The following is a 72,089-nucleotide window of genomic DNA, read 5'->3' as shown; positions in this document are numbered from 1 at the left end:
CCATTGTATTACTGCTTTCTCCCAACTCCCTGTGTACCTGAGGGAGGTGGGAGGTAATGAGGTAAGGAAAGAAACTTTGGGGACATTCAGCCCCCTCAGCCCCACCCCCTGGACCCGCCACTGTGTGTGTGTGTGTGTGTGTGTTTTGTCGGTGAATATTGACGACGTGAGGGGCATTTAATCGCGTGGATCGCCTCGAAATTGAATCAGATGGTATCATGGTAGTAGACAGGGATCCATAAATCATAACTATTTAGCGTGTAGAGGATAATTTAGATGAAGATAAATTGTATGATTATAGGAACATCTTGCCCGGCGCTCAAGCACCATGTGTGTGCGTGTGTATGTGTGTGTGTGTGTGTGTATGTGACGAGTGGCGGGGTTGGTTTCAGTCGTGGTTCCCGCTTAGTCCCCCAGCTTCCAGCGATTTCCACCCTCGAAGTCCGAATCCATAGAGGGTGCCGGTTTGGGTAGTTGCTATTTCCACCGGAATATTTTATTCGGTCGAAGGGGCCCTGGGACCCCAGGCGACCAGGACCCTGCTCATGTCCGAGCCCCTCCACCCCCTTCGAATGAATAAAATCGCCTGACGGCACCATCTTGAAGAGGATTAATCTGTCGATCGCGATGATGCACGTTATACACTTTATTCTGGCTGAGACCAGGCGATATTATTCGGTTGAACGAAAGATCCAGGACCAAAGTGGAAGGAGTGAGTCACCGCAGCCAAGGGATCGTAGGATGACACCGTAGCCTTGGACAGAAGCCCCACTCGTGATTTATAACCCTCGGGAACCACTGGATATTTATGGAGGAGAATTTTTTTTTTTTTTTTTTTTTTTTTTTTTTTTTTTTGGGGGGGAGGGTGATTCATCATGGATCATGTGCTGGGTTCGTGATTGATAGCTGTTAGCATGTCAAATGAGACCTCATGACGCTTGGTCCGATTTTTTTTTTTTTTTTTTATGTTCTTAGTCGAGGTGACGCGCCTCCCGGTCGCAAGATGGGTGTCACGGAAGTGAATAAAATCGCCTGGCGGCAGGGAGAGTGAAAGGGAAAGGGCCACTTGGCACGGAAGGGGTAGGTCAAGATAGGCTCCCCCCCCCCTCCCTCTGCTATCACGGGGGGGGGACTGTGTTCCGGTGATAAGTCATCATAACACTGACTTTGGATGGAGAGTGGTAAGCCAGAGGATGACTATTATGGCCTGTAGTAGTTTACCAGCGCTTCTATTCCAGTGGCTAGAAGGAAGAGAAACGAGGGGGCAGGGGGGGGGAGAAGGGGTCACATCTTGCGTTAGCTAGAATAAGATATTTCTTCTTGGTACGGACAGGATGAACTCTTTGGAAAATACTGTTTTATTATCATTATATATGTGTGAGTAAATATATATATATATATATATATATATATATATATATATATATATATATAGGGACGAGTGATTATATTCAGACTAGAAGGCGCCATGCCACGGAGCTGAAAGGGTTGAGGGGTGGTCACTTTGGTCAAGGAATACGAAAAATGATGTGCTTAGCATGGATGAGGTGTAGACTTTTTTCTTTCTTTTTTATCTCTCCGTCGAGTACATGACTACGATTTCGAGCTAATAGCCACCTGTCGCTTCCTCAAAGGGTTTCTGGTGATTTATGTTGCATGAAAACAAATGGCTATGCGCGGGGGGCTCCAAAACACGAACTCGCGCACGCACACGCACGGTGTACACATGCATAGATATATGCACACTCGCGCGCACACATATGCGCGCGCAGCTCTATAAAGTGTGTCTATAAAGGATGTCGTAATAGACGAAAACGTTTAGTATTCCGACTTTATTTTCCCTTTGGTTTCTGCAATATTATTTAGTCACGCGTTATCGTGATTATTTTTGCATAAAGTGTGTGTGTGTGTGTGTGTGTGTCTGTGTATATATATATATATATTATATATATATATATATATATACGTATTTACATATTTGTGTGAGATATGGCTAAAAGGACGAAGTAGGATAAAAGTTGTTGAATATACTGTAAATAAGATTTTCATTTTGATTTAGTTGTTCAATCGTTCATGGTTAACTGGGAAATAAAGTTTGAGTAATGAGGTATGCAGCAAGTGACAAGGTGTTAAGAGGCCCAGGCATCCGTAGGAAGGAAAAATAAATATATGAGATATTAACAGGAATAAGGGAGGATCAGTCATTTCTAGAGAAAAAGTAGACAAACAGGAAGAAGGAAAGCCCTGACATTCCTGGGAATATATACATATATATATGTATATGTATATATATATATATATATATATATATATTATATAATATATATATATATATATATATGTTATATTTTTATTTTATATATATATAATATATTTATATATATATATATATATATATATATATATTGTATATATATGTTTATATATATTATATATATATATTTATTATATATATAATATATATTGTATATATATATATATATATATATACACACACACACATATAGACCTGCGCGCGCAAACACGATCAAGACTAACAAGAGTATGTAGCTCGATGGAAGCATATTTGGAAACTGAAATTCTGTCAAGCTGAGAACTCGAACCTACCCAATACGAAACAAATGGACAGTGACTTAGCCAACTCGGCCATCAAGATGGATATAAGATATCCACGATTTCTTATGTATGCTCGAGTTACATACTTATACACGAACTTTATATTCAATTCTTCCCAACCATGATCAGCCATTGGTATGTACACAAGTAGGATTTTGTTAATAGATACTGAATGGTCCCAGGTATAAAGTTCGTGTATACGTATGTAACCCTAGCATACTTATATCTCGATCATGTTTGTAAGGAAATGAATTGGAATTAAGTTAATATGGTTAACAATATGAATAGGTGTTCGGGGGGGGGGCATTCAGTATCTGTTAGTTTATATATATATTATCGGAAAATTTCAAACACTGGACTCAGAGTAACAGATTTACTACAGACGTTTCGAACCCTGTGCAGGGTTCGTCTTCAGAGTTACACAATTTCAGCAAAAGGAATCAATTAGTATACCAGTGTTAAGGGAGACAGGTCCCACCAGATTAAACGGAGTTGTAGGTCTACAGAATTTCACCATAGTAAAAACCCCTCGCCCTTATCCAAGAATATGAAGAGCCCCCCATACGTAAATATGCAACTAAGCATGTCTGGAATGACATGGAAAAAGAATTACAAAATTAAACAAAAGAGGCACGAACATGCTACTACCAACATCGAAAAAGCTAATAATGGTTCATAAGGGGTTCCTTTAAGACCGATTATTGCCTTCAGAGGTTCCCCCACTTACAACTTGGCTAAGGCCCCAGCCAAACGACGAAGGCCCTTGGTGGAGAAGTCAGAAAGAAGGATGCAGAGACGAGGACTCCGGGACGCTCCAGATGTCCAGTCCGAAGAGTCGGCTATCGTGTTCACGTTGGGTTTGTGACGATTCCTGGTCGCGACCTCAGTTTGGAGATGAATTTCGCCCCCCCTCCCCCTCCCCCTCCCCCTCCCTTTCCATCAATGGCCGTGGGGTTACGCAACGCTCAAGTTACGCAAGCTGTAGCCTCAAACATAGAAGCGTAGGTGAACTTCAGTCCATAGCAACAATGGTCAGTGTCCAGGCCGATTTTTTTTTTAAATTATTGTTGTTATTATTGTTATTGGTATTATTTTTGTTATTAATGTTATTTTAATCATTGTTGTTACTATTGTTGCTATCATAATTATTATTGTTTTATTATTATTATTATTATTATTATTGTTATTGTTGTTACTATCATAATTATTGCAATAATTTTTATTTTTATTATTGTTATTACTATTATTATACTCTTTTCTAGGAGTAGCTTTCTCTCGCTAGGATTTTTTTTTATTCGCCAGAATGCATTCTCTAAAGGTGGCCACTCTTCTTGCTAAGTGACTCTAAATAGTCTCTAGCTCGTTGAGAAGTGGATTTTCTTCCAACTAAATATGAATTAGTCTAAAAATGCGAAAGTCGGGTACCTGCTTTTCGGGATAACTTTTTTCTCACAAGATCTTCAGGTTCAGTATTTTCGACCAGGATTTATTTATTTACTTATTTATTCATTTCTTTTTTATTAATTCGCCTTTTATGTTGTGGTTATCGCCAGGCGATTTTTTTTTCCGTTCTGTGGCACCCCCTCCCCCTTCCCATGATAACAGAGAAGAGTGGGCAATCGTAAATGTACGTTGTCATTTTGTAATGTGGTTATTATATGTTACTTTAAACGTGTAGTTGTTCATTGTGAGCACATGTTTCCATGGCTAGAATGTACTCGTGACTGATTTACAAGCCGGTCAGGTCGTTACCACGTGAGTACAGTGACGTTCCCCGGGCCGAATAGAATCGTCTGGTCGTTGTAGCCAGAATAAGATATGTAAACGTCGCTGTGGCATACACATTACTCGACTTCCATTTTTCTCAGGTGAGACTGAGAACTCTCAATTTTTATTATTATTTTTTTTATTGTAGTTTTAAATTGTGCCAACGTAGAAGTAGTGTCATCATCATCATCATCATCATCATCATCATCATCATCATTCCTAAAGTTCTGAGATGGGATGGAGGAGGGAGTTAACTCTTTATGGGATGTGGTGTTTATGGTGTGGGTGACCGCTTTGACTCCTCATCCATCCCCTTATCATAATGGAGAGGGGCTTATGTATATTCATTTCCCCCATTAAAAAAAATCCAATTCATCTAAATCTAAATGTCACGCATGAGAGAAAAATAGTTGGAAACGAAGAAAATCTCAAGAATCGTGTACCGAGTCTCCATCTGGTGGATGAAGTAGTTCATCAACGGCCAGAACAAAGACTGCCAAGTTCTTCGTCATGACGAAGAGCCCTGTGCCTTCGTGCTTTCCAACGGTCTTGCATACCACAACCCCTCGCTCCTTCTCCTCCTCCTCCCCTCCTCTTCCTCTCCTCTTCCTCTTCCCTGGGGTCAGTGCCCGACTGCCAGTTTCTGTCGAGGGTCTTTGGGTGAAGCGAGGCATAGTTCCTGGATCGAAACCTGTTGGGTTTTTATTTTTATTTTCGTTATAATAAAATCACTTTGTGGCGAGTGCGACAAACGGGAATCCAACACCGACGTCAGGTGGTGACCTTGGAAGGGGTACATCTTCGGCCGAAAAAAAGAAGAAGAAAAAATTGCCTGGCGACAAGTGTAATATGCGTGAATAGAACACTGACGTTGAAAGGTTGGTTTCACGTATCATAGGTAGTTTCGCCAATGGAGCGACCTCGCGTATACATGTGCATGTGTGTGTGCGTGTGTGTTTATGTGTACAACGCGGCGTGCGAGAACAAGGAAGTGGAACTTGACTGGTTACATAAGGATTGGCGAATGTAGTACGCCCCTGCTGGGTTTGAACACACGCACGGACACACACACACACACACACACACACACACACACACACACACACACACACACACGAATTTGAAACTAGGTATGAAAATTGGAGAGTAAAAGACCTCGAACGTTTATTCCTGTATACTACAAATAGGTAAATACACTCATGCACTCGCGTGCACACACGCATGCACATGCACAATCATACGAACATGCACCGACCCTACCGCCCGCCGATGGTTCACGGTCATGCAGAGGGGAGTGAGTGGGAGGTGGGAGGGTGTAGAAAGGGTGGAGGGGAAGAGGGAATGAGTAGGGGGAGGAAGGAGGAGGAGGAGGAGGAGGGTGGCCGTGAAGAAGACCGTTGGCGGGCGATGGAGGTAGAAGGCGAAAGGTGAGATTTTCTATTCGAAAGATAAAATTCGTTCAAAGAATAGCCGGAGGCATCCTTTCTGTTGAGTAAGGTCATCCGTGGTCAGATTTTATTAATGTTTAGTAGCACGCCATCGTAGCAAAGGGGCTGATGGAAAAGAAGAATGAAATGGTTTGGCGTCAGGTGGGGGTGGTAGGGCAGACTGAATTCCGTAGGATCACGTCATCACGAACAAGAGGTTGAGGCCTTGTGAGAAGTCCCCCCACCCCCCGCTTGCTCCCCACAATACTTTATTTTTCTCGTAAGTGGTCAGGGCTGGAGAGAGGTTAAGGAAAGAGAATCCTGAAAGTGACGACAGGAGGAGGAAAGAACAGGCGGGAACGACACCTATTCTTAATAAGAAGTAATCCTGTGACTCCCACCTTGTCCTTATATACCCTGCGATGGTGGGGGAGGAGGAGGAGGAGGAAGGGGCGGGGGAAGGAGGCGTGGAAGGGGTGGTTTGGTTGGTGTCTCAGCCGTCCACCTCCACCCCTTCCGACGCGACGCGTCACGCCCCAGCAAAACCCAACAGTTTCTCGACACCCCGACTCCACCCTCCCTACTTCATCCCCACCCCCACCTCACCCTCCCTCCCTCCCTCCCTCCCTCCCTCCCTCCCTCTCTCCAAGCCTTCACCTCCCTTTCAATCCCTGGACATTTAGAATTCTCCATGGGCGTGGCAGATCTTCACCCTCTCATGGTCTACCATGAAGTAGCAAGATTCTGTGGGGGTTTTGATCATCTTTTATTTCGGGCTGTTAAGGTTGTTGTTCAACTCTCTCTCTCTCTCTCTCTCTCTCTATATATATATATATATATATATATATATATATATATATATATGTATATACATACACATACATATACTAAAGGCTTTTTTCCCCTTACATGGGAGGTAGCCAAAAAGAAAAAGGCATAGAAACCACTCCCACCCATTCCATCCCCTACATACTCCACTCCCCTCCACCCTTTTCCCTCCCTCACATCTTGGCACCTCCTGGATGACGGGTCATCCCTGCATCCTGTCCACTGCCCTGGGTCAGAAGCAGTGTCGTAAGACACAGCACATCCACAGCAAGGCCGCTTCATTAATTCTCCGTCCCCTCATGCAGAAAAGGAGAAGACGGGGAGAAATCCCTTCGGGCTGCGTCAATTTATTTCTCATACATACTCCCTCATCCCCATCCCCCCACCCCCTCATGCATCGCAGCATCATCCATATACAACCCTTCTCCATTCACCTGTATCTTCTGTCCTCTCCCGTCCTTCCTCAACAAACATTCCTCTCTTTCGTAATGCCCCTTTTACCCCATCCATCCATCTCATCCTAGGACGCCCCCTCGTATTCACTCCTTCCACCTCTGCCTTCCACACCTCTTTTACTAATCTTTCTTCACTCAATCTTTCCATGTGTCCAAACCATCCCAATGCTCTTTCATCAACCCTATCTCCCAACTCCCTTTCCACCCCTGTTCTCCTCCTCACCTCCTCATTTCTCACTCTATCCAGCCTAGTAACCCCTATCATACTTCTCAGGCATTTCATCTCAAACACATTTAAACTCCTTCTCTCTTCCTCTCATATGTTCTATGTTTCTGCCCCGTACAGTGCTGTCGGCACAATCACTCCTTCGTATAAACTCCTCTTAGCATCCATTCCGAAATGTCTATTTCTCATTACACTTTTTAATCCACCAAGACATTTACTCGCTTCTCTCAATCTACATTCTACCTCCACCCCCACTCCTCCCTTTCCTGCCACATTCGCACCCAAGTATCTAAAACTATCCACTTCCTCCAGTCTCTCTCCCTTAATACTCACTTCCAGCCTGCTGCCACTCTCTCCCCTTGTACATCTCATCACCTTACTTTTTCCCACATTTATCTTCAGCTTCCTTCTTTCACACACCTTCTCAAACTCTGTCACTAACTTCCTCAATCCCTCCTCTGATCCCGCTACAAGCGCAGTGTCGTCAGCAAACAACAACTGGCTTATTTCCCACTTTTCTCCATTTTCTTTAATCATCTCCAACCCCTGACCCACCACCCTCGCATTCACCTCTCGCACCACCTCATCTATGTATTTCTAAAAGAGTAGGTACACGTTATAAGGAAACAAAGAGAATGGTGAAGACTAAGGAAAAAGTAAGCGGTCAACAACTTGGAAGCCTTTCAAAAGTCATAAAAAATAATAGGATTTCCGGTATGAGATATGCAACAAAGAAACAAAATTATACAAGGAAAAGAAAAATGGGGTTGAAAAAAAGGAAAGTGAAGGAAAATGGAAAGGGAAGATCTCGGAAGAACATAAGGAGAATAGAAGTTTTATTCGAGGGCGGAGACGGAGTTGGAATATGGAGGGAATCCTGTCAAAGAGGAGAGAGTCAAGAGAATATGAAGCGTTCTTTGACGAACCAAAAACACGAGATTGACAGCAGTGGCGTCAGAGGAAAATGCAGATAGGAGAAATTATGGGGAGAAGAAAAAGATGGGATGGGAAGAACAAACAGAAAAGGCATGTGGAAGTCGCCTGGTGTAGATGCTGAAGAGTGTGGGAAGAACCAGGTGAAGATTATTTCTTGTGAGGGAAATGAGAGGAAGTTGTTGTTGGTGGGTAAAAATTGGGATAAATCATTCCGTTGCCCCAAGTCTCTCTTGCAGAAGACCCACGGCTCGCAAAAAGCCGGCAACGGTCTCTGGCGTGGAGACAAGAAAGGAATTAAAAACCACAGAGGAATAAGTTTGCTCGGTTCCGCCAGGAACAAAGTATGGAAGAATAAAGGTAGCAGACTAGCTAAGAGATGTCACGAAGAGAGGAGGAGATTTAGGACTATGTAGGTGATTTGTGGACCAGGTAATCACTCCTCACGGTTCGTTATAACGAACTCGTCCGTAAAACAGAGGAGGAGGTTCATCTGGCAAGTAATTGGAACCGAAAGTAATTTTGTTTGTGTGACTGTTGCTATGATTTACTGAAAACGATCTCACGAAAGGAAAGAGTCCAGCACTTTAAAGGTGTGATTTTTGGCCAGGGGCGCGCGCGCACACACACACACACACACACACACACACACACACACACACACACACACACACACACACACACACACACACACACACACACAAACCATATTCCCTCATTTCCCCTGCATGCACTCTCCCCTGCATACGTGTTCTCCCCCTCCCATACACTCTTCTCCTCCCACGTACTCTCCCCCTCCCACGTAGTCTCCTCCTTCCATGCACTCTCCCCCTCCCATGCACTCTCCCCCTCCCACGTATTGCCCCTCCCATCCTGCCTCTATCCTTCATGTCGTGAACAACCTCTCTCTCTAACCTCTTCCGCCCCTCGCCCCGCATCACGCATGTGTGCCCCCTCCTCCCACGCACCCCTCGTCCTTCCCTCCCATTCACGCCTCGGTGCCACTCCTTAACCCTTCCTCGTTGCTCCTCCTGCCCTCCATTTTTCCGTTTCCTTGCTCCCACTTCCCCCACTTCTTTCCCATTACTCCTCTCACCCCACCTCCCATTGCCTTCATCCCTTCACCCGTGACTGTTCGCCCCCATGCCTCCAACCCCTCTTTGCTAACTTCACGGGCGACCCCGACGTGACCCCTCGAGGTCGGGTGCCCGCCAGGACATGGGAGCGGCGGCGGCGGCGCACGAAGAGAGACTTCGAAGACTTGTCCGGCTTTGCGGGATGGGAATGGCGGTACAGTCGCCATGAAACGTCCGTGATCTCTCCGCCAAGTGCGGGTGGAGAGGGGGTGGGTAGCAAGAGGATGGATGAAAAGTGAATAGGATATCGTTTCATAACCTAACCTAACCAACCTAACAAAACCGTACTGAATCTAAGCTAATATCAGTTAAGTTAAGATAAACTAATGTAGCTTAACTTAACCTAACCTTATCAAACCTACCCTATCAATAACCACGCTGGTGCAAATGATAATTTTTTATGAATTTTGTTCCTGTTAAAGCTAGATGATTTACTGGGCTGAGGGGGCCATCCCCCATATTATGAATCAAGTCGCGTGAAAATAAAGAACGTCACCGTGTTTGGACGAGTGCCAAGTGTGGCACTCGGTGGCACTCTCCTCGTCGTCCACGCCCTAGAAAGAGGACTGAGGGAAAAACAAATAGTTTACGTCTCGCACATGTATATACGCATGTCACCCCCATGCGAACATTATATGAATGTGCGCACACGCACACACGCACACAAAATGCAACATGAGGTATTCGTAAACTGACATGATGCAATTGGAGATCCTAAGTATTACAGAGATGGTAGTCTCGTGTCATTTTGAACTAGTAAACAGCAGAAGGATGCTGTCTACTCTCTCACACACACACACACACACACACACACACACACACACACACACACACACACACACACACATATATATATATATATATATATATATATATATATATGTATATATATGTGTATATATATATATATAATATATATATATATATATGTATATATATGTGTATATATATATATATGTATGTATATATATATATGTATATATGTGTATATATATATATATGTATATATATATATGTATAATATATATATATATGTATATACATATATATATATATAATATATATATATACTGTATATCAGACAAAATGTAGCCCATTTGTAAATAATAATCACGAATAACACACAGTCGGAATAAAAAGAAACTTAGAAGAATGTATAACTTCTATATTTTGGCTGATAGCAATAGCTCTCTTCAGAAAAGTACTTTCCGGAAGAGGGCTACAGCTATTAGCTGAAATATGTTATTTTCTTCTAAGTTTCCTTTTATTCTGACTGTGGGTTCTTCATGAAGAATTTATATATATATATATATATATATATATGTATGTATATATATATATATTATATATATATATATATATATATATATATATATATATATATATATTATATATATATATATATATATATATATATAATATATATATACATATATAAATTCACACTTAACAGAGCGAGATGTCTCACATCGGTTAACCTTTCCTGTAAATGAAATTGTTTGGGGGCAGCCCGAATAAAGACACGAGGAAACAAGCTTCCCTTTCAAGAAAGATTGAAAGGAAAGGCATCACTCATTATGGAAGGAGCTGATCAAGGTATAACCTCTTCCCTATCTAGGGGCGTGTCTGTGCGCCACGGAAATGAATGAATGGAATAGCCAATAGATAGAGGGAAAGTATCGTCGGATAGGGAAGGGGTTAAAAGTATTTCTGTCGTGTAAGTCAAGTCGATAGGGCCAAAAACGTGTGCGGGCAAAGAGTCGCCTCTCCGCCTTGAAGGACGCGGAAGGGAGACACGAGTGGTGCCTCCTCCTCCTCCTCCTCCTCCTCATAGGGGTCGCGGGAAGCAGACGCTAACCGCAGGTCAAGGTCCTGGTTGGGCCTTGCTCAATAAGAACTTTGTGTGTGTGTGTGTGTGTGTTATTTTGTTATTGTCATAGTTTTCGACAGTTGCTTTCCAACACCGTTTTGTGTGTGCGCGTACGTAATTGTAGCATAGGGATAGAAGTTATGTTCATAGGATCTCGCCTTTAAATCTCCACTTGATAAAATTTACTTTTGATTTGGTACATGGATTGACGCGTTTATGTGGAAAACTATACTTCCTAACACCATTGAAGCAATCTTCATTGATTTTTTGCTATGATCTCTTGTTCTTTTATCCCGTATTAGCAGATCCTCTTTGTTCCGTTTTCCATTCCTTTCTCTGTTCTAAATGTCACTAGTTTGTCACTTCTTTGCTTCTCCAATGTGTGTGTGTGTGTGTGTGTGTGTGTGTGTGTGTGCGTGCGCGTGCACACCAGGAAAGACAAATGCGGACCTTGGGCCAGGGTTACTCATTAGTTACTCAAAGTTTTGAAACCTGAGTTTCCGTAGTACAGGAGTTACATAAACGACGGAGTCAGGAGATGGAAGAATGACTGCAGCGTGTCGCCTTTCACTTTTTTTTCTCTTTTTTTTTTGTGGAAGTGGGGGGGGGGGATGGGCGTATTTAGGGGGAAAAAAAAACGTGGTCTGGCCCGCCGTGTGTGATGGCAGACTGGTTGTCGTGATATTTCTAGTTTTATCATCGCCACCAGTACCACTATCATTGTTGTTATTATAATTGTTAATATTATTATTATTATGATTATTATTGTTGTTGTTATCATTGTTATTATTATCATTATAAGCTGGAAAAAGCTTTTTGGTATATGCAGTAGTAATAGTATTAATGTTATTTTTGTTGTTGTTGTTGTTATTGATACTTAATTTTATCAAGCACCACCATTTTGTACATAGATGCCGTGGGCCTTGTTTACCTTGCTCTACAGAAATATACTTGCATATGTATCCTAGCATTACAGTAACGAATTATTTTTTGAGGGGATGGGCAATTCACCCCCGCAAGGAACCTCGACGTTACACTTCAACCTCTTCTTGGTCTCCTTGAAGAACGAATTGAAATATGACAGTCTAGTGCCAGGTATCAAGAGACCTTATGGCACTCTGTCAGAGTGCAGAGCTTAGGAAGAGGATTGGTGGCTCACCATTCCTTTGTGAGTGGAGGCCAGATTGCTGTGGGGGGTGACATGAGAGTTCTTGTGGTATTGCGTACACAAAAGTTCATATCGTCATTAAACGTGTACGAGACTCGAAGAAAGAAAATAGCGACAGTAAATCGTAATAGAAAATGTTTGAGTCGTACTTCTAAACCCGGTAAATGTCCACAAGTATATTCAATTAAATTAATCAAATTATCTAATGGTGGAAGGCGTTCACCATGGCAGGCTGGCGAAAGTATTTTGAAAGTACGCCGCCCCCCCTATCTCGTCTTGGCGTTCGTATGTGACGCGCGTCTACGCGACTTGACGTCATCAGCGCCCAAGAGCGGGTGGGAAGAGAGGATCCGTACCACTCCCCCATTCTTCTTCTCCTCCTCCTCATTTTCCTCTTCTTCGTCTTTATCGTTCTCTTCCTCCTCCTCTTCGTCTTCTCCCTCCTCTTTCATCTTACTCCTCCTCTTCCTCTTCCTTCTCTCCTTCCTCTTCCCTCCTCCCTCTTTCTCTTCCTAAGGTCTCCCAGCGCATGACGCATCAGGGGTGTCCACTGCGCACTTGTTCTTAACCTTCGCAGGCGGGAAGGAACGTGACTTAAAGCTGTGCTCCTAACGGAAATTCACTCCCCCCCTCTCTCTCACTCTTCTCTCCGTCTCCTCTCTCTCCCCTCTCCCACCTCTCTTTCTCTCTCTCTCCCCTCTCCCACCTCTCTTTCTCTCTCTCTCTCTCTCTCTCTCTCTCTCTTTCTCTCTCTCTCTCTCTCTCCGTTTTAGAAAGCGAGCGCTGTCGATTGTTAAGAGGGGATTACGTACAGGCGATGATGGAATAGTGCGGGAGGGACCACAGGGCCGTGATAATCGCGCCATTGAAAGAGTTTCAAGATTCTTCGCGCCGCGTTGGGGGAGGGGGAAGGCAACTGCCTAGGACGGAGCTTCAGGCCGTTGAGGCCACAGCCTCTAAGATTTGGAGTGGTTCCTTCGTATTAAACTCACATTCTAGGAGAAGGTATGAAGGAGAGGGTAGGGCCCATTGGCATTTACCTAGTTTCTAGGAAGATTAGGTCGCGCGATGGCACTAGGTACTAGCTAGCTAGCTCCAACCACAGTGACGTTTCCCAGAAGTCTTTCGTGGTGTTATCAGGATGTGGTGCAAATGCGCGACACAAGTGTGTTTAGTGAGGATTAGGCTTCACTTGTGGGCCCGGGATTAAGTGGCGCAGTTTTAGCGCGTATGTGGTGCGTCATGCGATATGGAAGTGCGTGCTACGGGGTGGGGTGAGTGGGTTGGTTGGGGGAACAGGCTCTATATAGGCAACAAAGAGGGGTCACAGGGGGCAGGCGTAGCGTATGTGTGTGTGTGTAGGTCTTATTCATCCGGTTGAGTTGTACAGGATCAAGACCGATTGAATTTCTACTTTTGTTTTCCGTCGTTCAACCCGTACGTTGTTTTGAACTCTTGAACATCATCGACTGCCATTGGGTACCTAGCCATCCACTCATACACCGTAATTATCAATTGAATGATAATATCCGCCTGGACTGTTTGTTTTGATTAATTCTATATGGCATTGACGTCCTTACAACATTCGGTCGTAATTGTCTTGGGATGTGTTCTTGGTAAACGTTTCATCCCACATCAATACAGGTCTGACTTGTGTGCGGCGTGAACAGACAGGGCGCGTGCATGTACGCGTCTACTGCATCGATGTTTGAAATCGTGGTAGAGGACGTGGGTAGGAATGTAGGTCAGCGTCGCTCTATGGACGCCACGCGTTGGCGTACCCTACCAGGCAGAGAACAGCGGTGTGTTTGGAGTGACGCTGCTGTTACGTCACTCAATAAACAGTGCGACGGTCGAAGGGGAGGAGGGGAGGGTGGGGAAACTTTGGTCAGAGTGCATTTACGTAACGTGCAGGCGTGCCTTGTCCTCTCGGCGAGCAGCAGGTGTTTTTTTTTTTTTTTTGGGGGGGGAGGGGGGGCGTTTGTAGAGGAAGAGAGTCGTCGTTGCAGACGTCATGTCGGTGCTGTAAAGTTTGGCGGTTTTTTTCAGGGCGGAGGAAATCGGCCTCGCGATTTGGAAATTCAAAATTTTGTTTAAAATGCTGAAGTTGTAATGGCTCTCCTAGTCTTATTTTCGTCGAGATTCTTTATTTGCGACGACAGGGTCGAAGTCGTTCATGTGAAGGGTGTTCTGCTCATGCAGCAGCGGTTAAAATAAAATGTCCTCCATTGGGGATGCGCGCGATTTTCAACAGCTCACGGTCTATTTACGTGTTATTGCAAAGTTTCCATTGATAATTTACGTCTGCTATTCTCGTTAAGAAATATGTTTCATATGTTTTAGTGTATTAAACATGTCTGATTTATGTCTTATGTATTATAAAGATCCGTCATTCGTGAAAAATGTATCATGGAGTGTTTAAAGATTTTGTCATGATCAAGGCGCACAATAAAAGAATATAATAATAATAATGATAATAATAATAATAATAATATATTGAGAACTGCCGACTTCCATTAAACTGCCATTTAGTTTGTCTCTCCAGTCCGTTTCCCGCTCAGCGCTCCCTCTACGCGCGACAACGGTTTCCTGCAGCTGTCAATGACGTTCCCAAATAAAATAAACACATTGAAATTCTTTCCCAACGGGACCCATCCTTGAATTTGGATGCCTACCGAACTCCGTAACCTAACCTACCTTAATCTAATCTAATCATTATGACACGTGGAATGCTTGGCCAAACACAACGTCAAAAGATCGCGGGAAAACATGGCGTCACCCAAAGTGTAGTGGGTAGGGATTCCAATTATCATAAATCGGTGAAGGGATCCGCTTGGTAAGTACCCTTAATTAAATGATGTCCTAAGTATATAGTGTCCATTAAGCAAAGAGAGTTGAGGGGAACAAAAGTATAAATATTGACTTTGATCAGACGATGTCCAAGGGAAACAAGATGTCGCGCATCAACATCAGTTTCTCGCCAAAATCAGATAACTGTTGTAAAGAACGACAGGTCTTCCAGTTTGTTTAATGATTAACTTCAAACCTTAAGTGTGTTGATGTCTCTAGTGGCACACTGATGAAAATCACTTTATGCTTTAACCATCAATACTGACATACATTTCATATTTGTGACCGCCAGTACTATATAAAATTAATCAGTACAGCTGCAGGAAGAAAAGTTTGCTTCAATAATAATCATAATGACAATGGTAGTAATAATGATATAATAATAATATGTAATAAATTTAAAATAGTAATGGTGTTTATTTTTATGATAATAATTATCGTGAAATGACAAAAGACGATTGTCACGAATCATTCGAACGCGTGAGGCGTCCCAAGGTGGGAGAGCAGTCGCTCGCCGTAGAAGCGTCAAACGGGATTTTTACGACTCTTTCAGAAACAACCTTCTTCTTACCCTTCTTTTTTATGAATTTGGTTTATGAGCAGTGGTTTTCCGAAGGGACGGGCAGCAAAGGTGATCAGCTCTGACTACATTTAGGTTGTAACCCATAGGATCTTTACGGGATGTGAAAAGTTAAGTTCTTCCTCAGGCAGTCAGTGGATATAGAAAACGGTACTCGCGGGTGAGTTTTTTCAAATCCGGATCGAACTCTGACAGGAGCAAAGTTTTATCACTACGAAGTCGCTTAACAGAAGCCATATATTTATCTGATATATACAGGATGAGAGCCATACTTGTGGCATCCCGCCTGTGTCTCCACTTACCAAATACTGTGGGCCTCCGGTATTGTCAGCCGACCCCCTAACGACCTATAAACGCTCGTTGGTGGTGCAGCCTCCCCTAGCTGAATAAAATCGCTTGGCGGCATCCAGAAAAGGTTTTAACCCTGAACAGGGAACGTCCAAATTTATGAGTTTGCTTGGAAGTTGTACCACTTCTGGCACGCCCACTTTACTTTATAACTTGGAGCACTTCTTCCCATAAACCTTTGGTTTTTATTGTTTCTAAAAGTGGGCGTGCCAGAAGTGGTACAACTTCCATGCAAAACCATAAATTTGGACGTTCCCTGTTCAGGGTTAAGGACAGTCCTGTTTAGGTGACGGCCTGCAGGGGAACGGTACCATGCTTTGCTTCGGACCAAGACCGATAGATCCCGAAAGAGCAACTGTGAAGAGTTTCTCAACTTCTTCTGTGTCACCAGCTCCAAAAGACTCCATCTCTCTCTCCCCCTCTCTCGCTTCCATATTATTTTCCGTTGTCCAAAAAAATAAGGAGTGGTCAAAGGGATTTCTCAACACTTTTAATGCATTGAAATTGGCAATATAAAGTCGAGATGTGCAGCAGCATTGATTTGGTCGATTGCTTTGCTATCTCGGCGAGTTAAGGGCCAAGAGTTGAGGACAAGAAGGACCCATGGCTCTTACCACGAACCAGCAGGACCGCGGGCACATGTGGTCCGTAAAAACATCAGATGGGGCCCGCGACAGCTGACTAGAAGAATACCAATCTTGTATACGTTTTTATTGATATAATTACCTATTTGTTTATTCGTTCTACTTGTTTATTCATTTGTTTGATCGGTTCATTATTTGCTTATTCATTTTGGCCCGTGGACTCCCGAGATTGGTTTGGTTTTCAACAAGTTCTCGATCGACCGAAACCCCGTATCGCCAGCTGGTTAAAACCGTCTGGCATTAGTCAGGGCGAGAATCTGTGAAGAACGTCAACGCGTTGAAGAGGTTTGTGCGACGCTGGAGTAAGTTCGAGTGTGGACGTGCTAATGGGGGAGAGCGTCGAGTTCGATCATGGAAATTTCCTCGATCAATCGTGGGAGGTCTCTCTCTCTCTCTCTCTCTCTCTCTCTCTCTCTCTCTCTCTCTCGCACACACACACACACACACGTCGGTCGAAGTGACAGCGAAGTTTGGAACTCCAGGAAAACTTCAAGTTACGTCGATCTCAACAACTAGGGAGCACCTTTGTTGTATTAGTAGGGAAGTGGAAAGCTCGTGGTGTAGTGGGAAAGTGACGAAAAAGGAGAAAAGGATTACTGAGGAAAATGGAAGGAAATGAGGAAGGGGACGAACGGGCCCCGAACGTTAGAAGGGGTGTCAACAAAAGGTGTGCAGAACACACAGGCGAGGTAGAACAGGGGAGCAGGGGTGTCAGAAGCAGAAATATAGATAATAGCAGCTCAATGGATTTAATGAGGGAAGAGATGACAACCTCCCCGGACTAGTAAATCTAGAGGAGAAACTTAAAAAAAAAAAAAAAAAAAATGAACGAAGCATGGGAGGTTAGGTTTAACAAATAAACACTAGTTACACAAAGAGTTGATAAACTGGAAGAACTAAAGAAGGATAATCAAAACCTAACTAAAGAAATAGAAGAATTAAAAAGACAGTTAAGAGAAGTAAAGGAAGAGAATGAGGAATTAAAGAGGAATGATAAAGAGAATAAAGAGTCCATAGCAAAAGAGGTAAGTGGTTGGAAAAAAGTACAAGAGAACAATAAAATTGAATTTAGAGATATAGTGAAACAACAGATGAAAGAAACTAAGGACACCGCAGTTAATGTGATGAGGGAGGAGAATATAGTAAGAGACTTAGCGAATAAAAAGAAATGTATAATTATATTAGGAATGGAAGAGAAGCATAATCCAAATAGGACTACAAGAATAAAGGAGGAGAAGGAAAAAGTAAATAAGATATTAAAGTTCAAGAAGATGAACCAGAAACAGGGAAATAGATAAAAAATTATATAGACTAGGGGAATACAATACAGATAAGACTAGACCAATTAAGGTTAAATTCAGGTCACAAACGACAGCAGAGAATATCTTAACAAAAATAGGGAAATTAGCAAACAGTGATCAATATAAACAGATATGGATAAAAAGAGAAATGAATAAAGAGGATGAGAAAGCAAAAATACACAAAAATACACAAAGAGAAATTCTATTGGAGAGCAGTGGATATGAAAGTGAGGAAATGGTTCATAGCAGAGAAAAATGGAAAGGGAAACAGAAAACAGGATGGAAGTAGCAGAAAATTAAAAGTGTCTTACACAAATATAGATGGCCTAATAGCAGGCTTGAATGAACTGAATGATTACCTGAAGGGAAAAGAACCGGACATAATGGGAATTGTAGAGACAAAATTGAAAGGTCCACTACCACCCAACAGTGTAGGACATGGTGCATATAATTATTGGATTAGAAACAGAGAGGTAAAACAGAGGGGGTGGAGTTATATTCGTGACTAAGAAGGATTTAAATGTGAGGAATGTCACATATGGAAAAAAACAGAGATGATTATGATGGAAGTGGAGGACAGGGATGGGAAGAGCAGGAAGTTTGTGGTAAATTATGTGCCTCCTAAAATGGCTTCATGGGAAGAGAGAGAACAAAAAAATATGTTAGAAGACACAAGGATAGCACTAAACAAGATAATGGAAGATGGAGGAAGAATAGTTATGATGGGTGACTTTAATTGTAAAGAAATCTGCTGGGAAGAGATGACTTAGTTCAGTTCGAAGCTTTAAGAATCATTTAGATAAATACCTAAGTAAGATGCTGTAATGATTATAATTTATGTTATATTATTTTTTTTGTTTTGTTATAATTTGTCTGTTTGATTTTCATTTATTATTAGTTATATGTCAATTTATTATCATTTACTATTTACCTGTTTGTTTGTTATTCAACTATACCTATGCATTTATTTATGTATTTTATTTGTTATTTACATTATTATATTTTTTATTTATTATTAATATGAAATATATATATATATTTTTTTTTGCATCTGATCTAGATATGGATCAAAAGGTCTCCTGTCGGCATGCTCCGCCTTTGTAATCCTTTGTAAATTGTGAAGGGTGGAGACGACCTATGGGGAAATGTACTACTTGATATGATTATAGAACATACAATGACGCAATGGATACAAGAGAATACTAGGTATAGAAATGAGGAAGAACCATAGACTGGACCTAATAATCACATCAGAACCTGAAATAGTGGACAAGATTGAATATAAGACACCACTTAGTAAAAGTGACTACATATTGGTTGAACTGGAACTAAATGAGGAAAAATACATGGAAAAAACAAACAATATAGAAAGGGAAGATTGATGTATGGAAAAACAAATTTTTATAAGATAATTCTTTCAAAAAGCAGACTGGGAAAGGATACACAAGGAGGAAACAACAGAAGAGAAATGGAATATTTTGACAAAAATTTATAAAGGAGTGGAAAAGTATGTTCCAAAACAAAAACAAGAAAAAGGATATGTAAAGTGTTGGTACAACAAAAGATGTAGGAAGTTAAAAGACAAAAGGGATAAAGCTTGGATAAAATGGAAGACAAAAGACCTGAAATATGGAAAATATATACTAGTTATAGAAATGAATATGTACAAGTGTGCAGAGAAGAAAAGAGAAAATACCAAAAAGATCAACCAAAACTTTTTTATAGATTTGTAAACAACAAACTGAAAAACAAACAAGAATTAGAGAAAGGACAAGGAGTTGAATACACAGAGGAAATAGAAATGGCAGAAATTATGAACAAGCATTTTAAATCAGTGTTTACAAGGGAGAACATACAACTTAGAGATGTCGAGTTGGAGGAGGAAGTTCCCCCTATGAAAGAGATAGAAGTAACAAGGAGAGAAATAATGAATCACTTGAGTAATCTCGATGTCAGAAAATCGCATGGACCAGATGAAATGGCAAACTGGATTTTGAGAGAATGCAGGAATGAACTAACAAACAAAATACATAGTCTAATAAGCAGTTCATTGAAAGAAGGAAAAGTTCCAGAAGATTGGAAAAGAGCAAATATAGTACCAATATATAAAGGGGGAAACAAGGAAGACCCTACTAACTATAGACCAGTCTCTCTTACAAGTACGATAGCTAAAATTTGTGAAAGAATTATCAAAATTAGATGGGTAAGGCATTTAGAAAAAAACAACGTACTAAATCCCAAGCAATTTGAATTTAGACAAGGACGATCATGTATTTACCTAGTTGTAATATACGGGAGGGGAGCTATGCTCGTAGTGACCTGTCTTTGTATCTCTCCGCATCAAGTTTTATCTTAAAATCTTGTATAGTGTTAGCACATACTGTTTTGTTGTCTAATTTGTTCCATGTATTTATCGCTCTGTGTGGGAAACTGTTCATTTTCAAGTTTTTTCTATAACTATCCCTTTTCAATTTTTTTCCGTGTCCTCTTGTTTTACCGTTTTCCCACACTAATAGGTCGTTCCTGTCTAAAACTTCCATTCCTTTCATTATTCTGTAGATAGCAAATCTCCTCTTTCTCTTCTTTGTTCCAGAGTTGGTAGGTTCAATTTGGATAGTCTTTGCTCATATGTTAGTTCGGCAAGTGTCAGTGCTAGTTTTGTTGTCGCTCTTTGTAATCTTTCTAGTTTCTTAATATTCTTTTTGGTACTGGGTATCCAAACTTAATGTGTTTCTATGCAAGGCTAATAGATGTAATACAGGAAAGAGATGGATGGGCTGATTGCGCAGTTCTAGGCCTGAAAAAAGCTTTTGATAAGGTATCACACAAGAAATTCCTAAAGAAATTAGAAACTGCAGGAGGAATACAGGGCAAACTGCTGAAGTGGATGGAAGACTTCTTGCATGAAAGAAAAATGAGAGTGGTGATAAGAGACAAATATTCTATTTGTGATGAAGTGATTAGTGGAGTTCCACAAAGAAAAGTTCTGGCCCCAATAATGTTTGCTATATATATTAATATACATACATACATATACCAAGGCTTTTTCCCCCTTCCAAGGGAGGTAGCCAAAAAGGGAAAGGCATAAAAACACTCCCACCCATTTCATCCCTAAATACACTCCACACCCCTCCCACCCTCCCTCTCATCTGAGCACCTCCTGGATGACGGGTCATCCCTGCACCCTGCCCTGGGTCAGAAGCAGTGTCGCAAGACACAGTACATCCACAGCAAGGCCGCTTCATTTAATCGGCGACCCCCCCCTCTCCGTCTCCCTTTGCATATAAGGCGAGGACGGGGAGAAATCCCTTCGGGCTGCGTCAAAATTTACTCACACATACTACCCCACCCCCCTGCCCATTCCTCCTCATGCAGTCACAACATCATCCATATACAACCATTCTCCACTCACCTCTGTCTTCCGTCCTCTCCCTTCCTTCCTCAACAGACATTCCCCTCTTCCCCAAAGCCCCCTTCACCCCATCCATCCACCTCATCCTAGGACGTCCCCTCATGTTCACTCCCTCCACATCTGCCTTCTATACCTCTTTTACTAGTCTTTCTTCACTCATTCTTTCCATGTGTCCAAACCATCCTAATATTCTTTCATCAACCCTATCTCCCAAATCCTTTTTCACCCCTGTTCTCCTCCTCACCTCCTCATTTCCCACCCTATCCAGCCTAGTAACCCCCACCATACTTCTCAGACACCTCATCTCAAACACATTCAAACTCCTTCTCTCTTCTTCTCTTATGTTCCACGTTTCTGCCCCATACAGTGCTGTTGGCACAATCACTCCTTCATACAGTCTCCTCTTCGCATCCATTCCCAAATGTCTATTCCTCATTACACTCTTTAAACCACCAAGGCATTTACTCGCTTCTCTCAATCTACATTCTACCTCCACCTTCACTCCACCTTTTCCTGCTACACTTGCACCCAAGTATCTAAAACTATCCACTTCCTCCAGTCGCTCTCCCTTAATGTTCACTTCCAGTCTACTGCCACTTTCACCCCTTGTACATCTCATCACCTTACTTTTACCCACATATTAATATGGATAAAGGAATTGGAAGTTATATGAGCTTCTTTGTGGACGATGCAAAATTGTTTAAAAAAGTGAACACTGTAGAAGATTGTGAGTCGCTGCAGAGTGATCTCAACAAAGTATGGGAGTGGAGTTGGAAGTGGGAGATGGAATTCAATATTAAGAAGTGTAGTGTAATGGAATTTGGAAGAAGCAAAAAAAGAATAGTTGGATCATATAAATTGGGAAAGGAAATAAAAAAAAAGTAGAAAATGAGAAGGACCTGGGAGTCATTATTATGAATAATATGTCCCCTGAGAAACATATAAACAAAATTTTTGGAGAAACTTATAATTTAATAAGAACAATCAAAGTGGCATTTACATAGCTGGACGAAGAAATGGTGAAGAAAATACTAGTCACTTTGATAAGACCAAAATTGGAGTATGCAGTGACAACGTGGTCACCAAGTACAAAAACATGTAAAACAAAACTTGAAAGAATACAAAGAGCAATTACAAAATTGGCATGAACACTCTCAGAACTATCATATGAGGAGAGACTAGCAAAACTTGAGCTACAGACATTAGAGCAAAGAAGAGAGAGAGAAGACTTGATAACTATTTATAGAATCATGAAAGGCATAGAAACTATTGATAGAGAGGATCTAATAAAATGGGATAGTAGAGATACAAGAGGACACGGAAAGAAAATCAAGAAAGACAGTTATAGAAGAGACCTGAAAAAGAACAGCTTTCCCCAAAGGGTTATAGACGTTTGGTACAAGTTAGATGAGAATGTGGTGTGTGCAAAAATGATACACGAATTTAAAAACAGTCTAGGTAAAACGAGATATGAAGACGGGACACCACGAGCATAGCTCCCCTTCCCGTAAAATACAACTAGGTAAATACACACACACACACAGAAATATACAGGTCAGTAGTAGGTCCCCGCACAGACCGAGAGAATGCAAAGGGCAGCAACCAAACTGGTCCCCAGCCTGGCAGATAAACCTTACAAGAAAAGACTAAAAGTACTGGGTCTGTCAACTTTGAAAGATCGAAAAAAAAGAGGTTATATGATTACAGTATTCAGGTCACCAAAGGGGATAGATTGCATTGACAGAAGAGATCTGATTAAATGTGGGAGGACTTTAAGAGGTAATGGGAGCAAATTAAGAGTCTACATATCTAAAAATTGTGAAAAATACATTTTTCCATATTGATGCATAAGTATATGGAATAGCTTAGAATGTGATATAACCCACGCTGAAACAATACACGAGTTGAAATCTAAATATGATTATTGGAAATTAAGGATATACCTGTATATTAAGTTGGAACTGTACATGAATTTGAGTCAAGGTATGTTAGAAAATTAGATAGGTGACGGGACCCAAATAACATTGCTCCTTTCCTGTATACTACAGTTAGATAAATAAAAACACACACACACACACACAATAACTGTTCTCATGTAACACATATTGTGTCCTCATCTTCGCCTAACGAACTACAATATCGAACTCCCGCTCAATCCTCCAGGATGAATCGATTTTACCTGAAGGGGGGTGGGAGGGGAGGTGAGTGATGTGCAACCTTTCGAAAGCCTCTAGAGTTGGGGCACTCCTGTCCAGGTGCTCTTCAGCAATGCATGGATTGACTTGTAGAATCAGCCCATCGCCAGACTGTTGCATTCAGCAAAGGAAACTCCCATCACTCACTTGGTGAAGCAGATCCCCTATAAAACCTTTCGTCCAATCCACTGAGTTTGTATTTTTGTATACATGATAATAGCTTTCATGTCGTGAGCATGGCGCGAACTCAGTACCACAGTGTGGGAGCCCAAGACACTATAATCATTACACCACAAGTGGTGCATGTGTGCTTGGATGCATGTGGGTGTTGTTGTTGTTGTTGTTGTCATTCCCTAGACTGTCTGTCCGAGCAGTCCCGTCTCCCCAAGGAATGCCACAGCCGAAACTGAGTTTTCCCACAAATCCTTTATAGTGTGTATGTTGTGTTGTTTGCGTGCATGATTGTGTATAATGCAGTCTTCCATTATGTGTTGTATGGTATGGGGTGAAGTGTTACATCCTGGGCAGCTGTTCACAATGTGGTCATCCAGCCTCTTCTGGTAGCTTAGAAGTGCTGGGTGGTGGCCGCACTGCAGTCTGGCCAGGTGGACTCTGTCCTTTTGTGGGAGAGAGGATTCAGAAGGGTGGATATCAGGGGGTCTGGCATGCAGCAGTGTATTGTCTTTCAGTGTGTTAATGGAGCAGTGAGTGATATGATTATGAATATGTTTCCGGAGGCTGGTATTTGGTGGTTGTGGAGGAAGAGAAGAGAGTATCTGTGTATGATACAGGTCTTTGGGTGTTGTTTTAATGTTTCTTGGTGTGTGTGGGTGTTCTGCTATGTAGTGTAGCGGGTGTGATGTGTTTGTGGTGGCTGCAGCAAGTGTTTGTGTGCCTCTCATGTCGAGGTGGTCCTTGACTTTGAGGACTTTTGTTTCATGGTGTAAATGGTCTGTAGGTGTTGTATTTGTGCTGCCTGTAATTGTTTTTAGGGCTTTGTTTTGTATGATTTGAAGGGTGTTGTGGTATGTCTCACTGAGATTAGGAGCCCATGCAGGACTCACATAATTCATCACTGAGCGTATGCATTGTTTGTGTATTGTTGTATTAGTTTCTTTGTTTTGTCCAAATGTTGTTCCAGTGATTGACTTAAGTGCGTTAAGTCTAGGTGTGCATTTGTTATTTTATGGTTGTGATGTGTTGTTTGAAAGACATGGATGTATCGTATGTTACACCAAATATTTTCGGTGTGTTTGTGTGTGGTATTAGAGTGTTGTTGATGTAGAGATGAGGTATGTATTTGTGTTCTTTTGTCCAGTTGGTGAGCAGTGTTGCTGTAGATTTAGTTGGAGCTATTTTGAGTCTGTTTGTGATGAACCATGTGTTGAGTGTATCAAGGTATGGCTGGATTATTTCTGCAGCTTTGTCTGTGTTATGATGTGTGCATGTGATATGTTGTCTGCGTAGGAAGAGATTTGTATTTCTGAGGTGTCTGGTGTGGGTAAGTCATGCATGTATAGATTAAAGAGCGTGGGGGATAGAACAGAGCCCTGTGGTACTCCATTCTTAATGTTTCTGATGTGCGATGATTGGCCGTTATATGACACATAAGCATTCCTACCTGCCAGATAATTGGCCAGACATTTTTTGGTGTTATTGTGCATGTTTGTGTTATATATTTTATTTGTTAGGTTGTGGCGGGGGATAGCATCAAAAGCTTTACTAATGTCTAATGTTATAAGAAGTGTTCTGTGGTGGGGCCTATCTGAATTGATGCCATCTAAAATTCTTTGTGTGAGGTTTATCAGAAGAGTGTTTGTGGAGTGTAGTGGCCTAAAACCATGTTGTGAGTCAGCAAGGGGAATATGTGGTGTGACAAGTTGAAGTATCAGGCGTTCAATGACTTTAGAGGGGGTGCAGAAAAGTGTGATTGGGCGGTGCGATGTTGGGATTGTTGGGTCTTTGTTCAGTTTTGGAATGGTGATTATTTTACCATGCTTCCAGATGTCGGGTATAGTGTTGTGTGAATAGCTGTAGTTTGCAATGTTTGTGAGTGCGTGTATACCTTGTGGTCCAATGTGTTTTAGGTGGATGTTACTTATGTTATCAGGGCCACAGGCGGATGAGTGCTTGAGATTATGTATTATGTGTTTTGTCTGACTGTCTATGAAGGGTGTATAGTCTGAGTCTGTAGGAAAGTCTTTCTTACGTCGAATAGTGCGTCGGTCGTCAGGGTGAGAAGTGAGATGGCTTGTCTGTGCAAAATGATTTATGAGTGTGTTTGCTTGTTGTCTGTTTGAGGGTAGATTGCCTGTTGTTGTGATTATTGCTGCGTGAGAGTGTGTTGTGTTACTGTTGGATAGTGTAATGCTGTTGAGTGTTTTGTACAATTTGCTGGTGTTTGTTTTGTGATCAAGTGTATTGATAAAGTTTGCCAATTTTGTGTTTTTTGTTCGTGTATTTTATTGGCAATCATAGTGTTTAGTGTTTGTATTTGGTCTGCTATGTTTTGAGGGATAGGTGTGGGGGTATTGTGTTTAAGTGTGTCTCGTTGTCTGATGAGGCCTTGGATTTCTGGTGTGAAGTTGGGGTTGTGTGATTTTCTGTTGCCTCTAGGGATGTATCTCTTGTCTGCGTTTTGTATGATTGTATTAAAAGCGTGCACAGCATTGTTTATGTTTGTGATTGGTGTACTGTTAAGTGTTTCAAAATGTTGTTCTGTCTCTTCAGTAAAGGCTTCCCAGTTAGCTCTCTTGTAATTGGTGTAAGTGTGTCTGTGGCCAGCTGGGGTGCATCTTGTTTTGGTGGTGATGATGATTGGAAGGTGGTCAGAGCCAAGGGCTCCGACCACTCTCCATGATGTTGTTGGGGTTAGGCAGGGGGAGCAAAAGGTGATATCAGGAGAGGAGGGAGTGTAGAGGGCTTGGTATGGGATATGTGTATGATTATGCGTGTTGTTCATGATAGTCAATGAGTCGAATTGAGTCTGTATATCAAGCCCTCTGTCTGTGTCAGGGTTGTCGACAAACCAGGCAGACGACTTGGCGTTGAAGTCACCACCCATGATCAGGTTGGGGATTGAGGTTAGTTGGCTGAGTTGAGGTCTGAAGGTGTTTGGAACTGTGGGGGATGATTGGGGGGGAATGTACATGTTAACTATTGTTAGTGTTGAATTGTTGCCTGTGCGGATACGAATGGATTGGGTTTCTGTTGTGTTATCTGTGGTAGGGAGGAGAATTTTGGTTGTGGCACTTGTGTCCACAAAACAGATGGAATGGTGGATCAGGGTGATGAGTCCACCGCCATTGCCGTCAGTCCGGTCTTGTCTGATGGTGGTGTAATTATGAAATGATGGTGTTTTGTGTGAGTGTCTTAATTTTGTTTCTTGTAAAATTGCAATGTGTATGTTGTGTTGTTTAAGAAAGTGTTCAAGTTCATGTTTTTTAGTGTTAATACCGTCAATGTTGTGTTGTAATATGTTGATGTTGTGTGTTTTGTATGTGTTGTATGTTGCCGTTTGGGGTTGAGGTTGGGGTGGTAGTGGGGAAGGTGTAGGATCTGGGTCAGAGGGGGGGAAAGGAGAGATCAGGGACAAAGGAAGGGGAGTACTAATCGGGGGTAAGGGCAAAGGGAAATTGGGAGTGGGTAAGGGTGTTGGCTGTGGTTGGGGAGGTGGGATTGGGGTTACTGGAGGGCAGGTAGAACATGTCCAAGTGTTTGTGTATTGGTTTGTGTCAGCAAGTGTTGTACAAGTGAGGTGGGCCCAGTTTTTGCACATATTGCACTGAACTGAGCCCTTTGTCTGTCTGCTCGAAGTAATGGGTTTAGAGCATGTTGGGCATGTGTATTTTGTGGTGGGCCCAGGATTGCTCTCTACATCTCCGGCTAAAAGTAGAAGAAGAGGGGTGATCGCCGGAAAATGACCCCTCAGTGCAGAAAAAACGTAACATTGTGTGTTGGAAAAAAAGGATTGTGGTACTCCCCCAGGTAGGCGTAGCTCTTCCTTGGGGATCGGTGCCATCTGCGTAGAGCTGATGGCCAGGGGTGGTTGCTGCTGATTGGCCCCCAACTCTTGGGGTTGGGGGGTGGTCCCACGACGTAGACGTTGCAGCTCCAGGACCGGATATGTGTGTTGTTCATGATAGTCAATGAGTCAAACTGAGTCTGTATATCAAGCCCTCTGTCTGTGTCAGGGTTGTCGACATACCAGGCAGACGACTTGGCGTTGAAGTCACCACCCATGATCAGGTTGGGGATTGAGGCTAGTTGGCTAAATTGAGGTCTAAAGGTGTTTGGAACTGTGGGGGATGATTGGGGGGGAATGTACATGTTAACTATTGTCAGTGTTGATTTGTTGCCTGTGCGGATTCGAATGGATTGGATTTCTGTAGTGTTATCTGTGGTAGGGAGGAGAATTTTGGTTATGGCACTTGTGTCCACAAAACAGATGGAGTGGTGGATCAGGGTGATGAGTCCACCGCCATTGCCGTCGGTCCGGTCTTGTCTGATGGTGGTGTAATTATGAAATGATGGTGTTTTGTGTGAGTGTCTTAGTTTTGTTTCTTGTATGATTGCAATGTGTATGTTGTGTTGTTTAAGAAAGTGTTCGAGTTCATGTTTTTTCGTGTTAATACCGTCAATGTTGTGTGTTCTATATGTGTTGTATGTTTGTGGTTGAGGTTGGGGTGTTAATGGGGAAGGTATAGGATCTGGGTTAGAGGGGGGGAAAGGAGAGATTGGGAACAAAGGAAGGGGAGTACTGATTGGGGATAAGGGCAAAGGGAAATTGGGAGTGGGTAAGGGTGCTGGCTGTGGTTGGGGAGGTGGGAGTGGGGTTACTGGAGGGTAGGTAGAACATGTCCAAGTGTTTGTGTATTGGTTTGTGTCAGCAAGTGTTGTACAAGTGAGGTGGGCCCAGTTTTTGCACATATTGCACTGAGCTGAGCCCTTTGTCTGTCTGCTCAAAGTAATGGGTTTAGAGCATGTTGGGCATGTGAATTTTGTGGTGGGCCCAGGATTGCTCTCTACATCTCCGGCTAAAAGTAGAAGAAGAGGGGTGATCGCCAGAAAATCACCCCTCAGTGCAGAAAAAACGTAATATTGCATGTTGAAAAAAGAGATTGTGGTACTCCCCAAGGCAGACGTAGCTCCTCTTGGGGATTGGTGCCACCTGCGTAGAGCCAGTGGCCAGGGCTGGTTGCCGCCGTTTGGCCCCCAACTCTTGGGGTTGGGGGGTGGTCCCAAAACGTAGATGCTGCGGCTCCAGGACCTGCATGTGGGTGTTGAAGTGAATGGATGCAGGATTATGTCATAGTGCTTCAACTTTATTTATTCATGTATTTATATATTTACCCTCCTAAAGTTGAGTTCAGACCATGTGTTTAAAACTACTTTAGGTGGAACTTAACTTTAATCCTCCTGGATGACGGGTCATCCCTGCATCTCGCCTATTGTCCTGGGTCAGAAACAATGCAGCAAGGCCATGTCATTTAATCGGTGACCCCGCTCTTCATCCACTCATGCAGAAAGAGACAGGGAGAAATCCCATCGGGTTGCATCAAAATATCATTCACTTATAAACAATCCCTAACCCCCACATCCCCTACCCATTCCCTTCCATGCATCATAGCATCATCCATACACAACCATCTATCACTCACCCCTGTCTGCTGTCTTCTCCCTTCCTCTTTCTCAATGCCCCTTTTACCCCATCCATCCATCAATCTCATCCTCGTTCAACCCCTCCTGTTCACTCTATCCACCCCTGCCTTCCACACTTCTTTTACTAATCTTTCTTTAATAATTCATTTCATGTGTCCAAACCATCCCAACACTCATCAACCCTATCCCCAACTCCCCTCATTTCTTACTCTATCCAGTCTAGTAACCCCTACCATACTTCTCGGACACATTTAAACTCTTCCTCCTTTATGTTCCCTGTTTCTGCACCGTACAGTGCTGTTAAGTGCAATTATCCCTTCATACAATCTCTTCTTAGCATCCATCTCTAAATGTCTATTTCTAATTACACATTTTAACCCCCCCAAGGCATTCACTAGCTTCACTCAATCTACATTCTACCTCCACCTCCATTCCTGCTACATTTGCCTCTAAGTATCTAAAAGTATCCACTTTCAGCCTCTCTCCTATAATACTTCAAAGTTGCTGTCATCTTCTCCCCTTGTACATCTAATCACCTTAATTATGTTTACCCACATTTACTTTCAACTTCCGCCTCTCATACACCTTCCCAAACTCTGTCACTAGCTTCCTTAATCCCTCTTCTGGTCCTGCAGCAGTGTCATCAGCAAACAACAACTAGTTACCTCCTATTTTTTTCCATCTTTAACCATATATATATATATATATATATATATATATATATATATATATAAAATAATTGTTTTCCTTAGTCTCTTCAACACTGAAAATCCAATTCTATGTTGTCACTAATTTGTATGCCTTTCCCAAAGTTGACAAAAGGTATCTATGACCATTACCGTTCTCTCTCTTTCTTTTTCTGTCATCCTGGTTTCACTTTTCTACGAGTTATTCACTTATGCTTTTTTTTTTTTTTTTTTAACTTCTACCCATTTCCAATACTTTGCATTCTTTGGTGGTGAATTTCATTCTCCAGACTAGATTCCATACTATCTCATGTTCGCATGTAATGCTAACATGTATTATACAGCAGGTGTGGAAATAGATTGGTGGATACATATTCTGTCATACAGTCAGGGGACCAACAACAGGTAGATTCAAAAAGTGGTCTTGCAAGACAGATATCTCCCTGCCCATCTTCAGAATTTGTTAAGACCCTCGCCTCCATGTGGAGGTGCGGCCCCAAAATGGTCTTCAATTTCCTATAATCTTGTGCTGACCCCTCCCCCACCCTTTTTTTCCCCTTTAGTGACCTTAATATCACTTGGAGGATGCAGGGCCTCTGCTAGAGACCTGGGACGAAAGGACTGACCGACTGAATGTAATACTGCAAACCTCTTTCTCTTCTTTCAGCGACAGCAGGTCTGTTGCTTTTAATCTTTGTCCATTTTTTTCTGTGAGATGAAGGAACCAATTTGGTCGCTACTCTTTGTATTCTCTCAATCTTGTTTGTGCAGAGACCACACCACATTTCTGATCTAGGGCAGATCATGTACATACATATACCATGGGCTTCCCTCTTACAAGGGAGGTAGCCTAAGTCAAAAGGCATAATTCCACTCCCACCAGTTTCATCCCAACCCACTCCATTTCCATTCACCACTCCTCCCTCCCCCTTTTCTTGGCTCCTCCTGGATGACCAGGTCATCCCTGCCCATTGCATGAGGGGACAGCAGGGGGTGGGGTTTGCCAATTAAATGAAGTGGCCTTGAATATCAGGTACTCTATATTTCTTCTGTATCCTCATCATTTCATCTTAGTAGCACAAGGTAGTGGAGAATATATAGTGTGAGTATAGTGTGATGCATCTATTCTTTCATTGATAAGTGTGAATGTGTAAGGCTCTAATTACATTATCATGAATGCAAAAACTAACACAAAGTTCATGTGCTTCAATTATTTTCTACTATACAAGATGGTGTAGCAACCTGTTTTGACTTACCCTTGTAGTGGCCATCTCATTTCTTGCAAGGTAGCAATTTGGATGTGGGTTGGTAGCTCAATTTGGATAAATGGTTGTATAGGATGTTGCACTGCTGTTTTGGTGATGGTATTCTGTTTTTGTTATTATTATGACTAGATATGTGGACAGTAAGTTAATTTTTAATATCTGGTTTTCTTGATTATCCTCCACATTAGTTCTTTGTTTTCTAATTGATGAGTGACCTACAGGCTGAGCCTGTGTCCTAAAGATCACAAGAAAACTGGTACAATGAATTTATTTAATCTAGGGTTTCTGTGTTTTTCTTGTTTTTAAATGTGTTCAGTTGTTTTTCTACAGCTGTTTATTTTTTTCTTTTTGAGATTTTTTCTTCGTTTTGGTCTTCAATAGGGAAGTAATCTAGTGTGTAGTTTGAGTTTAATTTCTTCTGCAGCCTCTGGGGATGCTACCTTTGCTCGTCTTATAAATTGTGTTTCAGGTATTCTAAATATCTTTGGATGGGTACTTGTTTATATCAAAATAAATAAATCAATCTTTTCCTATTTGTTTTCTGTATTTGGTTCATTTTGCTTTGTTGTAGTTTTTGTACACAATTTATACATCACCTTGTCCTTGATCAGAGTAGTGTGGCAGGAGACAGAGCTCTTTATCCACAAGATACCACAATGGGAGTGGGTGTGCTTTTGGTATATGTACATCTATATACTAAAAAGCCTCTTCACCCTTACAAATGCGGTAACCAGTCAAGGTATGCACCCACCCTCCATTACCAGATTATTTTCCCATTTATCTTAGCTCCTTGTGGATGAAGGGTCATATATGTACTGGTACATATATGGGGGTGTAAAAGGAAATGGCTGGCAGGGCTGATGAAAGAATATTGGGATGATTTGGACACATGGAAAGAATGAGTGAATAAAGATTAGTAAAAGAGGTGTGAAAGGCAGGTATGGATGGAGTGAACTTGAGGGGACATCTGAGGATGAGATGGATGTATGGGGTGAAAGGAGCATTGAGCCAGAAAGGGAGAAGGCAGGAGATAGGGGTGAGTGGAAAAATGGCTGTGTATAGATGATACTGTGATGCAAGGGAAGGAGTGGTTATGTGTAAATGACATTTTGACACAGCCCAAAGGGATTTCTCCCTGTCTTCTCTTTTTCTGCATGAGGGGCTGGAGAGGGAGGGTTGCCATTGAAATGAAGTGGCCTTGCTGTGGATGTATTATGCCTTGCTGCATTGCTTCTGACCCAGAGCAGTGGGCAGGATACAGGGATGACCCATCATCCGTAAGGAGCCAAGATGAATGGGTGATGGATGGGAGTGGATATGTGCCTTTTGACCGACCTTCCTTGTATGGGGGAAAAAAAAAACCATGGTAGATAGATAGACAAACATACATCAAAATGCCCTTTCCCCTTTATAAGGGAAGTGGTCTAGTATATATAGGTACACCAAAGGATCGAGAACTCTCTTTTTTTTTTTTTCCTTCTTTTTTTTTCTCTCTCCATCAACTTTGTAGTTTCTTCTAATTTAGCATATCCAAGTCAAGGATGAATTTCAACAAGCATGTTACTTTGTTAGTATCTTCAGTGTAATTCCTGCAGTGGCTAGAAGCTATCAGTGATTTTGTCACCACCCTCAAGTAGCCATCAGGATTTATTAAGAAAGTATTGGTCTTTGGTGGCAAAGAAAACTCAGGATATGAACTTTTAACTTTTTGAAGTCAATTTGTTGCCCCAGATCACTTGCAGGGGATCCATAGTTCCCATTATCAAAGGAATCCTTTGATAAAGTCCATTTTGATAAGACATAAGCTTTGCATGTATTGGTTTGTTTTACAAGAGGAATTAGGGATTTAAAAGCTCATGTATCATAGTTTCATTTGTTGTCAAAATCCAACTTGTTCATATGAATAGTAATTAAGAAAGCATTATTATGAATGCTGACACAAGACCCCCTCTCATCAACCAAGAACCACCCACCCAGGATCCCTCACAGTGCTGAGGCTGCTTATACTGGAGAAAAAAGAATAGAGCTGACTGTCATCATAATCTGATCTTAAGTTTACAGTGCAAAATAATTATTGGTAGTCTCCTAGGAAGGCTGACCCCATTCCCTGCCAGTGGCTGGACCACACAGCTAAACTAATATTTTGGCTAGAATGAAATGGCAAATACTTTTCTGAGTGGATGAGGAACAACATTCTCTCTAAGCCATGTCCATGTGCACATGCACATGTTTTACAACTAGCGCACATGAAAGAAAAAATGTGTGCACGCAAGGTTTTAAAATTACATTAAAATCCATCCAATAAAGAAGCCCCACCCAAATATCAACTTGTAAATTCTCTAAAAATATGGTAACTTGCCAACTATCAAACCAATAACTGTCTTCCCCCCATCTTCTAACTCTAGTGCTTCCATTGCAAATTAAATGACTTTGCCGCCATGGGTGCGCACATACTTTCCTGAGAAGGCAAAGTTTGCACATAAGCAAATTTCTGCACACACTCACAGTAAAGAATTAGAGGGAACATTGATGAGGAAGGGGGGAGAGGGTCAACATATAATGAAGTGTTAGAGGTCAGCTAGGTCTAGCTGTTGCACCCAGCTATGGAAGTGTCGATTTGCTGCATTGCCATTTACCAGTGGTGTAGCAGCGAACATGGGTGAACTTTTATTTTTGAGGTGTCAAAATGGGAGGGGAAATGAATGGGTGTTGGATAGGTGTATGGTGGGTGTTTGCTTTGACTTGGCTTCTCCTTTAATAAGGGAGAAAAGACCTTTTGGTATCTCTGTATTGATGAAAGTAAAACTGATGTCAATGTAATGACCATCTTCATTGCAAGAGCAATGGGTAAAAGCTTAATTAAATTCAGTAAGAAAGAATAATTGTAGGTTTCTTTTGGCTAAATATACAATGACAAAGAAGGACTCAAAAAGTTTATTCAAATCTCAAAATTGTATTCTTCATTAATATAAAATCTTTCCTATAAAAGAACCAATAAACACGAAAAATAATACAGAACCACATCATCCAAATTTGTACAGATACAAGAGGTTGTGAATACTTCCGAGAATCCTTGTTTTCTTGGTCCAGTCTTTTGCCGAGTGTTGCCAAATGGGTAATGGAGGAAGTTCCTTAGGTATTGGGGACAACTCTTTCTCAAGATACCTCGCCTTACAATCTTTAATTGGCTAACTTTGCTCAACCATCAGGTAGGAAAAGGAAACAAGGGTCTCGTTAGCCAGACTGCTACAAAACTGTTGAATGAGGTTGACAACTGGTAATGAGATGTGAATATGAACTTACAGAACTCCTTTATTTTTATTTTTTGTCCCTAAAGCTGCATTCACTTGTCAGACAAAGGTGTAATGACAAAATCTCCATTGTACAAATGAATATTACTCTACTTTGCACTGTCAAAGTTGTAAAAAGGTTTAATGCATAGACATAGGTTTGGTTTTGGGGATATCAATATTAATTGCACCCTCATCTCAAATTTAAAACCAATATATTTTTTAATTTTTGTTTTTATATATATTTTTGTGCCAATCTGTAATAATCTGTTTTAACTAATTTGAAAAAAATAAAATTACTTCAAATACCTATATTCGTGAAAATAATATGAATGGTACAAACAAGAAGGGTACACACCTATACACACACTTACATATCAACTGCCATGTCAAAAACACTTTGATGGGTGACAGAGGGGCAACTGTTTGAAGGTATTTACAAGATATGTTAGCCTTTGCTTTATTAATTTAACATTTTTCCCCCCTCTGGGGTCCATTCATTTAAAATTAATAATAGCTGTTGATATCCTAAAAGAATTAAAAAAATGTTTGGGTCCAATGACCATCAAACAACCACCACCACTGCTGTAAACCCACTTGGCACACACAAACAAACTTTAGGGTTAGGTTGCAGCAGCAAGTTCCCTGCTTGGCAGGGTCTGTTGACTAACCACTTGGCAGTGCACTGGTAACCCTTAAGGAACCTGCTGATGGCCACAGGAAGAATTAGGAAGAAATATTGTACATTTTAGTGCAAAACATACTTGCATGGCGCTCCAAAGAATGGTTGGTTGGGCCTTTCTAAGGGTTTTGGCAAGGGGAATAAAGGGTTCTTGGCAGACCCTGAGTGACCCTGGATTACCCTGAGTGACCCAGAGACGGGTGAGGGGTACCCGGATGTCGTGCTTGGTGTGTCACCTTGTTCTCACGAACACTCTACAACCTGGTTGGCTTATTGGCAAATCTGCAATCAAGATGAAATAATAAGAGGGTCTGATAACACTTCTCCTTTTTCCAAACAATTTAACATTGAATGTCACCAAAATAAATGTGGATACTTACCTAAGAATAAAATTTGTACCTCAGTTGCCCAAGTGTAGCTCCTTATTCATCCTTGGGTTTTTCTTCATCTCCATCAGCAGCCGCCTCTTCACTGTCCTCCTTCTCTGCCTTCTCTTCCTCTGCAGCAGGGGCTTCCTCAGTCTCCTCCTCCTCTTTTTTCTCTGCCTTCTTTGGGCGCCCTCTTCGTCCACCTGCAAAAAAATTTAAATTAATGATGGTAGCATTAACCACTTTGGTACGATTATGCCTATATAGGCATCATGAGGTGCGAGCAGGTACACGAGGATGCCAGGGTTGGTGTCTCAATCATATACATTTTTTTGTAGTTGTACATGAGTTACCCCTGGATTCTGTGAACTGGTTTCATCATGTTTTCTGTGCTTATTATTACTCAGAGTAAGAGAACGAGTAATACAGCAGTGATTTTATATTTCATAATGCGATTAGTGTGATGCATTTTACATATGGCAGCAGATGCTGCATGCAAGAATTTGACTAGTACTGATGTGGTTAATAAATATAACATTTATACATTTATAGAAAATATGAGTAATGTATATATCAATGGGATTGTTGACTGAGCAATTTAGAGTGTCGCTATTTGGGGCAGAGGTCAAGGAATGGTGGTGGTGTTAGTCCTGCCTGGCAGCAAATGAGTTCATATTAAAGGCATACTACATTAAATTCCATGTTTCACAAAGTCCTCTGTAAGGAGGCACCACCCTAGCCCTCACTGAGAGGGGGAGTTTGTGACATTAAACTATATCACATAAGATAAAACAGGAAAAACAAGTCAACTAAATAATCATATCACAGGATTGGTAAATATTCAGTCAACCCCACAGCATTCATCAGTTTCATTATTCATTGAAAATTAAAATAAATATATGCAGGTGAATATTTCCTTCCATTACCATAGCTGAGATTCCGAGTTCCTTTCAATGTTTTAAATGCAAGTCTTCATTGAAAAAATAGTTTTCCATATATACAATTGTCATGTGAACACCCTCTGCAGCAACACCAAAAAATGAGCTACAGGGTCTGCAATATCCTAGCCACTGATATCAGCTAAGCATAAGCAATACCACCGGAGAAGGTGAAAGTACTTGACATGATACACAAGGCAGCAGTGTATGCTGCAGTCAGGCAGCATTTTCATGTGAATGAGAGCTTTATATTAAGAAAAAATTGTTATAATCAATCCATTGGCCTCGTCTCACTTGCAAAAGATCTGCAGCCTTAGGGATGCTGTTACTTCAAGTGTCTATAAAAATGCAAAATATTTGTCCAATGTAAGAAACAAGTCCTTTGTGAGAAAGGAATTGGCATTGCCTCTGTGGATAGAAGACTGCAGATGAGAAAATGTATTGGTCAATAATATTGTATGAAAAGTCATGTAGAGTTGGACTTCTACTACTCTGATATTACACGTATGCAGAACCTTTGCTTGGGCCCTCCACTGTTGATAGGTGTGCATGAGGTAGTTGGATCAGAGGAATACATGGCAGTTACAGTATATTCTGAACAACTGATGAAGCCAATTTTAAAGGAGTCCAAGTCAGAGTAGGTCATTCTGTCATTTGATCTGTTGCCCCAGATCTCTCTTGCAAGACATCCATGGCTACCCGATAATTGTTGGAACTTATTCATTTGGGGAGGAGGAAGTGCTGATGTTGGAAAGATTGTTTAAAATACTTCAGATGGGCAAGACCTTGGCAGAGAATGCCTCCTCCTGTGACTCCTTCATGATTCAGGCACTATAATTGAAGCATGTTTATGAAACGGCAATGTTGTCTGACAAGACAACACAGTCTATCAAGGCAAAGACAGCAGCTGTGAATCACCATGCTCTTTATGAGAGAAGTTTGTCAATGTGCTATAGTCACAGCCCCAGTCCTCATTAATGAGTTAACATAAACTTTTTCTACCCTATTATTTTGATAAACATGCCAGTAACTGTATTATTCAAGTAAAACTGATGTGTACTGTACACTAAACTACTCCATGTACAAAGTGCATTTTCCTTTACTGCAGAAGCTAAAACCATCCCAAGTGCCCAAACATCAGTGAGATTCAATAAATATTCACCATATAGTATTCAATCTTTATGAACATATCACAGTACAGTTATATATGGTAAGAATATTAAAGTGCTATATAATAAAAATACAGCCCACTTTACTAGATACTTTTCCCAGTTACAGTAGGTACCATCTTGAATGTGTCTTTTCAGCCAAGCCGAGACATATCCAATGACAACTCTAATTATCGGGGAAGAGTAAATTTTCTACTTTGATGGTCAGAATGTACAACAGGGAGACACTTTTTCAAAACTCCAAAGTAAATAAAAAGCATTGCTAACCATTCCTATAACAAAAATTTTTGCTATTAAACTTGAATTTAGGCAACAAAAATGCTATTTTTCAACTCAAGAATCCTCAGAAGTGTGATGTATGAGTAGCCAAACATCACTATTCACATGCCACTGTTAAACTTTGAATCAACTGAGTAGATATTTAATAGATTCAACATTAAACAATGGCGTGTGAAGTGATGTTTGGCTACCCATACGCCACACTTCTGAAGATTTCCAACAACACCTGAAGCTGTTTCTGAAGTGCTGACAATTTATTCAGAGTTCGAAAATACAATTTTTGTTGCATAAATTCAAGTTTGATAGCAATATTTCATGGAAATTGTTGGTAATACTATTTTACTCTGCTTGGAGTTTTGAAAAAGTGTCTCCTGTTATGCATTCTGACCTTTAAAATTCTTCAACAACTGCACCTCTATCTGGAGATACAGCTTATAGGGTGCTAACATTTAATCTGGACTAGGTGCCGTATATCAGTCCACATTTTCTTCTTACTAGCAGGTGATGCAAACTGACCCATAATAATACAACATCTGGGAAAACCTGCGGACTATTGCTGGTGACTGGGGGGGATGCAAGTTTTCAGTTGGCAAACCTCATGGCAGCAGTTATTAATAGTCTGAGGCTTGTGACCATGAACATCAGGCTGAACCAAAAGTCACTCAGACAAACATGTCTGAATTGTGGGTGTGCTGTAGAAAACAAAATTGACGTGTTTCACGTCTTCTGTACATTACAATTATTCACACATTTGCAGAGATTAGGTGACAAAATCCCATGTAAATAGTGAATTCCAGATACTGTGAAAATACCACCCATGCATTGTTTTTATTGTTTACATTATACAGAAATTCTATCCAAGCCATCATGATTATCATTAGTGATATCCATACACGGCTACGGGACCCGTCCAAAGTGACACTTCTGTGGCAGTATTTTTGAAACTGCAGTACACTGGAAAGGAGCATGTTACTCTCTACTTATCATTTATATACCCACATACCAATAAGCTTCTGCCCACATATGGGAGGTAGTTATCATACTGAGATTAAAATTCAAGCACGGTTCCAGTTTGGGCTTATCAGTTTCTGATTTATGTCAAGAATTTGCACATTTTTATGAAAAACTGTTTTTCATTATTTAGACATGTGGATTAAAGGTGTAAAGGGGGTTGTATTCTACTTTTAACACGCACACTGTCCACTGTATATGAAGATTGTGTGTGGCAAATGTTAGACCAAATGTTTTGGTGTTTGTCATACAATGATTATTTAGTAATTGGACTATGTTTCTGTATCCTAGGACCTGGGTTTATGATGGATGGATGGGTTTCACAGCATGAAACTCTATACCAGTTATGTGCTATTCTATAGGGAAGATATTAGTATTTGAGTACAAATGGCTCTTTGGAGTTGTTTTGGTGCAGCATGCTATTGTTCTTAGGCTTTTTGAATTGTAGAGAACTAAGCCATGGATGCATAATTTATTTATTGTGTATGTTATGTCAAACTTGCACCTCCCACATAAGGAGGAAGAGCCCTTGGTATATAGATAGATAGTATGCTATGTTGTCAGAATCTTGAGTTAGTTACTGTTCTGAGCATGTCAATATTATTATTATTATTTTTTTTTCCCTGATAGTTTCTGGGGAAGGTCATGTCTATCAAATGAGACCCAGTATTTTAGGTTTTATATTTAGTCGCAGGGTCTTACCCCTGCATAACACAACATATGCTTCTTGGATTTGTGGTTGTCCAGAGTGAGTAATGTTACTGTGGATTTGGGTAGGGTGGTGTTTGACATCATGGTTAGGTCTGTCATCTTTCCAATTCTTTCAGGTACATTTTTTTCTGGCAGCAATCTTATGGTGTTGCACTTGTTTGATCACCTACATATGAAAATGCTCTTATGTTGTACTCTAGGTTTGAGTAAGCATATTTGTAATAAGGTGGAAAAATCTAGGTCATAATGCAAATTGTGTGACAACAATGTCTAACTTTTGACAGCTATTGATTATCACTCTTTTCATTCTTTACTAGCCAGGAATTTTCATAGCAATTTCTTTTTATTGTTGTACCAAGTCTGTGCCCCATACAACACTGTATGGGGCAGAAACTTGGAATGTATGAGAGGCAGAATGGAGAAATTTAAATGTTGAGATGAAGTGCCTCATAAGTATGGTAGGGTTACAAGGTTGGATTGAGTGAGAAACTAGGTGAGGAGGAGAGTGGATGGACAGGGAGCTGGCAGATTATTGAGATGATTTGAGCACATGGAAAAAAAATTGTTAAGAAATTAGCAAAAAGAGTGTTGAAAGTAGAGGTGGATGGTGAACTTGAGGGTTCAACCCAGGATGAAATGGTTGAATAGGGGTGAAAGGGGCTTTGAGCAAGAGGGAAAATGTCTCTTGAGCAAGGAAGGGATTGGGATGGGTGGAGAAGGGTTGTGTATGGATGGTATTTTGATGCAGGCTAAAGGTTTCTCTCTATTTTTTCTATTTTATGCACAAGGGGATGAGGAGGCACGGTTGCTGTGTAAATGAAACTGCCTTGCTGTGGGTATACTATATTTTGCTGCATTGCTTCTGACCTGGATAATGGGCTGGAGACAAGGATACCCTTCATCCATGAGGAGCCAAGATGAGAGGGAGGAAAGGTGGTGGATGGTAGTGGGTGCATTTCTTGACTGGCTCTTCCTTATAAGGTGAAAGAAACCCTTGGCATATAGATAGACCTGTTTCTGTGATTGAACTGACTATGGTATGTTAAGAGGAAAAATCAAGTACTACAACTTAGCAATCCTCCCTCCTATCTCAAAGGGGTAGAAAACTTTCATGATTTTTATTCCTGAAATACCATGGTCAGCTTGAAAAAACCACATTGAGAAAGAGCTACCAGCGTCTTGAGAATGTTAGAAGGATAGAAGACAAAGGAATGGCAAGGTGGAAAGGTGAACTGAGAGAACAGTTGGAGTTTTTATTCTCATTTTTTATTGACAGGGTACTCTTGGAGGAAGTCCTGGTATGGACAAAATATTTAGAGAATAAAAACTCCACCTGTTTTCTGTTGTTATTCCCCAGTCTGATTGGCCGAGCAATCCTGTCTCCCAGAGAAATGCCATGGATGGAACAGGGTTTTCCAACAAATCCTTTATAAAGTATATGTTGTGTTGTTGGTGCATATAATTGTGTACAATGCAGTCTTCCATATGTGTTGTATGGAATGGGATATGGTGTTATATCCTGGACATTATATGTGATATGGTCATCCAGCCTCCTCTGGAACTCAGAAGGGCTGAATGGTGGCCCTACCACAGCCTGACCAAGATGACTGTCCTCTTAGAGGAGAGGGGATTCAGAGGGTTGGATATCAGGGTTTAGGCATGTGGTAACGTGTTGTCTTTCAGTTTGTTGATGGAGTAATGAGTGATATGATTATATATATGCTTCTGGTGGTTGTGGAGGAAGAGAGGAGGGTATTTGTGCATTATTTAGGTATTTAGGTGTTGTTTTGATGTTTCTTGGCATGTGTGGGTGTTCTGCCATATAGTGTAGTGGATGCACTGTGTTTGTGAAGACTGCAGCAAGTGTTTTGTGCCTCCATGACTTTGAGGACTTTCTTTTCATGGTGTAGATGGTCTGTAGGGTATTGTATTTGTGCAGCCTGTAATTGTCTTTAGGGTTTTATTCTATATAGTCTGTAGGATGTTATGGTGTGTCTTAGTGAGGTTAGGGGCCCATGTTTATATACTGTTTGTATACTGTAGTGATAATTTCTTTGTTTTGTCTGAATGTTGTAATTGCAAATAATCTAGGTGTGCATTTTTTCTTTTATGTTTGTGAAGTGTTGTTTGAATGACATGGATGTATGTTATGTCAAGAATCTTTTGTGTGTGATTCACCATGGTCTTGGATCACATGCTGGACTCATGATTGACAGCTACTTCCCTCCTGGAAGAGAGCTTGGAAGTCGTACATGACCAATCTATGGGTAATGTTGTGACCTTACACACACACACACCCAACTTCCCGCCTACAAGAACTAGAGTAACCACCAACAGCACAGCAATACTGAAATTTCAGCTCTGGGCGGGATTCGAACCCAGACTGCCATAGTGGCAGCCAGGAACTCTACCACTGCGCCACGAGTCGTGTGTGGTACAGGGGTGTTGTTGATAGAGGCATGGTATGCGAGTCTGTAGTGAACCAGGTGTTGAGTGTGTCAGAGTATGGATGTAGTAGTTCTGCATTTCTGTTTCAGTGTGTGCATGTAATTGTTATGTCATCTGTAAGAAGACATTTCTATTTCTGGGATGAGGAGTGTGGGTATATTGTGCATGTATTGATTAAAGAGTGTGGAGGTTAGGATGGAGCACTGAGGTACTCCATTCCTAAAGTTTCTGGTGTGCAATGATTGGCCAATATGACACATAAGCATTTCTACCTACCAAATAATTGGCCAGCCATCTTTTGATATTATTGTGCATGTGTTTTGTATATTTTGTTTGAGATTATGTCAGAGGATGGCATCAAAAGCTTTCTTAATGTTTGATTTTTAAGAAATGTTCTGTGTGGGGGCTTTTTTGAATTGATGCTATCAAAAACTGTGTAAGGTCTTATCAGAAGTGTGGAACATAGTGGTCTAAAACTGTTTTGTGATTTGGGAAGGGGGATATGTGGTGTGACAAGTTATAGTATGAGGTTTTATATGACTTTGGAGGGAGTGCAGATTGTGATTGGGCAGTATGATGCAGAAACTGTTAGATTTTAGTTAGGTTTTGAGATTGATGATTTTACCATGCTTTCAGATGTTTATGATGTGAATAGTATAGTTTGCAATGTTGATGAGTGCACATATCCTGTGGTTTGAATAGTTCCAGTTTGCAATGTTGTTGTTGTTGTTGTCGTTCCCTAGACTGTCTGTCCGAGCAGTCCCGTCTCCCCAAGGAATGCTACAGCCGAAACTGGGTTTTCCCACAAATCCTTTATAGTGTATGTTGTGTTGTTTGCTTGCATGATTGTGTATAATGCAGTCTTCCATTATGTGTTGTATGGTATGGGGTGAAGTGTTACATCCTGGGCAGCTGTTCACAATGCGATCCAGCCTCTTCTGGTAGCTTAGAAGTGCAATGTTGGTGAGTGTATCTATTCTGTGTGGTCCTAGGTGTTTTATGTGGATGTTACTTATACTAGTATCTGGGGCAAGTACCACTGTTTTGTTAACCTCACTACCCAGCCATTTAACCGTCAAAAACTTTACTATTCCTACCATAGCTACCATACTCAGTCTGGGGTATTGACTGCATGTTATTGTGGAGTTAAAAGCTGCTCAGTAGCATGCAGCTGATACTTTAGGGTATATATGGGGTGCCCCTATGGACCACAGCCACACATAATTTTGTTTGTGATAGAGGAAATCTCTATTCAGAGAAATTATGCTACTTTATTATATTGTGACTATCCCTCTGTTATTCTGTCCCCCCACTCTTAATACTGTCCTGTACCACTTATCTGAATAATAGGTAAAAGATAGGCAGTATGTTTGTGAGAAGATGATGGATGTGTTGGCATCAAATGAAACTAAGTTGAAAGGGTGGGGTAAGTTTGAGTTTGGGAGTAATTGGGAAGAGGTCAGGAGTGAAGAGAGAATGATGGAGGAGGGGTGGCTATACTAGTAAGTAAAAGGATAGGTAAATATGTGGTGGAGTGAAAGGAGGTTTAAGGTTAATGTGGATGAAGGTGAAACTGGAAAGGGATATGTGGGTCTTTGTAAGTACATATGGGCCTGGTAGTGAGAAGTGTGTTGAGGAAAAGGAGGCTTTTTGGATATATTTAAATGAGTGCATACAGGGTTTAGGGGAGAAATGTCAATGTAATGGTATTGGGAGAACTCAATGCTAGGGTAGGAGACAAACCAATAGAGTGGTTGGGAAGTGTGGAGTTCCAGAAAAAAATCATAGTGGAGAGATGAAGGTGGAGATGTGTCTAGACACAGAGTTGATGATAGCAAACAGTGTTTAGGAAGAAAGTCAAGCACAAGTACACATGGGAGAGGGTAGTGGATAGAAAGGTGGTTGATAGGGCTTCATTGGACTGTATAATGGTAACTAGAAGAGTAGGAAGAGTTTTGGATGTACATGTTCTAAGGGGAGAGTGGGGGAATATCAGATTATTTTTTGGTGGAAGGTAAGTTGAGAGGGGAGGATAGTTAGAGAAAGAGGAAAAGGACAGAAGGTAGCGAAGTGCTTAGATTAAATTGCTTTAATGAGAAGGAAAAGGATTACAACAAGAAGCTGAGAGAAGAGTGGGAGGGAGTGAAGGATAGAGTAGAACTAAGAGTGGAGGAATGGGGATGTTTCAAAGATGGAGTCACAAAGTGTAAAAAGATGGTTTGTGGAACAAGGAGGATGTGAGGAAATATAAAAAAGAGTAGCAAGTAGTGGGATGATGAAGCAAAGAAGGTTGTAGAAAAGAAGAAACAAGCATTCACAGATTGGTTACAAAATAGGATGAATCCTATGAGAGGTACAAAGAAAAAAGAAGTAAATCATAAGTTAAAGGAGGCAAAGAGAGCAGCTGTGAATTAGGTTAAGAGTATGACAGATTTTGAAAGTAATAAAAAGATATTTTGGAGGGAAATTAAGAGAGGAAGGGGAGGCAAATCAAGTAGAGAAGAAAAGGTAAAAGGTGCAGATGAAGAGATGATAATGGAAGAGACGGCAGTAAGAGGAAGATAAGCCGAGTATTTTAGGAGTTGCTAAATGTAAAGGAGGATAGGGAAGGAAAGGTAGTTCAAGTGGGAAGAGCAGAGAAAATGACAGTAATAAGGAAAATGGAGAAATAAGGTAAAAGTAGTTATTAAAATGATGAGAGCAGGTAAGGCACCTGGGGAGGTACAAGGATGGTAGACTGCCTGGTAAGGTGGATTTAATGTTTGTCTAAAAAGGGTAGAGTGCCTGACTGGAGGAGTGCCTATATAGTTACACTTTACAAGGGAAAAGGGGACAAGTGTGAATGTACTAGTTTCAGAGGGATCAGTTTGATGAGTGTAGTTGGAAAAGCTTACGAGAGGGTTGTGATTGAGAGGATTAGGAGAGGAACAGAGGGAGTAATTACTGAAGAACAGTGTGGGTTTAGGACAGGTAGTGGTAGCATGGATCAGATTTTGGTAGTAAGGCAGATATGTAAAAAAGCTTTAGGAAAAGGTAAGCATATTTTTTTGGGGCCTTTATGAATTTTGGAAAAGGCTTATGACAGGAAGGCACTGTGGGAGGTACTGCAGATATATGGGATAGGAAGAAAACTGTCAAGTACAGTCAAGAGTTTTTTTTTTTTTTTTTTTATAATAGTAGTGCCTGTGTTAGAATTAGAAATGGAGCAAGTAGTTTGAGGTAAAGGTGGGACTTCACCAGGGATGTGTTATGTCACCTTGGCTGTTCAATTTATACATGGATGGGGTGGTGCAAGAGGGAAATACAAGGGTAATGGAAAGGAGAAAGGAGCTGGTTAAAGAAAATGGAGAAAAGTGGGAGACAAGCCAGTTGTTGTTTGCTGATGACACTGCACTTGTGGCAGGATCAAAGGAGGGATTATGGAAGTTGGTGACAGAATTTGGGAAGGTGTGTGAAAGAAGTTGAAGATAAATGTGGGTAGAAGTAATGTGATAAGATGTACAAGGGCAGATGGCAGCAAACTGGAAGTATTAAGGGGAGAGACTGGAGGAAGTGGATAGCTCTAGATACTTGGGTGCAAATGTGGCAGGAAAGGGAAGAGTGTAGGTGGAGGTAGAATGTAGATTGAGAGAAGTAAATGCCTTGGGGGATTAAAAAGTGAAATGAGTACATTTGGGAATGGATGCTAAGAGTACGGTAGATTGTATAAAGGGGTGATTGTGCAGAGAGCACTGTACGAGGCTGAAACATGGAACATTAGAGAGGAAGAGTTTAAACATGTTTGAGATGAAACTTTTACTTTAAAGAGGAAAAAAAAAAAAAAAAGTGTCTATATACCTCTAGTCTTTTATATTCAGGATGTGAATTGTGTGTGCTCTTTTACAAATCATAAGTATGTATTCTGGAATGTAAGAATGCTACGAGTACTAGTATTGCCCATGGTCACTGATGTTTCAGGCAGTAGTAATCTAGACCTTCAGTGGAGGGGAGTGGAATATGTAGGGGATGAAATGGGTAGGAGTGGTTTCTATGCCTTTTTCTTTTTGGCTACCCCCCTATGTAATGGGGAAAAAGCCTTTTGTGTATGTATGTATGTATGAGATGAAATGCCTGAGAAGTATGGTAGGGGTTACTAGGCTGGATAGAGAAACAGGGATGTGAAGAGAGCAGGGGTAGAAAAGTTAGGAGATAGGGTGGATGAGTGTTGGGATGGTTTGGAGACATGAAAAGAAAGAGTGAAGAAAGATTAGTAAAAGAGGTGTGGAAGGCAGAGGTGGATGGAGTGAACATGAGAGAGCAACCAAGGATGAGATAGATGGATGGCTGGGGTAAAAGGGGCATTGGGAAAAAGGGATGTCTGTTGAAGAAAGGAAAACAAAAGATAGGGGTGAATGTGTACAGATGATGTTGTTATGCATGGAAGGGAGTATGTGTGAATATTTTGACACAGCTTAAAGGGATTTCTCTCGGTCTTCTCTTTTTCTGCATAAGAGGATGGAGAGGGAAGGTCAATGATTAAATGAAGCAGCCTTGCTGTGGATGTGCCGTGTCTTGCTGCATTGCTTCTGACCCAGGGCAGTATGTGAGGTGCAGGGATGACCTGTCCTCCTGGAGCCAAGAAAAGAGAGAGGGGTGGTGAATGGAGGTGAAGTATGTGGAGATGAAATGGGAGTGAATTTTATTTTCATTTTGGCAACCTCCCTTGTAATGGGGGAAAAGCTGTTGGTATATGTATATACCATAACTGTTCTATGTATTGTCACCTATTTGTTGTAGGGGTTACTGAGCAGTATACTGATGGAATGGTCCCTTTTAGGTGTAGTGGGATGTGATTTGATTCTTTTCAGGATAATCCTTTTCCATGAGTTTAGATATGGTGAAGAGTAGCCAAATGGGTCTATATATATTAGCTCTAGTATTTTATTATGTTCAGGATGTAAATTGTGTGTGCTCTTTTACAAATCATATGTATTCTGGAATGTAGGACTGCTGCGAGTACTAGCATTGCCCATGGTCACTGATGTCTCAGGCAGTAGTAATCTAGACCTTGTGTAAGATTTCGATATTTAGAACATCTTTCTCAATATCTTTGTTGCTCAAGAGAGGGTTGGTTTTTATGTATAATTTAATATTTTGTAGGCACTTTGTTATTCAAATTTGAAAATTTTGAGTTTGTAGAAAAATAATAATATACATTAAACACTCCATATATTGAACCTAGTTACAGCAAATTTTGGATATAACAAATGCCATTTCTCAGCTGAACTCCTCTCTCATATAACTTAGTATGTTATATAAGGCAAAAGTTCACAAAGAATGACTATCAGATATAGCAAATTCCATATTCCTTTCAAATCTGAACTTCCATCTCATAAACCAATCCAAAGTTTAATAAGTACAAAAAGTTCGATTTGGTAAAACCTTTGGTTATATTGAACTTTCAGATAGAACAACCAAGCCTCCCCCACCCCAAGTAATTTGGTATATCAAGGATTTACTATTGATTAATCAATATTCAGGTAGATGAAATAAAACACACCTTAGGACTAAAATAATTTAAGAAAGTCTTATAGACACAAAATTAATAAAGGGATTTCTTCTTGTTTGACATGTAAATTCTTGACTGCATGAAAGGAAAGGGTTGCCACAAAGCAGTGGGAGCTTACGAACTTAAGCTATTAGGCTCTGCTGTGGTGTTGTCTTGCTGCACTGCTTCTGACCAGAGAAGTGAACAGGGATGGCCTTTCATTCACAAGGGACTAAGATAAAAGGGACAACGAATAAGTGTTGGATATGTAAAGGGTGGTTATATGTCTTGGTTGGGGCACCTCTTTCACAAAGGGAAAAGGGGCTCTTGGTAATGTATAAATATACCTGCTTGAGATGGTGATAATAATAATAATTAAAAAAAAAAAAATCATCTTCAACATCAACAGCAGTCACTTTCTTATGTAGGAATGTTTCTGGTTTCAAAGCATGAGAAAAAACTTTAATTCAATAAATTCATGCAATTTGTGGATTTGCACCTCCTTCTGGAAAAGCAGTACATAGTTCTTCAGCAAGGGCAAAATACTTGTGAAAAAATGCAGCAGCTACAATGTGTAACTGCAATGCACAAAGAGTTTATCTGCAATCCTCTTTTTCCTCTTCTTCCCCTCTTGTCATATTTTTTTTCAGTTGACAGCTGAAACAGCTCTCTCCCCAACCTCTTTTAATGTGTACACAGCACTGCACAAACGGAGAAATTTCTTTATTTCATAAGTCTGGTATGAAAGAAGAGAAGAATACAGTATCTGCATCAAACATTCTCAATGTATCTACTGGAACATCATATGCACTCAGCCATCTTGTGGGCACATACTCCTCAGGTGTGGTGTACTTTATGTCAAGAACAGAGCACAGTTCCTCCAGATAATGATGCAAATCTGGTGACCATTTGAAATTACTGAAAATGGCAGTAAACATTCCTTCCAGATGCTGCTCAAAGGCTTTGGAAAAGTGTTTGCAAACATTACGAACATGATTAAATGTATCACTGTCGATGTCTAGGAGATAGGGAGCATGAATTATCCTTATCCTCACTTCCACACCATTCTTTGAGCCTCTTATCACATTGCAGGAGACCATTAATAGACTTTACATTGCTCCATGGAATACTATGATTTGTGAGGAGGGCATTGTTTCACTGTTTACCACTGTCAAACTAAGTGAAGGAAAATGATTGACAACTACTTTCCTTAAATTCAGGGAAAAGTAGCTCACGAGGATTATCAAGACTTTCTTTTTGTCTGCTGCTGCCTTCATCTATGTTCCTTGAGAAGAAATTGTTTCAAAGATCATTAATCAGCTGGTCTTGGAAGGTTTCTGATAAATCATACTGCATCTTTAAGATGCTGTATTTCTATCACTGGATCACTTGCAGTGTTCTTTGATAGGCCAATAAGCTCAGGTGCCATAGTAAATGATAATGATTTCTCTGCAAGAAAGACTACCAGCATAGCCTCTTGGTTGGCAACTTTGTCAATCAATGGAACTTTAGTCTGCAGTGGTGCATATATTGGTTCCACCTATGGTTTGAAGAAAGGATACAAACCATAGGTTGAAATTGTACTGGAAATAGATGGAATGCAAATAGCTGAAAAAAGGAAAGTTATAGAACTGGTTTACAGTGAGGAATGGTGTCTTACGAAGGAGAAGAAAACCTTGATTTTTAGTGTTATTGTGGTAATCAAGAGTTAAACAATTATTAATTTGATATAAAAAAGAAAAAGCTTGTACAACTGTAAGCAAAATTTGAACCACATGAACATCACCTACTTTCCAATTGTCTGCTTCAACAGGAGGCCATTTTCACATTTCTCTTGACACTGCCAGGTTGTGACATGGGGTACAGGAAGTTCAAAGACAACTGTCAATCAGTTGTCCACTATTGTGTTCTTTCCAATCATGTATATCAAAATACATTAGAACTCTTTATTCCCGTTGTCCGTGCCCTACATAACTTGCCAGTATTGAGAAATATTTTGAGACAATGACAGCCTCCTACTGAACCAGACTATGGCTTAGATACTGCAAAGCAGTTCTTCATTCAGCTGTTTTTCTTAACAGTTTGCCAATAAGCATGATTTCTATATTGAATAAATTTTTGTTTTACTCTAGATAACACAATTACACATAAATTTCAATGTTACCTTCTCTAAATCAGTCTTGGTGAAATGGTTAGCAAAGTTTGAATACAATTATATCAACACTTTGGTCATCTTAAAAATTAGCCATCTCAATGTATAGCTTGTAGCATTAAATGCTAAAGCATTTTCAGGATGGAGAAAATATAAAAAATATTTCAAATATGGTGTTGGCTATACCCATTTTTGCTGACTTTTTAAGTTTAACTTCATCAATACAAGTCAAATTCTCGCAGGCAGCATCAGTTGCTTGATGTACGATGATTCGATGATGCATCACAATATTCGCATTAAGATATAATGTAACAACTGTATTACTTGTTCTCTTTCACTGAATATCAGTACATACATGCATATACCAAAGGCTTTTTCCCCCTTACGAGGGAGGAAAAAAAACAAAGGCATAGAAACCACTCCCACCCATTCCATCCCCTACATCAGTAACCACAGAAAGTATGATCAAGCCAGTTCACAGAATACAGGGGTTACTCAGCTACAACTACATACATACATACACCAAAGGCTTTTCTCCCTTACTAGGGAGGTAACTAAAAAACAAAGGCATATAAAAACCACTCCCACCCATTCCATCCCCACAAACTCCACTCCCATCCACCCCCCTCCCTCTCATCTTGGTTCCTCCTGGATGATGGGTCATCCCTGCATCTCACTCACTACCCTGGGTCAGAAGCAGTGTCGCAAGACACAGCACATCCATAGTAAAGCCAGTTCATTAAGTCAGCAACCACCTCTCTACATCTGCTCATGCAGAAATGGAGAAGACTGACAGAAATCCCTTCAGGCTGCGTCAATTTATTTTTCACACATACTCCCTCACCCTCTTGCATTACAGCATCATCCATACAAGACCATTTTCCATTCACCCCTATCTTTTATTTTCTCCTGTCCTTACTAAACAGACATTCCCCTCTTTCCCAATGCCCCTTCATGTTCACTCCTTCCACCTCTGCCTTCCACACCTCTTTTACCAATCTTTCTTCACTCATTCTTTCCATGTGTCCAAACCATGACAATACTCTTTCACCAATCCTATCTCCCAACTCTCTTTCCACCCCTGTTCTCCTCCTCACCTCATTGTTTCTCACTCTATGCAGCCTAGTAATCCCTATCATACTTCTCAGGTACTTATCTCAAACACATTAAACTTCTCTCTTATGTTCCATGTTTCTGCCACATACAGTGCTGTTGGCACAATCACTCCTTCATAGTCTCCTCTTAGCATTCATTCCCAAATGTCTATTTCTCATTACATTTTTTAATCCACCAAGGCATTTACAATTTTTAATCCCCCAAGGCATTGAGTGAAACCAAGTTGAAAGGGAGGGCAAGTTTGAGTTTGGGAGTGAAGAGAGGATGAGGGAGAGAAGGGGTGGCTATACTAGTAAGTGAAGAGATAGGTAAGTGTGCAGTGGAGTGGAAGGAGGTTTCTTCAAGGTTACTGTGGATAAAAGTGAAAATGGGAAGGGAGATGTGGGTATTTGTAAGTGCATATGGGCCTGGTACTGAGAAGAGTGTAGAGGAAAAGGAGGCTTTTTGGATAAATTTAAATGAGTGTATAGAGGGATTAGGGAGAAATGTTAGTGTAGTGGTATTGGGAGACCTTAATGCTAGGATAGGACATGAACCAACAGACAGTGGTTGGGAAGTGTGGAGCTCCAGGAAAAAATTGTAGTGGAGAGTTGATGGTGGAGATGTCAGTTGATGATAGCAAATACAGTGTTTAGGAAGAAAGTCAAGCATAAGTACACATGGGAGAGGGATTGTGGATGGAAGGGTGGTGAGCATTAATGGACTATATAGTGGTAACCAGGAGTATAGTAGGAAGAGTTAAGGATGTACATGTTCTTTGGCAAGGGGAGAGAGTGGGGGAATACCAGATAATTTTTTGGTAGAAGGTAAGTTGAGAATGGAGGATAAATGGCGAAAAACGAACAGGACAGAAGGTAGAGTAAACTGCTTAAACAAGAAAGAAAAGGGGTACAAGAAGCGGAGATAGGAGTTAGAGGAAGTGAATGATAGAGTAGATCTAGAAGTACTGAAGGAATGGGGATGGTTCAAGGAGGGAGTCACAAGGTGTGCAAAGATGGTGTATAACAGCCCTGTGCAACCTGCGGCCCTCAAAGGCTTTCATTGCGGCCCTTTCTCCTAAAAATAAACGAGTTATAGTGCGGCCCTCAGAGAGAGAGAGTGTTACCAATTAGAGCCCACCGAAAGTTTGACTAAATTCATATTCTTGTGTACCAATTTCGCCATATTTTTTCTATTTTGTTCACTGAGATACAAGTTTTAATTATATTAGAACAGAAAATAACATATTACTTGGAATTTTTAATTATTAGATTGAGTGTTCCTTGGCTATCTGTCTGAGTCTGACACGTATGATTCACGTACTGTAGTAGTATGTGTGTTCCCGCCTGTCAGAACCGCTGCCTGACCAGTCTCCGTTGTCACTTCATTTCTTGTGGTTGATTTGTGATTACCGGTACTGTAAGTCTAACTCTTATTCTTGTGTTAATGATCCCAGTTAACCAACAATAAGTAATTATCTATGTTTGTACGTTATAATAATAAGGTACGGTAGCCTTTCATTTGCTCATTTACAGTAAGGAAAATACATTTGTTTCGGACAATTCTTATATTTGTGATCCCAATTTAAATAAAATCAGTAACAAACTAATTATCTATCTTATCAGTATAATCTCACATAATATGTCTTCAATCATAGTAAGTAACATGAAATTGTAAGGTTATGTGGCCCTCCATACCAAGAGAGTTGTGACTTGTGGCCCTTTTGGAAAAAAGGTTGCACACCCCTGGTGTATAACAAGGAGGACAGGTGGAAATAGAAGGGAGGGCAGTGAATGGTAGGATAAGGAAGCAAAGAAGGTTGTAGAAGAGAAGAACTTTCACAGATTGGTCACAAAATAAGACGAGAGAATCATATGAGAGATACAAAGAGAAAAAAAATAAAGCTTAAGATAAAGGAGAAAAAGAGGAGAGCAATGTGAAATGGGGTAAGAGTATGACAGAAAATTTGGAAGTAATAAAAATGATGCTTTTGAAGGAAATTAAGAGAGGGAGGTGAATCAAGTAGAGAAGAAAAAGTGAAAGGTGTAGATGGAGAGGTGATATAGGAAGAGAAGGCAATAAGAGGAAGATGGGCAGAGTATTTTAATGAGTTGCTAAATGTGAAGGACAGGGAGTGGTAGTTGCAGTTGTTAAGATGATGAGAGCAGGTACTATGGTGGTGAACTGGCTGGTGAAGTAATTTAATGATTATTTAATAGAGTGTAGAGTGCCAGAGTGGAGGAGTGCTTGTATAGTTCCACTTTACAAGGGAAAAAGGGATGAGTGTGAGTGTAGTAGTTTCAAAGGGATCAGCTACAACTACAAAATATAATCAAGATGCCATCACTTGACATCCTGGGACCAAGTCGAGCCCTATTGCCATTATAATTTGTAAACATCAACTCCAGCTATTTAGGCATGGGTTATGTTGATCTAACAAGATAACCTCCATAAGAGACAACTCTTGATGAAAAGGATGCCCTCAGTGCTCATGGCTGGGGGAGGTTGACTAATCCTGCTGACAGACGGTTGGATTAGGTAAGGTGGACTAAATGAGGATTGCTCCGAAAAACCATGGGGATTGACAGTGCCAAGCATGTGACGTGATGTGCCCTTGGAATACACTCCTAACTAATAAAACTTATCACCATTAATAAGATTGCAAATATGCTTGCCATTTCAGCCACAAAGTATCTGAAGCATAATTTCACCCAAAGCCCTGGGCAAAATGGGAGAATTAGTATGAAAAATATTCACTACTAAGACTCTAAGTGGAATTGTTTTTTAGTATTCTTAAAATAGCCATAATTAAATCAGCTTCTCTGTATTCATAGTATGGAGTATTTTTAAACCTATATTTTCCAGACATGCCAATAAATATTGTACTGTGTATCAATCTATATACCAAGGGCTTCCCACCCCTTACAAGGGAGGTATACAAGTCAAAAGGCAAGTAACTCCCACTCATTCCACTCCCATCTACCACCCTTTCCTCCCTCTCTCATCTTAGCTCCCCCATTGATCATAGCTCCACTTAGCTCCATATATGATATTTTTTCTTAACACTGAAATTTTATGCTTTCAGTTCTTATCTCTTCATCCAAAAGTCCATTCCATTTTGGCAGAGCTTTAAGACTGATAACCCTTGATCAACTTAGAGGATAAAATTTAGAAGGTTACAGTAAACACAATTATTTTTTTTTTAATGTATATTAAAAAATGCATTGTATACACAAAATAAATAAAATAAAAATAAATGTTTACTGTAACCTCTCAGCTGCTCAAGGGATATTTATCAGTCTTAAAACCTTGCCAAAATGGAATGGACTGTTGGATGAAAACATGTGTACTGAAAGCATAATATTTTGAGTAAAATGATATGTCCTCAAAACAAATACCCTGAACTTGCACTTTAACACTGGACACAAGCTTCAGTACATGTATTCAGAAACAATGAAGAACTGTTGAGACTAGAACTAATATTTATGTCGGAGCCTGAAATTGTGTATAAAATGGAATACAAGTCTTGCGACACTGCTTCTGACCCAGGGCAGTGGACAAGGTGCAGGGATGACCCATCATCCAGGAGGTGCTAAGATAAGAGGGAGAGTGGAGGGGGTGTGGAGTGTATTTAGGGATGGAATGGGTGGAAGTGATTTTGTGCCTTTTCCTTTTTGGCTACCTCCCTTGTAAGGGGGAAGAAGCCTTGGTATCTGTATGTATGTACAAGACACTGACTGGGAAGAATGACCACATACTAATTGAGTTTGAACTAAAAGATGAAAATGATTTGGAAAGAAATGAGGAACACAGAAAAGAAAGACTAATGTACAACAAAATAGATTTTGAGAAACTCAGAAATTTCTTTCAAAAGATGAATTGGGAAAACTTCTTTGATGAGGAAACAAAGATGGAAGAGACATGGAATATATTAAAAGAAGTTTATAAAGAAGGAATAGATAAATATGTACCAAACCAGAAGCAGGAAAGGGTGTACATTAAGTGCTGGTACAACAAAAAATGTAATGAGGCAAAAGATAGAAGAGACCTAATATTAACGTCAGAGCCTGAAATTGTGGATAAAATGGAATACAAGACACCAATTGGGAAGAATGACCACATACTAATCGAGTTCAAACTAAAAGAGGAAACTGATTTGGAAAGAAATGAGGAACACTGAAAAGGAAGACTAATGTACAACAAAATGGATTTTGAGAAACTCAGAAAATTCTTTCAAAAAGTGAATTGTGAAAACTTCTTTAATGAAGAAACAAAGATGGAAGAGAAATGGAATATATTACAAGAAGTTTATAAAAAAGGAATAGATATATATGTACCAAGGCAGAAACAGGAAAAGGTGTACAATAAGTGCTGGTACAACAAAAAATGGTGTAGGGAATGGGGGGTGATCCCAGGGAGTATCTATGAGAAATAATTTGATGCAGCCCGAAGGGATTTCTCCCTGTCTTCTTTTCAGCATGAAGGGATGGAGAGGGGGGTCACCAATTTAATGAAGCAGCCTTGCTGTGGATGTGCTGTGTCTTGTGACACTGCTTCTGACCCAGGGCAGTGGGTGAGATGCAGGGATGACCCATCATTCAGGAGGTGCCAAGATAAGAGGGAGGGGAGTGGAGTGTGATGGGGATGGAATGGGTGGGAGTGGTTTTATGTCTTAGTTTTTTGGCTACCTCCCTTATAAGGGGAAAAAAAACTCATTCAAAGAAGGAAAGGTACCACAAAATTGGAAAAATGCAAATATTGTACATACATACAACCAAATGTTTTTTCCCCCTTACAAGGGAGGTAGCCAAAAAGAAAAAGGCATAAAAACCATTCCCACCCATTCCATCCCTAAATACACTCCACTCCCCTCCACCCTCTCTCTTACCTTGGCACCTCCTGGACGACAGGTCATCCCTGAATCTGGGTCAGAGGCTGTGTTGCAGAAAAGGAGAAGACGGGGAGAAATCCCCTCGGGCTGTGTCAAATTTTTCTCACACATACTACCTCACCCCACATCCCCCCACCAATTCCACCTCATGCATCTCAACATCACCCATATACAACCATTTTCCATTCACCCATCTTCTGTCCTCTCCTGTCCCTCAACAGACATTACCCTCTTCCCCAAAGCCCCTTTCACCCCATCCATCTATCTCATCCTAGGTTGCCCCCTCATGTTCACTCCCTCCAAATCTGCCTTCCATACCTCTTCTACTAGTATTTCTTCTCTCATTCTTTCCATGTGTCCAAACCATCCTAATACTCTTTCATCCACCCTATCTCCCAACTCCCTTACCACCCCTGTTCTCCTCCTCACCTCATTTCTCACTCTATCCAGCCTAGTAACCCCCATCATACTTCTCAGACACTTCATCTCAAACACATTCAAACTCCTTCTCTTCCTCTCTTATGTTTGTTTCTGCCCCACACAGTGTTGTTGGCACAATCACTCCTTCTTTCATTTCCTCTTAGCAAATATTGTACCAATATATAAAGGGGGAGATAAAGAGGACCCAACAAACTATGGACTGGTCTCCCTAACAAGTGCAATAGCAAAAATAAGTGAAAAAGTTATCGAAAGTAGATGGATCAAACATCTGGAAGAAAATGATATATTGAATCCAAAACAATGTGGCTTTAAACAAGGAAGATCATTTACCACTAACTTGATCTGTTTTTATTTGAGGCTAATAGACATAATGCAAGAAAGGGACGGATGGGGTGATTGTGCTTTCCTAGATTTACAAAAGGCATTTGATAAAGTACCACACAAAAAGCTACTATGAAAACTCCAAACAACAGGTGTACAAGAAGAGTTATTGAAATGAGGGTGGAGTCCCACAAGGTTCTGTATTAGCACCAATGTTTGCCATATATATAAATTGCATGGATGAAGGTGTAGAATGTTACATAAACTTCTTTGCAAATGATGCAAAACTACTAAAGAAAGTAAGTACAGAAAAGACAGAATCACTACAGAGAGACTTGGACAGAATCTGGAAATGGAACCAAAAGTGGGAAGTGAACTTCAACATCAAGAAATGTATAATGGAATTTGGAAAAAGTAAAAACAGAATATCAGGGGAATTTCGAAAAAGTAAAAATAGAATATCAGGGCAATATAAAATTTATTAGCTTGGAGAAGGACCTAGAAGTAATTAATTATTAACAAAGACATGTCACCAGACACGCATATTAACAAAATAGTAGGAGAAACCTACAATTTACAAAGATCACACTGATAGGACCAAGAGTACACTGCGACATTATGGACACCCAGCACAAAAAAAAGAATATAAAGAGGAGGTTAATCAAGTGGAAATGAAAAGATAATAGAAGCAGATAGAAAGATGATAATGGAAGAGACGGCAATAAGAGGAAGATGGTCAGAGTATTTTAGGGGCTCACTAAATGTGAAGGAGGATAGGGAGGAAAAAGTAGTTGCAGTGATGAGTGAGGAAAATGGAGGAAAAATAAGGAAAGATGAGGTGAAGGCAGTTAAGATGATGAGAGCAGGAAGGCACCTGGGTTGGATGGGTGTCATGCAGAATGTCTGGCTGGTGAGGTTAATGTTTGTTTAAGGGAGGATAGATTGCTGCAGGAATGGAGGAGTACCTGTATATTTCCACTTAACAAGGGAAAGGAGGGTAAGTGTGAATGTAGTAGTTTCTAAGGGATCAGTTTGTTAAGTGTAGTTGGGATGGCTTATGGGAGGGTTTTAATTGAGAGGATTAGGAGATGAACAGAGGGAGTAATTGGTGAGGAACAGTGTGGATTTAGGACAGGTAGGGGTTGCATGGATCAGATTTTTGTGGTAAGACAAATATGTGAGAAAGCTTTATGAAAATATAAGGATGTTTTTTTGGCCTTTATGGGTTTGGAAAAGGCTCAACGACAGGGTAGACAGGAAGGCACTGTGGGAGGTATTGCAGATATATGGGATTGGAGGAAAGCTGGTAAGAGCAGTCTAGAGATTTTACGAGAGTAAGAGAGCTTGTGTTAGAATCTGAAATAGAGAGTGAGTGGTTTGAAGTGTGGTGGTGCACGAGGTAAGTGCAAGGGTAATGGGTCTGGGATTGGAGATGGTTAAGGGAAATGGAAAGGGGTGGGAGAAAAGCTAGTTGTTGTTTGCTGATGACACTGCAATTATGGCAGGATCAGAGGAGGGATTGAAGGTGTGCAAAACAAAGAAGTTGATTATGTGGGTAAAAGTGAGGTGATGAAATGTACAAGGGGAGAAAGTGGCAGCAGAATGCAATTGAGTATTGAGAGAGACTGGAGGTAGAGTGTAGATTGAGAGAAGCAAGTAAATGCTTTGGGGGATTAAAAATTGTAATGAGAAATAGATATTTAGGAATGGATGCTAAAAGGAGATTGTATGAAGGAGTGATTGTACCAACAGCACTGTATGGGGCAGAAACATGGAACATAAGAGAGAAGTTTGAATGTATTTGTGATGAGGTGCCTAAGAAGTACTAGAGGAGTTACTAGGCTGGATAGAGTAAGAAACAAGGAGGTGAGGAGGAGAATGGTGTAGAAAGGGTTGAGGAAAGAGTACTGGGATGGTTTGGACACATGGAAAGAATGAATGAAGAAAGATTAGTAAAAGAGGTGCGAAAGGCGGATGTAGAAGGCGTGAACATGAAAGGGGCAATCAAGGATGGGATGGATGGATGGGGTAAAAGGGGCATTGGGAAAGAGGGGAATGTCTGTTGAGGAAGGATAGAAGACAGAAGATAGGGGTGAATTGAAAATGGTTGTGTATGGATGATGCTGTGATGCATGAAAGGGAGTGGGTGGGGGGGGAGTATATGTGAAAAAATAATGTGATGCAGCCGTCTCTGTCTTCTCTTTTTCTGTATGAGGGGATGGAAAGGGGGGGTCACTGATTTAATGAACCAGCCTTACGGTGAATGTGCTGTGTCTTGCAACACTGCTTCTGACCCAGGGCAGTGGGCTAGATGCAGGGATGACCATCATCCAGGAGGACCCAAGATAAGAGGGAGAGAGGGGGTGAATGGTAGTGGAGTATGTGGGGATGGAATTGGTGGGTGGTCTTTATGCCCTTGTTTTTTTGGTTCCCTCCCTTGTATGGGGGAAAAATCCTTTGGTATACACTAGAAAAGATTATATTTTCCATGCAGTATAAGGGTAAGAAAATATATTCCCTGGAGACAAGAAATGAACTCTATATGAGGAAGCATAGGTTCTAAATTATAATTTATAATAAAAAAATTAAAAACTTACTTCCGGCTTCTTTTCGTTCCTTCTTTGCTGGGGGTGTGTATACTTCACCCCTGGCAGCAGCACGAGTTCTTCTCCTTCCTGGAGTCTCCTTATCTTCATAACCCATCTCCTTCAACAATGCCTCACCTTCTGCTGTGGCACGAGAAATGTTGCTTGTGCGATTCTTCTTTTTCTCACCCTGTAGGAAGAAAATAATGATTTCCACACCCATTTTTTTTTTTCTTTTCTTTTTTTAACCAATAAAATTTTGAATATTGTGGTAGGGAAGAAGGAATACTGCCACCAAGTGTTCCCATTCGAGTCTTAAAAAATGGAGAAAAAAAAAAAAAAAAAAAATCCACAGCCCCAAACAGTACTAAAGAGGGTATAGGGGGAGGTTTCCAACCACAACCCTAAGGTTTGGGGCTTTTAATGTGTGTGGATGTGGCACAGATGAGAGTAAAATGGAAGAGATAGGCAGTATCTCTGCGAGAAGATGGATGTGTTGGCACTGAGTGAAACTAAATTGAAAAGGAGGGGAAGTATAGTTGACAGGGTTCAGGAGTGAAAAGAGGATGAAGAAAAGAAGGGGTGGCTATACTAGTAAGTGAAGAGATAGATGAGCATGTGGTTGAATTGAAGGGTTCTTCAAGGTTAAAGTGGATGAAGGTGAAACTGGAAAGGGAGATGTGGGTCTTTGTAAGTGCATATGGCCCTGGTGCTGAGGAGAGTGTAGAGGAAAGGAAGACTTTTTGGATAGATTTAAATCAGTGCATGGAGGGTTTAGGTAGAAATGTCAATGTAGTAGTACTCTGAGATCTCAATGCTAGGGTAGGAGATGAACCAATAGATAGAATGACTGGGAAGCATGGAGTTATGGGAAAAAAGTTGTAATGGAGAAATGATAGTGATGTGTCTAGAGTCAATGATAGCAAATACAATGTTTACAAAGAAAGTCAAGCATAAGTACACATGGAAGAGGGTGGTGGATAGAAGGGTGGTAGATAGATATTTAATGGACTATATAGTGGTAACCAAGAGAAGGAAGAGTTTTGGATGTACATGTTCTGAGGGGAAAGAGTGGGGGAATATCAAATCATTTTTGGTGGAAGGTAAGATGAGAGTTAAAGATGGAGAAAGAGGAAAAGGACAGAAGGTAGGGAGGTGCTCAGAGTAAATGGCTTAAATGAGAAAGAAAAGGCTGAGAGAAAAGTGGGAGTAAAGGATAGAGTAGAACTAGGAGTACAGGAGGAATGGGGATGTTTCAAGGAGTGAGCCACAAGGTGTGCAAAAATGGTGTGTAGAACAAGGAGGATGGGAGGAAATAGAAGGAAGGGTTGCTAGTGGTGGGATGATGAAGCAAAGAAGGATGTAGAAGAGAAGAATTGAGCATTCACAGATTGGTTACAAAATGGACGAGAGAATTATACAAGAGGTGAAAAGAAAAGAGAAGCAAAGCATAACGCTGTGTTCTGATTGACCCGCTGAGACCGCCAATCACGAAGCGCTATACTCGCTGAGGATTTGGCCCAGGTGAAGCTCCCAGCCTTATTGTTGATATTCGGACGAGTGGTGATGTAAGCAGCTTCTATAGATTTTCTGGTCTCCTTATCCATACCTTCGTGTAGAATCTCGGCTCGGTTCCATTGTGGGAGGTGCCCAGATTCGTCAACATGCACCACCATGCGTTGGTGAGTCTATGGTGACGGAGGTCGGCCTTATGCTCCCTGATTCTAGTGTCAAGCCCCCTCTTAGTCTCTCCATAGTATGCTTTATCGCATGATGTGCATGGGAGAGACTAAGAGGGGGCTTGACACTAGTATCAGGGAGCATAAGGCCGACCTCCGTCACCATAGACTCACCAACACAATGGTGGTGCATGTTGACGAATCTGGGCACCTCCCACAATGGAACCGAGCCGAGATTCTACACGAAGGTATGGATAAGGAGACCAGAAAATCTATAGAAGCTGCTTACATCACCACTCGTCCGAATATCAACAATAAGGCTGGGAGCTTCACCTGGGCCAAATCCTCAGCGAGTATAGCACTTCGTGATTGGCGGTCTCAGCGGGCCAATCAGAACACAGCGTTATACGCTCGCATACCCCCTTGAGCCGTAAGGCATGTATATAAACTCTGTATGTATCTAGTATGCTCATTCCTTTGAGAAAGTCGATAGACGAAACGTCAGGAATAAAAGCTTCACCTCCAGTCCATGTTTCCTTTACCGTGTCTATACAACTTGTTCACATGGATTTTCAGGAGGAAAGCTGTTAAGAGCAGTAAAGAGTTTTTCCAAGAGTAGTAGAGTTTGCATTATAATTTGAAATAGAGTATGTGAGTGGTTTGAGGTAAAATGGGACTTCGCTAGGGATGTGTTATGTTGCCTTGGCTGTTCAATTTATACATGGATGGAGTGATATGAGAGGTAAAACAAAGGTAATGGGTCTGGGATTGGAGATGGTTAAAGAAAACAGAGAAAAGTTGGAAATAAGCCAGTTGTTTGCTGATGACACTGCAATTGTGGCAGGATCAGAGGTATTGAGGAAGTTAGTGACAGTGTTTGGGAAGGTGTGCAAAAGAAGGAAGTTAAAGATAAATAAGGGTAAAGTAAGGTGATGAGATGTACAAGGAAAGAAAGTGGCAGCAGACTGATAGTGAGTATTAAGGGAGAGACTGGAAGTGGATAGTTTTAGATACTTGGGTGCAAATGTGGAAGGAAAGAGATGAGTGGAGGTGGAGGTAGAAAGTAGATTGTGAGAAGCAAGTACATGCTTTGAGGGATTAAACAGTGTAATGAGAAATAGATATTTGGGAATGGATGCTAAGAGATTATACGAGTGATTATACGAGTGATTGTGCCAACAGCACTGTATGGGGGCAGAAACATGGAACATAAGAGAGAGTATGAATGTGTTTGAGATGAAGTGCCTGAGAAGTATGATAGGAGTTACTAGGCTGGAGAGGGCGAGAAACGAGGTGAGGTAAATGGGGGTGGAAAGGGAGTTGGGAGATAGGGTTGAGGAAAGAGTAATGGGATAGTTTGGACATATGGAAAGAATGACTGAAGAAAGATTAGTAAAAGATGTGTGGAAGGCAGAGGTAGAAGGAATGAACACAAGGGGATGACCAAGGATGAGATGGATGAGGTAAATGGGGCATTGAGATGGGAATATCTGTTAAGGAAGGATGGGAGAAGGCAGAAGATAGGGGTGAATGGAGCATGGTTGTGTATGGACGATGCTGTGGTGCATGAAAGGTGGTGGGTGGGAGATTGGTGAAGGAGTATGTATGAAAAAGTAATTTGACACAGCCCAAAGGGATTTTTCCCTATCTTCTCTTTTTCTGCATGAGGGGACAGAGAGATGGGGGTCACCAATTTAATAAAACGGCCTTGCTGTGTCTTGCAACACTGCTTCTGACCCAAGGCAGTGGGCGAGATGCAGGGATGACAATCCAAGAAGAACCAAGATAAGAGGGACGGGGGTAAATGGGAGTGTATTTTATGCCTTTAGTTTTTGGTTAAATCCCTTGTAAGGAGGGGAAAAAAAAAAAACTTTGGTATATGTAATATAAAACTGTAACCCACTACCAGAAAACAATAAATACAGAGATATTAATATATTTTGATAACTACCTGTGGTCCTCTTTAGCAGATAGAGTAAATGGAGGACAAGAATATATACAAAGTAACAATGAACATTTGGGGAACAAGGAGAGCCTCATGTCACATGCCCTTGGCGAGGTCAGTCATTAAGTTGGGATCCAGTAGCTTTGGAGATTAATTTATAGACTGCCAACCAAGTGATGAAACCTGGTGACCATTGACCTTTGGAAGTATTCTATTAGAAAAGTTTAATGTGATGATTCAATGATTTTTCTTCAAAAACCACAATGCAATCTGAAATTAATGGCAGTGTTTTTCCAATAAATGTGATGATCCATCTTGCTGGTGTGAAGAAACACTGTACACCTAGATCTCTTAATCCAACACTCATCAACTCCCATTTGTGCAGATGTTTGGACCCTTCAGGAATTGGCCCAAGACATAAAACACCACCAATTCCCAGAGTGGGTTTATGTCCTAGGCCCAAACATCTGCACAAGTGTCAGTTGGTGAGTGTTGGATTAAGAGACCTAGGTGTGTAAGTCATGTGTTGCCTAGACTTGCAACTGCCAAGAAACCAACTACGGATATCAGTTCAGCATGCATGTCAATAAGTGAAGGACTATGTAGAATTAGGTATCCTCTGTTCATGTGGTGGTTACTTAGATAATTAATGTCTATTAGCAGGTCAATTCTGTGTTGGTACAGTCTTAATGTAGGGTGGTGACTTGAATGAAGGCATGCTACCATGATGCATCTCTAGTCGTCTGTCTGGGGAGTGATTTCTCAGATGGACTGATTTCTATGGTACTTCATACCCATAGTTGTAAGTTCAACCCTTAAGCAATTCAGTAGATATCTTATGTTTGTCTGTGGGGAGTGGATGAGGAACATAATAGTAATTTATATGCTGTGTTTCTCTTGTGGTGGTTGCATCTTCAATTTTATATCTGTTGACAGGTTGATTCTGTGCTGATTATGTAAAAGCAAGGGGCAGTGATCTGATAGTCATGCTAATGTTAACCTTGCATTTTCTCGGAAATTATTTGTGTGTGTGTGTTTTCCTTGAAAATTTGGCAGGTTATGGATTTAGTGTTGCATTAATGTGTGATTGCTTCATGATTTGCTTTTGTAGGGATATATTGTGGTATGTTGGGGCAGCCTCTTATGTTTAAATAGAAAGCTGCTGAGGTTCAAATGTGCAGTGGGCTGCATTTGTAGGACATGATGTGAGTGGGTGTTGGCAGAATGGGATTTCTCTATTTTCATATAAGGGGATAAGGATGGAGAATTACCATATAAATTAAGCAGTGGGGCCTTGCTGTGGACGTGTTTGTCTCCCAGCACTACTTCTGACCCAGAGAATGGGTGGGAGACAGGGATGAAAATACAAGACTGAGAAGAGAATACAAGATAGATGTATTAAAACTGTGAATGGATTGCTGGATTATCAGTCAATCGGTTGCCCCTGGTATCTCTAGTAAGACCTGTGGCCTTCTGGTAATCTTAAAAGTTTTCATGTGAAAAAGAGTCACTCCTGAAAAATGTGTTATTGTTTGGGGATTGTTAGTGGGCATTGTAGTATGGGGTGTTGTGTCCTCTTTGTGACAGTTGCATCTGGGGACATCACTGAATTACACAAGCAAGGGAACGTTCCCCGCATCTGCTCCATAAATGAGGGCATTTTGAGGAATATTTTAGTATTGTGAAGTAGTACCAACTTATCTGCGGGGCCCTGCGTCTACTACAATGTACTCAGTTTGATCTACGCTTTGTAACTATGGGCAGGCGACCCTTCCTCTCCAAAGTGTCGACATGTACTGTGTGTTTTGTAATTGCATGGTTTGACTAGGCCATTGTTTTGTGCGTCTGATTATTTTTTCTAATACATGGTGAAATGTTAATCATTACAAAAACACTGATAAATTCTTTGGTGACAAATTATACCGTCAGAATGTATATTGTTTCCAATCTGGAAAATTATTATTGGTGACACAAGGGTAGAATTATTAACTATCATATCCACGTGCAAATACACTAAACTGCTATTCTGCGACTCTTGGAATAAGTCGAAGTGACAAGCGAGTGTCCAGCGACCACTTAAGTGCTTGCGCACTCGTATTTAATGTAAGTTTCATAGCTATGTGCAAGCCTCGCTTCCTGATTGGCTGCAAAAGCGGGTGTGAACGACTGATGTTGCCACGCACTACGATACCGCGCGGAATTTAATGTTTTGCTGCGATGTTATTGTCTGCCGTTTTAGTGGGGAATAAGATTGTATTTTCCATTTTATACGTCACCATGCCCACTCTTCATCTGAACCAGAGCTAGAGGGAATTGCGAGACAAGTGCCCCAAGCTGTCTTGAGTATGGTCCTACCAAGAGGTTGCCCGAACCACTCGAGCGACGCATGACGACACGATCGGTGCGATGTGCCAAACTGGACAGATTATGCAGCTACCGAGATCTTTTTTGAGCGTATCCACCGTATCCAAAATTCGACAACTGGATATATATTTTTTTTATTGTTTCAAAAGCAGTGATAATTTTAAAAAATACCTGTCAGTGGGTGTAAATGAGTAATCCGCTGATCTTGCGTAATTTTTCTTTTTCAATGAGAAAAGCAATATTGCAAACATATTTCAAATAAAATTTAAGAGAAAGGGTTACGAAGTCGTGGCACGCCAGGCACAAGCGTCACCTCAGGCGTACGTGCGTCGTGTAACTACGCGCAAGGAGGAAAAAAATATTTCTTGAAAATAATATCGATGCACTTTCCTCTCACCCCTTTCCACTACGTAAACTCTAATCACCATTTATACATGAGAAAGTAGAAATTAAGATACAAATAACGATCTGCGTTTGCCAGGCAAACAAAATGAACCCTCAACATTACCTGGCAGTTTGTCAGTCCTGCCCCAAATGTCTCGCACAACCTAAAAATCAAAGGCACCGTAACTGGTGTACGACAAAATAATACTGCCTACGCTCTGCATGCACGGCCTCCTTGGCAACCCAGAGACTGTGGATGCCGTTTTCCATCCAGCAAAACTACCCGTCACCCACCCACTCCTTAAACGGACCCTCCCCCACTAACCCCCCCACCTCCCATGCCACGAGCCTAAGCCTGTTTTCTTCCTTGCTCACCAACTGCTCTCCGAGAAAGGTCTTTACCTTAATAAACACCCACAGCAGAACAAAATTATCTGGCATTTGAAGAAAAAAAATCCTCGATAATAAAATGTCCACATCAAAGGATATATAATGTATCCTAGCCACCATCACGTACGCATTCTGTGCTGGATTAAACCTAAAAATAAATGCCCCTGAACGTCTGTGAAATCTGCGGAGGGGTGAGGTGTACTGGAGGTGAGGGCTACTGGAAGACGGGGCTAGCGGGACGGGTCCTGCGGATAGACAGACCCCGAGTGGGGGCGGGGGTTGTGGGGGGACAGGCGGAGGCGGGAGCGGATGAGCGAACTAGTGGGATGCTGTGGCCACACCCCATTGGCGAGACAGTTCCACCTGCCGATCAATACGCTTCCGTCACCTCCCGTCTGTCCCTTCTGCTATAGTGCTTGGTATTCCCTGCTGCTGCCGACGACGCCACCAATTCTCCAACTTATTACCACCGCCGCCATTTTTACCTCGCACCACTTCGCCCCCTTCTCTCTCACTCCCCCACAACTTCCCTGTTGCTGGCGGCCACTTTCCCTCCTTGCCATCCTTCACCATCCTCACAACTGCGCAAATAAGCGCTGCTTGATCCTGCTGCCATCCTGTTTACCACCATTGAACGCTGTGGTGTACCCGTGTCACCCTTACATGGTCTCCCGTCTAAGCGCTCACAGACCGAGAACGGAAGTCGGGAGAGGGAAGTTGTGCACGGCGATTCCCCCCAGCGAAGGTCGACCACAGGAAATAGCGATCACTGCGGAGGTTGCCTGGTGGAGAGAAATAAAAAATAGGCCTAACAGTTCCTCACAGTACATCCAGAGAAGGTTGGAGCTATATAGTAGACTCGATTTTCTTCAATGGAGCACTGAATAAAGTAAGACATGACAAGAATCAGTGGCCAATAACATGTCTGGGCGAATAGACAGTGGAGGCTTGAATAAAGGAGACCAAGGCAAGCCATACAGACGATGCGAGGAGGAAGCCATGTGGAGTCTCTAGGAATAGCATTACGTGCAAAGTAACAAGGAGGACGACGTGCCAAGTAGTTAGGAAGGTACGGTACACCGAGCGACAAGAGGAAGGTCAGACGTGATGTGGTACAACTGCCAGCTCGCAGTTGCCCGCCACCCGCCTGCCTGCCCGCCTCCCGCTTGCCTACCCGCCTGTCGCAGAGTTCGTTCAGAGTACAAGGAGGCTTGCGGGCATTGGCTGAGTTAGAAGCAATTACAGCATAAAAACTAGACAAGTTGACCATGAAATAATAAATAGTTTTCAGAGAAATGCCATTCAGATGTGGAAAAAATAAACTTGACGGGGAAAGGGGGGGGAGGGCGGGTTCCGCATATAGGGTAGCTTTCCTGTGCATAAACAATGTTCAGTGAGGGTAGCAACGATGAATGAAGACGATAAGAAACAGGTGGAGGGCTGTTCCATCAAGACACCCTACACACGTAAAGGCGCCATGTCCCTATGCCCCAACCTTTGTAGCAACCTGAATGACGCCATCACCGCAAGGGCAGCCAACCTACTGTACTTCCCCCCTTCCTCTTTTCACTCGCATCGACGTGGCCCGCCCCCTTCTACCTCTGACTCGAGCACATTTGCCACGCTCTACACTTGCAACCTTGTCCAGTCCAACCCCCTCCCACCCTCACTCACTATCTCCCCCGTTTTATCTCTTCTTGGCTCGCAGCATTTCATAAGCTCCCCAATTCCACGCGAAGGCCCGTCTTACCGACATTCGACAACACCCATATGCCCTCTTCCCTATCCTCACTAGTTTCAAACACGCTCACCGAATTTCACACCACCCGCCTCAAACATCAGGTGGCATATGCTCCAACCTCCCAACTCCCCTTACTCCTCCCTCTCCTTGGCCTAAAGAAGATATATCTTATCGCATATGAAACATGCTCTCATAGGATGTTTTCCTGTTTTCATCGTCACTACACCTGTGACACAAGTTTCCTTCCGCTTACTGTAATAACCTAAGAAGATTCCCAGTTACTCGTACACACGACGACTTACACGCCCTCTACTATTTTGACGGTTTATTAGATTTTTTCGTGGATTAACACGCTGGCTCTCAAACCACAACTAACGTCACCCTTAAATCACGCACCCTGCGTAATTCTACCTACGCCAGACCAGCTGCGTGGCTCCCCTCCCCAAACCTGGCTTGGCCTGCACAAATTCCGTCTGTTTACAATGCACAACCCCGTGCATCAATATGATCTCATAGTAACTAGGGGCCCTGAGTGTCCTTGCATATTCGGTCGATCTAAAGGCAACCAAACCACACCCAAAACATACATAGAAGTAAAAACTGGACAAGTGACGCTCCCTACAACTGGTAGCTACCCTTTCTTCCTGCGCGTGCGGTGCACACAATGGATGGCATCCAACAGCTGCTATCTCTGCATATGTCAGACACTCGGCCCCTACATCACATCCAACTCAGCACCATCCCCTCCCAGCTCCCTTTTTTTCAGAATATCCTCGCTACCCTCCTAGCGGGAAGTGGAACCAGGGGGCGGTACAGTGTCAATCCGCGATGATTCGCGTTTAATTTTCGAGTTCTGCGCGAGATCGCGCTATTTTGTTTCTTGACTTGGAACATTCCCCTACGATTAATCCTAAGTACGAGAGAATTTCCTCTACTTCAGACGAACCCAGCCATAAATACAGGGATAGTCAACTTATGAAAGCGAGAAAAAAAAAATCCGCCGAGTAAGGGTTGCGAGTGGGCGGAGTTGTACTGCGGGTAGGAGTGGAGTCAGGAATTCAGTCCCTTTACTTCAGAAGGTTCCAGGTTGAACCACGGGGTTGAGAAGCGAAGCCTCGAACTGAAGACCAACCCACGCCCCACCTCAACCTTTACCCACATAATTTTACGAATAGTACGAGCTATATTAAGTTTTCTTCGTGAGGTAATACCACATTTTAGGAATGAATAATCAAATTTATGCCAGCAACTTGTTGGCGCGCATGATTCGACAGCCACTTTTTTCCATTCTAATACATGATCCCCTCCCAACTCTCCCTCACTTTGGCCGCCGTCGTTCTTTCAAGTCGGCAGTGTTTTCCTTCTAGACTGACGAGAGGACTGGTTGATATGCAACACTGGCCAAGCCTGTGCAACCGGTTGATATGCGAGTCGCCGTGAAGTATCCTGGCGAAACTCTCCGAAGTCGCTATTAGCTGCACTTTTACACTGCACAGCGGGTTTCCCCCCCAAAGTATTGATTGTGCGAAACCTCTGCCATAAAAGATTTCGACTGAACATCCGTGAACGATACCCATTAGGCAGGCAATTGGTAGGTTCGACTTATAATTGAATGCAAATAATACGGTCTCTTCGCCAACATATTATTATGAACATTTACATAGTTCCTGGAAATAAATGTCGAACTGTGCATATCCGGCGCACGCACGGCTCCTCGCATTCGGAAAAAATAAAGTTCGCACCTGAAAAACCAATCCAAATATTTAATTGTACTTCATATTAATAGTCTAATAATAACTGATAATAGTTATAGATGGCGAGGTTGTTACCCCCCCCTTTTAACACCAGTCTGTCCCCTTTACGCCCCCCACCCCTGCTCCATTCCCGAGGCAAACCCAACCGTCATGTAAAATTGAATAGATGCCTCAGGTAATTTGCTTTACTTGTTTTACGGAGCTACCTTACCTAGGTTACATAGGTAAACTTAAATATTAAATACAAGAGGTAAATTCACAAGATGCAAATGTAAATTTAACTTCGATAAAACCCCCCAGAACATTCCACCACCCGGCTAGATGACGTTTCCATCTACCAATTAAAAGTTCATTATTCTACTAATAGTCGCATATCCTGTTAATTATTCTCCGTTATCATAGGACTTTACTAATACTCTTACCTAAATATATTCGATAAATATAACTCACATTTCCATAAAAGCGGAATAAAAAACAAATGAATATCAACATGGCATCCACTAACGTAGAGGTTGGCAGGCCTGTCAAGCCATCGACCCGCTAACAGTCCTCGTTCTTTAGCCAAAATAAATTTCCGTAAAGTCAGATAAACTTGCATTTGACGATAAAATGACAGGCCGTGAACAACAATAACATTCCGAAGCCATGAACTCATGACACTACATGCATCATCAAATAACTAGACTATTTTGGCGGGAACAGCCTTTTCCCTATGGCGGGAAATTCAGTTTTCAAACGTTGGCCCACAAGGATTGATCAAGCGCTTGGGATCGCCATTTTGGTCCGGCGTCACTTACTTCAAAAATGCTAAACTGATGCTAGCACATAAATTTAAGGGACTCAAATACACTTCCATACCCTAAAAGGGCCACTTAAGATCTTTCAATGTTCATTCCTTCTTAATTTTACTTTACCAGAGAAAATAAAAATTTAATTCCACGGCGTCTGCGACCGTATTTGGTGGGCTACGATCCTTTAACCTTCTTCTAAGCAATCAGGGGGGGTAAAGGAAAATTAATTTTGGACTTACCTTACTAGGTGTCTCAACGTTGTTCTCAGCCACAGCAACGGCAGCGTCGTCGGACATTTTGGTAAAGGTTTTGTCGCTTAATTACCGAAAACAGCGGAGGGGATGAATTTTGAAGTGGCTCGTATGGAGGTCCGAGAGAGAAGTGTTGGGCGCGCGGCCGAGGTCACGTGACGCTAGGCTGTTCCCGCCACTGTGCCTCCGCCCCGCCCTCCGTACGCACACACTCCCATGCACGTACACATTTGTTCAGTTTGGTGTTGCTGAACTGCTAAACTGGGCAGCATACTGATTTCGGGAAAAATAATTATGGTCATAAGATAAGTTAAAGACTACACCCAGTAATATACTAATATTGTGCTTGTCATTCAGTATACAACACACTATTGTGAGTTACTGACCATGGTAACTAGGATAAATGTTTGTCCATATACATTTTGAGGATAGAACATGCGCTTATATGTGTATGCCCTTTCGATTTGTCGATTGTCCCTTCTTTCGCTGTTTCCACATGCGTTTCAGATTAGTTTTAGTTTCGGTTAACTGTCAATACCTAGTAGATTTAGTTTATGTTGGAAATAACGTTTAATCATGTCCATGGTCACGAGATGTAAAGTGTGTGCGTGCGTGTGCGCGCGTGTGTAGTTGCGCCGATTAAGCCCTGCACAGACGCCACCACTGAGATGTACCGTAGGCCAGGCGCGTCTTCCCGCGCACACCCCGGGCGCGTCGCGTCTGTGGCACAACATTTCGTTCGCATTCTGCATCTTGTTTCCCATCCATCGATTCTCTGAATAACTTGTCCCTTGGCCAAACAAGACGATAGTACAGGAGAATCCCTACTTCTCTCTAGTGATTGAACCACTGTGTCCTTTATAATGGTACTTGTTGTTATCGAAACATAGTGGGAAATGCCTAAGGTAGTGTTCAGATCCCAGATGGCACGTTCTCGGTAGCTCCAAAGTTGCCTTTTAACAATATGCGATATTAAAAAGTGTTCTAATGAGTAGAAAAATGTGCTTATGATCAGCCTTATGGATGCATGGAAATCGGAATAAATATACCTTGACCACTACATAACATTACTTTAAACGGGAAGTTGGTTTCATTGATAGTTTGGGAAGGATTGGCTTAATGCGTCTTTTACTGCAGACGATTTAATTAATTGTTTCTTTTTCTATATATGTTAACTCGTATTTGACATTGTGAAAGTGTTGGTGTTATTTAAGCGTCAGATAATGCTTCCGAAGTGGAAAATGTATTGAATAGTGAAGTACAGGATGCGAGTGAGTTTTGTTTAGACTGAGAGCGCTTGTCGTTACTCATTATCACCTCTCGCCAGCTTAGAATAAATAATGCGATTTCTTTATCCACATTCAGTGGTGTCATTGCAGGATGTAAGGTGACATAGCCCAGATAAGTTATTGTTATAATATATGATAAGTTTTGATAATGTTATATATAGGAAAAAAAAATAAAACACACATGTCATGAATGGCACCTTAGTTTAGGATTTGTTGGTCTGCCAT

At 41.3% G+C, this 72,089-nt stretch overlaps 1 protein-coding gene across 4 annotated transcripts; it reads right to left on the bottom strand.

Moving 5' to 3' along the window:
• Nucleotides 1–35,353: 35,353 nt before the first annotated feature.
• LOC143033948 (uncharacterized) lies at nucleotides 35,354–70,735 on the bottom strand. Of its 4 annotated transcripts, none has more exons than XM_076199639.1 (4): nucleotides 70,564–70,735; nucleotides 59,289–59,466; nucleotides 35,721–35,911; nucleotides 35,354–35,622 (listed from the first exon to the last, which is right to left on the bottom strand). In XM_076199639.1, exons 1-3 carry the CDS (start codon nucleotides 70,618–70,620, stop codon nucleotides 35,763–35,765), a joined length of 384 nt encoding a protein of 127 aa, XP_076055754.1. In that variant the 5' UTR covers nucleotides 70,621–70,735; the 3' UTR covers nucleotides 35,354–35,622; nucleotides 35,721–35,762. The 4 variants fall into 4 exon arrangements, with proteins under 4 accessions (XP_076055754.1, XP_076055755.1, XP_076055758.1 ...); XM_076199640.1 differs by lacking the exon at nucleotides 70,564–70,735 and adding an exon at nucleotides 65,256–65,374; XM_076199643.1 differs by lacking the exon at nucleotides 70,564–70,735 and adding an exon at nucleotides 65,177–65,195.
• Between the last annotated feature and the right edge of the window lie 1,354 nt (nucleotides 70,736–72,089).

The sequence above is a fragment of the Oratosquilla oratoria genome, chromosome 16 (assembly GCF_046742065.1).
Source record: "Oratosquilla oratoria isolate Oo_2021 chromosome 16, ASM4674206v1, whole genome shotgun sequence".
NCBI lineage: Eukaryota > Metazoa > Arthropoda > Malacostraca > Stomatopoda > Squillidae > Oratosquilla > Oratosquilla oratoria.
The sequence above is the reverse complement of the archived record's forward strand: the minus strand, read 5'-3'. Positions and strand labels throughout refer to the sequence as shown.

Coding starts and splice junctions, on each gene's coding strand:
- LOC143033948 (XM_076199639.1), bottom strand. CDS start 70,620: ATGTCCGACGACGCTGCCGTTGCTGTGGCTGAGAACAACGTTGAGACA. Junction 59,467..70,563: donor ACGTTGAGACACCTAGTAAG/GTAAGTCCAAAA, acceptor TTCTTCCTACAG/GGTGAGAAAAAGAAGAATCG. Junction 35,912..59,288: donor GGAACGAAAAGAAGCCGGAA/GTAAGTTTTTAA, acceptor ATTTTTTTGCAG/GTGGACGAAGAGGGCGCCCA.